Source organism: Ixodes scapularis, unplaced genomic scaffold (genome assembly GCF_016920785.2).
Source record: "Ixodes scapularis isolate PalLabHiFi unplaced genomic scaffold, ASM1692078v2 PGA_scaffold3__209_contigs__length_174095766, whole genome shotgun sequence".
Classification (NCBI taxonomy): Eukaryota; Metazoa; Arthropoda; class Arachnida; order Ixodida; family Ixodidae; genus Ixodes; species Ixodes scapularis.
Genome location: NW_024609868.1, coordinates 48905734 through 48977822, shown reverse-complemented (window position 1 = coordinate 48977822; position 72089 = coordinate 48905734). Strand labels below are relative to the sequence as shown.

General features: G+C 46.0%; 1 protein-coding gene across 1 annotated transcript; it reads right to left on the bottom strand.

The window, feature by feature from the left end:
• Positions 1–41841: 41841 nt before the first annotated feature.
• LOC120841976 lies at positions 41842–58887 on the bottom strand. Its single transcript, XM_040212970.1, has 5 exons — positions 58752–58887; positions 58456–58511; positions 58285–58362; positions 54596–54622; positions 41842–41925 (listed from the first exon to the last, which is right to left on the bottom strand). The coding sequence occupies exons 1-5, from the start codon at positions 58885–58887 to the stop codon at positions 41842–41844; spliced, it is 381 nt and encodes a 126-aa protein (XP_040068904.1).
• Between the last annotated feature and the right edge of the window lie 13202 nt (positions 58888–72089).

The following is a 72089-nucleotide window of genomic DNA, read 5'->3' as shown; positions in this document are numbered from 1 at the left end:
ACTTTTTGCCTTGTTTTTCCCGTGAATACAGGTACTGTCTTCACGGGAAAAAAAATCCGCGGCAACCCTTTGGCATTGACACAGCGATATGAAAAGAATTACAATATTTTATATTTAAACTTTTGGCGAGCAATTGTTTTTATAATATTTGGCCACCAAGGGAGAGAAAACGAAGAATGAGCATAGTTGTAAACCCGAGACTGGGGATACGGACAAGGAACAAACACAGAACGACACTTCGTCCGTGTCGTTCTGTTTGTCCCTTGTCCGTATCCCCAGTCTCGGGTTTACAACTATGCTCAATTTACACCAGCTAGCCTGCACCCTCACCATTGCTTCATAAGAATAAGCGTTGGCTCTCCTGCAAGTAGGACGGTCGCTTCCCGCAATGCCTGGATAGAAAATGGCGTACTATTGTGATTCAAACGATTACCAGCGACCTCCGCGCTTCCCCGTGCCCCGTTGTTCGGCAGCGTCATGAGTTGCTGAGTAAATTTTACGACGGGATGAAATCCTGGACAATTTGAAAATTTGGAAATTTCTCGCGGGACGCGGGACACGAGCCCTCAATGCGGGACAGTCCCGCGAGTCGCGGGACGGGTAGTCACCCTACCTCCTCCACAGGTTCACCCGTTTGGCGAACGGACTTCGTAACGTGGTAGACATCCTGATCTGGGGGATTGGTTGCTTCTGTCAGCTGGTGATTGCGGCCTCTGGTCCGCCGTTCGGAGTCAGATGGTCGCTCAGAAGCCTTGCCCGGTTTCTTCTTTTCTTTTGCCGCCTTTTTACGGCAGGCCTTCTGCAGGTGTCCTTCGATGCCGCAGAAGTGGCATACGACACTGGCGTAGGAGCAACTGGCGACGTGGCAAGTGGTACCCGGACTCGTCTTCCACGTATGTACAGCGTCAGAGCTTACTACGTCCCTTTTTGCGCGTGAAGCCCTCACTGTAAAAAATTTCCGTAATTTTACAAACACTTTGTCGTAATTCTGACGGACAGTGTGTCCGTTTCTTAGTTAACGGACATAAAACCCGTTTTTCGTTAGGTTGAATAAAATAGTACAGTTGTGTGCCAAAGAGTACCATAGCAAAATATAAAAGCGTTAGAAGTGCTTTTATCCTCTAATCCTGCTAAGAGCAATTCGTTATAGTAAAGAGGCCAAAGACTATACCAAGAAACCCGAGTACCTTGCAAAAGGAACAAATAAAAGTGGGGGAAACACAAAATAGAAATCAAGTAAAAGTCTGCAATTCACGTTAAAGCACATAGGCACTGCTCTACCTCAGTGGGAGTGAAGGCAGCGAGTTTCCTGTTTTCGAGCTTGTGATGATTGTTAGGGGGGTTCTGCGTGAGTGCAAATAAAGGGATTGCCAGAACAGTGAAGACCACACCAAAAAGGAAGGCTGTTGCTCTACAGTACGAAACGGTTGAAAGGCACCAGCACAATTCTTGCAAACAACTCCCTTCAGTGCTGTCTCAAGAACTTGCAGTTCCACAACGCTGTTTAGGAGGCATAATAAGACAACCCGCTGGAGGGCCACACTTGAGATCAACTCTGGTCGTCCAGTGAAGGGCCAGAATTCTAGCCAATGTCAAAGCAGTGAGTGATCCGGAGTGAGCCTACAGTTCTTAGCACGATCCTTTCTGTAAGCAGTGTGCTCCACTGTAGCAATTGACAAGGTGACTGCCATAAACCGAATCCTGCATCCACACTTTACATGCCACTAGAACTGTTCAGGGATGCGTCTCATGAAGTGAGTGAAGGTGCAGCAGCTTATTCGGGACCAAGTGCCCTGTTTGAGAACCACACTGAGTTGAAGCAACGCAAACCAGGGAGTACAGGGATGGGGTTCGTCTGGGCAGGCCAAGGTGGTGGAACACGGGGGGCAGCGTCGCTGGTTGCCCGGGCTGGCCAGAGTGCGGTGTCCATACTCAACACAGCTGTTGCAATGATGGGCTCGAGTTTTGTGGGGACGGCCGCGAAATTCAAGGCGGCGGTAGTACACTGTGTAAGGGACATGGGTTCCGATGAAGGTGATGATGGCTGAACCTGTTGTGCCTACTCGCCTTGCGTGAAGGATGTCACCTTGATAAGACTCCAGATCATTGATGATCTCGTCGGGGGTGGCCTCCGAGGCAATTCCACGTATAACACCTCGGCAGGAGTTGTTTGGAGCGGCTAGGTAGGAGTGGACGGGAGGGGAAGTGTTTTGTAAGGTGATATTGGTGATGCGAAGTAGCCAGTTGACGATGCTTCGTGATGGGTGCGGAGGACGGTTATTTTGCCGGAGGTGGAGCGACACGTCGGTACATGTATGAGCAGGGAGCTGTGCGGCTTGCAAGACCGCCGGCAAACTGTCAAGAGGCAGCGCAGCTGCGCCAGCAGGACGGACTGGGAAATGCACTATAACTACGTGAAGTTCGGGGTCAAAGTCGGCCGGAAGACGAGATTTGCGGGGCTTTCCAGGCGTGATCCATTTCCCACCTTGGTCGTCTCGCTTTAGAGAGATTTTCATGTCCTGGCTCAGGATGGACGCAAAGATATTGGTGAGCTGCGAAGCGGCGATGTCGGCTGTAGCCATATTCCAAGCAGTGTTGCGGAGTTGCCACTCCGGAGTTGGAATGATTCCGGAATCATTCCGCATTTTCACGACCCCGGAATGGAATGGGAATGGAATGGCGGCAACGTTGAGGGGAATGGAATGGGAATGGAATTAGGTGCCTTTTGCCCGGAATGGAATGGAATGAACACGGTTCTTCTTTTTTTTTTTTTTTTTTTAGTGTTTACGATCAGCTAAACCGAGTCAGTCAGCGAGTAAGTTGCTCAGAAATAAAATGAGCGGGAAACTGCTAGCCCGCGAGGAGCCCTAACAGACTTATACGCCAACATAATGCAATAGAGAAAAACAAGCGTCAAAGCAAGGGGGGAAAGGGGAGTAACGTGGCGCCTTTCACGGACGCGCAGGCGTCGGGCTTCGATGGCGTTAAGGCCCGTTCACACTCTTGCAACCGAGTACGACTGAGAGAGACGAGACCGGTTTTTAAGCCTCTTGCGATCTCTTAGGGCCAGCCCCGCTGCAGCGCATCCGGTCCTAAGAAGTCGCAAAAGGCTTAAAAACCGGTCTGGTCTTTCTCGGTCGAAGTCGGTCGCAGGAGTGTGAACGGCACTTTACACGAGAGCGAAACAAGAAACCAAGCACCAAGCAAAAGAAAAGGGAGCGGCGAAAAAAGAAACCGCCATGCACAACTCCTCATCGTACTTCTTGTCATGCTTTCTTTGTTGTTGTTGCGACGGTTTGTAGAATGCACGCGCGCGCACAGACTGAGATCTGGGAGCGGAAGCGACTCATAACTCGCAGAGCTCTGATAAATCGTTCACTTGGGCGCCGTCGAAAGATGATCAGGTATTGTTTTCTTATAGTTCGAGGCGCGTTGTTTAGCAGGCAGCCAACCCTGCTGCCTTCCACGTTCATTCGTGCGCACTCCTTTGAAGTGCGAAATGTGGGTTTGCTTCGGCATTAAAACAAAGCGAGATTCACTTCCCTCTTCTCCTCTTGCGCTTTGCTCCGAGGCTTCTTTTTTTTTACTGCATTTGTATTGTATGTCCGCCTATTGGTCTTTGTTCCGATGCTTGTTTTCTGTGTTTTATGTTTTAGTTGGTTGGGGTTACAAGCAAGCTAGCGGGTTCCCCCTCATTTCCCTTAACTTTAGACTCTGCATACTTTGTTTCACCTTGCGATGCACCGCTGCGGACGCTACGAGTCACCCTAGGCAATCCAGTACCGTGAGCGGGACTGCAGGGTGACGCAGCACTCAGAAAGCACTGGATTGGTTTCGATGGCTCTCGTGCTGTCTGTTGAGGTCCATCGTAAGGTGAAGTAAACTATCGTCGCCGCTCTTGGTGTGATCGAACTGACTAGACCTGCAGAAAGACCGTCCCGTGCCAGACGAGGTGCGACCGTTGCTGTGAGGGCAACTGAGAAGGAGAGCTGGGTGAGGTTTTGGCTTCCGCGTGTCTCGGCTGTCCGGTTTGCATTCGTGCTCCTTGTCCTGGATCCTATTTGAGGCGGTGAGAAGTCAGTTGGACGGTGTTAATGAGGAAACACGGGGAATGTCAATTCGAACGGTGCGGTATTACCCCGTTAATTGTATCTTGATGTGAAGAGCTTTGTCAACGCTGACTTCCCGACCCGTCGCCACTACGCGAACAACCGACACCGAGGTAGAAGAATGAATCGGTTGGTACCGTCTGCTGCCTGAACCCGCCACTCGATCAGCGCGAAGAGGAACATCACAATTTGGACGAGAAGACAAGATAAATACAGATTGAGTCATGGCATCGTAGAAGACATTTTTCTACATTACTCGCGAAGAAAATAAACAAGTTGCACGCTGAAAGTTGTGCAACGAAACTATACACGGTGCAGCCGGCGTATATCATAGAACTTTATTCGCCGTCTGAAGAGGAAACACGAGAATGAGTATACGAAGGGTGGAAAAGGGCAGGCGAACCAGCCAAAATTGAATTGAATATGATAACAAATATCGAGATTCGTAAAGCAAGCGTGAACTTATGCGTTTTAAAACAGGTTTCGTGACATGGTCTATACGGTCCCTCGTGCTGCGCCGCAGAGGTTGCATTTTGTCAGAGGATGTGTTCTTGCCGCTGTGCATGGAGTCGCTTGAAGCAGTGTACTAGCCGTGTTGCGGTATTTGAAGAATACAGTAAGATAGCTTATTCCTGCGCCACGCACGAACTGGATATTTTTGATGGTCTTATCAAACAAACACGCTGGCCGCGTATGTCTTAGAGTCAAATGCAAAAAAGTAAAAAAAAAAAAGAAGAAAATTAGTGGATTTAAGTTCTGCTGTTTGTTGCGAGCGACGTGGTCGCGAGACCGATGTCTTAAGCAAGCATTGACTTATCAAGGGGCTTTCTCGATGTTTGCAGTACATTGTAAATAAACACTTTCTGCCCACCACCGGTCCGCTTAGTAAAAATCAGTGCTTTTTTGAAGAATTTAGCTTTTTTTCTTCTTTTTTTTCAATTTTCTCTGCATTTGATAATGTCAGCTTTATGCTGCTTATGCCGGCAACAAAATGTAGCTGTCAAGTGCCAATTTTTACGTTTAGGAATTAAAGGAATGGAATGGAACGATTTAGCCATTCCAGGAGTGGGAATGGGCTCAGTGTCTCCATTCCTAAGAATTGAAAGGAATTGAATTATCGAAAACTCTAATTCCCCGGAATGGAATTGGAATAGAATGGGGGTGCCCATCCAAGCAGAAACGGGCGTGCCGCTCGCAGAACGAGACTCGAGCGAACCGATCTCTCGGCGGACATGCTGCGGCGGGCCGACGGAGAGCGGCGATGTTTATACCAGGATCACGTACAGTCGCGTACAGTTCTCTGGGGTTTGCGGAGCCCGGAGAAGACGTCCGCTCTCGTCGGAGGTTTGCAGCAGTCTCTGGACACTGAAGGTAAGGGCGTTCACATCGAAGAGTTCACTATTGAAGGGGGGCTACTGAGGTTTTAAGAGCCACTGATCGTAGCTATCGCATTCCAAAGACACCGCGTTGTCGTAGATTGTTTTTCACCGGCTACGTCCTGTAGGGCTGAGGCCAGGGCTGGGGGATCCATCGCAGGAAACGCGGAGGAACCAAGCAACGACGTGAGGCTTGCCGAGTCGGTTCGTGGGTGCCGAAGACATTCGAGCAACGCTTCCAAAAAGACTGGATATTCTTTCCGGCGAGGACACAATACTTAGGCAGCATGCTTTGGGCTGATGAGGATCGCAGGAGGTGGATAACAAGACAACCAATGCACAGCAAATATGTCGAGCACGGTACACGGCACAATAGTGGTCGCCGCCATGTTAAATTGAAACGAAGCTGACGAAGCCAAGCTCCAGTTTAGTACACAATGCGCTTCGACATGCTTTATTACAAATAATTTTATAAATCTTAAAACAAGCTTTTTGTATCTTAAAGTTTTAATTTAAGTCGAATAAAACAAGCAAATTCACGTTGCGTCAAATAAACTCGGTCAGAACTCGGAACCAACGAGCATCGCCGCATCGCCATCGCCATCGTAACAAAACGCAAAAACTTTTCGAAAACGAAGCGAGTTTCAAAACTTTCGCAACTTTCGGGCGCTTTCAGAATTTAGGAACAAACATCGAAGAACGTTCTTGGAAAAGGGAAGTGTCGTAGGTGCCGGCGCGCCCATAAAACCAGCTGTGGATATGAGTCTAATTGGTGAGTGCTCGCTCACTCGTTTTACTTTTTGAGTCCTTTCTGTTCGGAGCGTTTATGACGTGATCCTTTTGTGTGCAGTCGGCGTGAAAGCGAACGTGTGCGGTTCCTTGTCGCACAGGTGCTTTCCGCATTGGATGACCCTCGAGCTTTTGCCAAGGAAGCCACGGAACCGACGTGTCACTGCACGGGCACTCAGATTGCGGGAACGCAACCAAAGGCAAAGGTCCCACCGGAGGCAAGGGGGCCCAAGCGGGGCACTTGGTGAGTGTATCAGGGAGCTTGATTTCTGCAAATCGGGTGGCGGCTTGGTACCAGATAGCTAGGCGGTGTGTTTTGCGGAACCCATGACTGCTAAAGGTACCCGTTAGTGTGATGGCGCTTGTATTCGCTTCCACTGTGGGAGGTTAGATTCAAGTTCGATTTTCGTCCTCGGAAACTACTCCAAACATTGCGTGACGTGCGCCTTTAGAAGTAAGGTCTGTATTGATGACGTTGCTTGCGAAGAGTATAAACGAGTTCTCTCTCGACTGGGGCACTGACTTCTTATAAAAAAAATTCTGTATATGGTGCACTTATTTACTAACCCTCTGGCAGTACTTCACTGTAAAGGTTAGGAGAAAAAAAACAAAAAAAACGTGCATTGACTAGTGTCGAAAGAAACAGAAATAAAGTCTTTTAAACTACTTCCTCCTCAGCTCATAAGCAAAGGGAGAAATCACGTGGTCGTATTTCACTGGAACCCTAAGTTATCCCAGCAGTCTGAGAGTCAGCAAGGGCAAAGCCCTCAATAAATTGCATGCTTCACATTTTGGCAAGTGCCAACAACTATAAAGTATAAAACGCATGTAAGCAATTTAGCGAGCAACAAGTGATAGCGACCCTTTTTGCTATCGCTCGATCAGCTGCGCGACGAGGCAAGCCACATGAAAGCAACGGGAGCAAGTGACCGAGGCGATGAGCAAAGCTTTCTAGAAATCCAAAAACCGAGCAATGAGAGCTCTCCGTCACTCATTGCCGTCGCTCGCTGAATCGCATACATACGGTTCAGCTTGAATTGTATGAACGCGAGAGACACATGCAACTCACTTCCAAATGCCTTTCATTTCAGGGCTACACTGCCATTTGCGTCCAAGTGCTGCACGGGCCTCGTGCACTGGCACTTTGACACCACTTAAGAAACTAACACAAACATATCCAGGGGTTTTAGGTTAGGTTAACCATCCTACAGAAAGGTGCTGCTCAGTTAATAGACGATTCGCTATTTTCCCGAGGGCCCCGGCCCGCCCGCGAGGAATTGTGGGAGAGATGGTCCTTGCCTGGCCGCTTTGCCTTGAGATTGCATTGCCTTGTCGCTTGCCTTCTCTTAATCTTGTTTTTCGATTCCATTACATATTTTTATCTATTCCAGTGTATTGTTTATCGCTTCTAAGGGTTTCTATTCTCTTCTGTGCACAATATTTCTTGTGTACACGTATATAGTATTTGTGGCTTTATTTTGCCTTTTTGACGGGAGTGCCGACGGACAACATGCCGCTTCGCGCGTCGTTTCCCGGGATGAGTACTACCATTGCTACAGATTCCTATCGCGCTGTTAGCTGTTTGTGTTGGTTCAATTTGACCCGCGTACAGTCGAGAGGAGCCGTTTATGAACACCCGCGCACATGTCATAGGGATAGGCACAGCTCTGATTCAACTATCGTGACGCGAGAGCCGAGCGCGCTGTGATTTGGCCACCCACGCTCGCTCCATTTACTCGCACTGTAGCGTATGCCTTCGAGTGCCGCTTACTTAACTAAGATACAGCACACCGCTGTATCTTAGGGGGGCATGGCAGGGCCCGAGGGTGGGGCCCTGCCCTGCCCCCCTCTCCCCTCCGCGGATCTCACCAGGGGGGGCACGAGTCCCGATGCCCCCCCGAAGTCTACGCCTATGCTTAGAAGCAATAAAAAATACATTGGAATAGATAAAAACAGGTAATGGAATCAAAAAAAAAGTGAAAGTCGTTTACCACTCCCTGTAACGCCGAATTGGAGCGCAGCTCTTGAGGAGGAGGAGGGGAGGGTACTGAGGGCCACGTGTTCTCGGGGGGGGGGGGTCACGTGACCCCCCCGAGGGCACGTGACCTTGGTGGGGTCACGTGGGGGCAAACACGTGCCCCCTCAGAGGTCACGTGACCTCGGGAGGGGGTCACGTGACTCCCCAGGTCACGTGACCCCCCGGGTCACGTGACCAAATTTTTTCCGCTAGATTTAGCGGGGAAATTTTTTCCGCTAAATTTAGCGGGGAAAGTTTTCCGTTAGATTTAGCGGGGAAATTTTTTCCGCTAGATTTAGCGGGGAATTTTTTTCCGCTAGATTTAGCGGGGAAATTTTTCCGCTAGATTTAGCGGGAAAATTTTTTCCGCTAGATTTAGCGGGGAAAGTTTTCCGCTAGATTTAGCGGGGAAATTTTTTCCGCTACATTTAGCGGGGAAATTTTTTCCGCTAGGATTTAGCGGGGAAAGTTTTCCGCTAGATTTAGCGGGAAAATTTTTTCCGCTACATTCGACGGGGAAATTTTTCCGCTAGATTTAGCGGGGAAATTGTTTCCGCTAGATTTAGCGGGGAAAGTTTTCCGCTAGATTTAGCGGGAAAATTGTTTCCGCTAGATTTGACGGGGAAATTTTTCCGCTAGATTTAGCGGGGAAATTTTTTCCGCTAGATTTAGCGGGGAAATTTTTTCCGCTAGATTTAGCGGGGAAATTTTTCCGCTAAATTTAGCGGAGAAATTTTTCCGCTAGATTTAGCGGGGAAATATTTCCGCTAGATTTAGCGGGGAATTTTTTCCGCTAAATCTAGGGGGGAAATTTTTGCGCTAGGTTTAGCGGAAATTTTTCCGCTAAATCTAGCGGGGAAATTTTTCCGCTAGATTTGGCGGGGAAATTTACCCATAATGCACCGCGCGGTTACGCCGACGCCGACGGCGACGGCGACGCCGACGGCGACGCCGCTCAAGCCGGAAACGGGCCCCTAAGAGCTGCGCTCTAAAAACAGAGGATTAAGAGGAGGCAAGCGACAAGGCAATGCAACCTCAAGGCAGAGCGGCTAGGCGAGGGACAGTCTCTCCCACAAATCCTCGTGCTTGGGGGATTTTGCAAAAGGGCTATTTATATCAAGTTCAAAATGAACCGCACTCTTCATTGATGGCTGGTTCCCACCACGAACTGATCCACAGACGGATTGATCATATCCGCGGTTCGTTCGTCTCCCAAGCGCATCCACACGAAGGAGCAGACGCGCAAATGACAGCCAGGACGAGCCGAACATGTTTGTGACCACACTGTGGCACTGTTGTCCAAGATGGAAATCGACATTTGCTGCTTTGAACAAGAACTGCGCGCCACTGTTACGTGCAGAGTGAGACATAACACCATGATAGGCTTAGTGCGAAGCGCCACTAGCCTTACTAAACTAAACCATGGCAGAGACAGAAGCATGGTCCTGCTCGAGGAGACTTTGGCGTGGAGGCGGAGAAGTCCTGGGCCCGCTAAGTGGCATTTGGAGATGCCTTCACTCACTTTGCACTTGCGCCTTCAGTACACCACAGCACAAGAAAAGGCTTGCTGGGTGAAAGGTTGATTGGCGATTCAAAGTGATTGCGGCGTGGTAGACGCGTCTTTACAGAAGCTTTTCGACACAGATGAGTACCAGATTCTGCGTCGTGTCAGTTGGGCAAAGTTCCTCATGCCAACCTTTTTGGTTTGAGAAATGAAATGAAAGAATATTTTGTTACAATAGTTTAGGTCATTTTTCTTTAAAAGTCTTACTTGCAACTTTCAGGAAAGCACAAGCATTACAGACCAGCTGTTCTCACAATCATAACCCCCCGCCCCCCCCCCCCTTTCTCTTTCTGGTAGTTGCTGTCGGTGAGCAACCTGATAGCCTTGGGCTTTTCCGCTTTTCTAATAGAAATTAGCGGTTCTTGTACATGTGCAAAAGTGAAAAGTATGCTACTGCCATGTTTGTCAGTTTTGTAACTCTTTATTCCCTCAGACCGCAAATTTGTCTTCAGCTTGGTTCACATGCACAGCACATTCATGGCATCTTCTATCCAAAAATATCTATTGTGGGTTGGATGTGTGTTGGGGGGGGGGGGGGGGGGCATTACTTTGCTGGTTGAGTTGGTAGGCAGGAGATTGCGACAAACAAAAGGGTAGATAAAATACAATCGTCACTTTTACTATGAAAACCTTTTAATACAGGACTGGCAAAAAAATGAGAACATGAAAACGTATGACGTCCCGTCCTCCTCTTACTCTTTATTTTCTGTAACCTAGTCTGGTAATTTAGGATCATATACTACTACATAAGATTCAACGACGTGGAAGGTGTTGGTGCACCTTAACCCATTTTGGACGAGCCTCGCTCGTCCACCTAGGGCCGTTCCTAAACCGTTAAGGATGAGTGTAACTCATCCGCGCACTATACCTCGCCCCTTGGCTCTTTTTGGACATCCCAGGCTTGTTCCGAGCATAGTTTGCGGTGCTGCTCAGAGATGGCAGCATGTATTTTTTTTATTGTACACATTTTTAAGGGTGGCGACTGATTGTGGAGACATGTGCAGCTTGGGCCGTACGTGCAATAAATATAGAAAAAACAACTTAGGATCAAAAACTGAAGAAAAAAAGAAACGGTTAAGGTAAACAGTGTGTGACATTATTATCCAGTTTCCTCGTTCCTTCGACAATGTCTAATTGGATACGAGACACACTTTTATGACGTGCAGGCAATGTCAACAGAAATGTTTGGCGTGAAATGACACGCCAAAAATACAATATAAGATAGCTATACTGCTAGGACCCATTGTATGTTCCTGTAACCCTGCTAGATTTGTTTTGAGAATGGCGCGATAATTTTGTGGATAAATCCACTTATATGTGAATCCCTCGGAGGTGCGGATCCGAGCAGAACTGGAGGCTGGCTTTGTAGCCAGCCTCCAGCGCGATGTCTCCTTGCACGCACTCACAGATTTGGCTATCTTGGCGTCTCGAGCTTCAGTTTTCTCGTTTACCTTCCACGTTTCGAGCATGCGGTTTCTGATGATTACGTCTACGACATTGCTCGCCTTGTCAAGGTGTTCGACATTGATTGCAGCAGCGATGAGTATGATTGCTATCAAGAGATGTTGAAAGCTGTTCATTTTGACTGCGACCCGCTGGCGACAAACTCCAGTGACGGCGAGTTACAAACGAACTCGTTGTGGTCACTGTCGCCCGGGAATATCTCGCAGGCGCACGCAGGGTGGAAGGTCAACGGGCCGGCGGCAAGAGAGAGAGAAAAGCATTTGGGTTACCAAGTTGCGCGAGCGTTTTTGATCGTACCGCGGCGAGGAGAGCTTGGGCGATCATGGGGGCCCCTAGAATGTGAGAGCGTTCATGGTCGCATGCTTTATGGGCACCATGATGTGACTAACTTGGGCAGTGTTGCCTGGTCACCAGATGAAAATGATACAAATTCGTAAATTGAATAGTGCAATTACCAGAGCTCTAAAATTGCGTAACTTGGTGTATATACTAAGTAGTCTATGAGCAATCCATTTCAAGAATAATGGATCCGTTTAATTTTCGTGTCATAACCCCATTAAGTCACTGCAGACTCCGCTGTCCACTTATGGCCAATTCACATGATGAACTTATCCGCAGATAAATTGATCAAGTGACAAGACGTCCACGGAACATCAGTCCACCAAGCACATCCATACGGAGGAGACGAGCAGATGACAGCGAGGACAAACTGAACCTATTCCCGGCCCTGCATTTCCGCAAAATGCCAACATCGCACTGTGGCACAGTTTTCCAAGGTCAGAAGTGATGTTTGCGACTACGATCACTGTGCTATTATGAAAAAATATTGTGTGCTGCTATTACATACCGAGCGAGACAAAGCATCATGACAGGCTTAGCGTGAAGCGCTACTAGCTTTACTAACCACATGACACAAGTATCGTCCTGCTCCAGGAGGCTTCAGCGTCTAAGTGATGAGGTCCTGGTGTTGCGGAGGGGCATTTGGAAATGCCTTCACGCACTGCTTGCTTGTGCACCACTCTTCAGCACACTACAGCCGTAAGAAAGGTCTTGGCTGGGTTGAAAACTGGGTGGACATGCAGGGAAGCTTGCAACTTGCTAGGCAAGTTTTCACTGAAGCTTCTTAACACCAACCCGGAGGAGTATCAGAACCTGCGGCTTGTCGGCTGGGCAAAGTTCTTGCAGCTTCTTTCACGAGTGGAAAATAAGAATGGTTCGACAAAATGAAACAGCGAATGGACAAAGTACAGTGCACCATCTTTGTTTGGCTCATTCGAAAACCAAAAAATATTGCTCTGCTGTTGGTGCTCTCCCGTAAACGCTTTTACTGTTACTCACCCACTAAAAATCTGGGCATGGAAGGACACTTTGCCCTTAAGTCTGGGCGTCTGCTGACGAGGTGCAAATCGGAGGAATAGCCGACATGATGGTAACGTGAGAAACGGTCCACGGATGAAAATTGCGATTCAATCCATCGCGTCAATCTGCCATTATTTGACAATTGTCCTAAATGATTAATTGACCCCTATTAAAAAAAGAACAATTGTTCTCTGAAACAATGTAATGAAAGGAAGTTTTTATAAACAATGCCTGCTCCTTTGACAACGGAATAGTACGAGCCTTGGTATAACAGGAACTTTCCGTAGATCAGACATACGTTTATTCCATGCCCAAAGTAAAGACATGAGTTTGTCTTGGCAATGCCAACCTCCTGTGGATGATCTGTAAAAAGTCCTTAATGACCGTGGTCAAGGGAGAGGAGTTTCTGCTTTCAAGAACAGGATGGGGGGAAAGAAAAAGTGTCTCGATGAACAATGAATGCTCCAGCTAATCCACTCAGCCAAGTTTCTGCAACATGAACTAGGCTCTAAGAGAAAGACGTAGGATAAACACTTCGAAATCTTTAGGATTTGCCAAGGGATAAAATTAATTAGATGCACAAAAAAGTAGGGGGAGGAGGATGGCAAGAAAAGTTTGGGGCTTGTGTTCTTACAATTGAATTGTTTGTGCAGGAACCATTACTGAAGCAGCACTTCATTCCTGAGGCAATAATTTATTGCTAGTCAAAGCCTGTTTCCAGAAAAGCCCATCAGGTGAGCGGCTTTTTTTTTTTCCCCTCAAACATGAGGTGCTTTTTAACGTTGCCCTCCAATCCCAAAATGTTGTCCATCCGTCCATGCGCTCTGCCGCTACATTTAGTGGGGACATTTTCGTTGCGTGACCTCTGCACAAGTTCAGTTTCCTCTCTAAATTTAGCAGAAAATTGATGTCACAGGACCTACAGACAATTTCAAGCTCTCTGATAAATTTAGCGGAAAAATGGATGTCACGTGAACTATGCAGCAATTTAGTTTTCCCTCTAAATTTAGCGGAAAAATTGATGTCATCTGACCTATGCACCAATTCAGTTCCCCTGCTATATTTGGTGGGAAAATTGATTTCACATGATCTGACGTCATGTGACCTACAGACAAATTCAGGTTACCTGCTAGTATTTAGCGGAAAAATTGATTTCACTGAACCTATACACCAATTCAGTTTCCCCACCAAATTTAGCAGAAAAATTTATATTGCGTGATCTGACGTCATGTGACCTAGAGACAAAGTAAGGTTCCCGCTAAATTTAGCAGAGCGATTTATGTTACGTGACCTTTGCACCAATTCAGCTTTTCCACTAAATTTGGCAGAAAAATTGATGTCGCCTGATCTGACGTCATGTCGCCTATACACACATTCAGTTTAAAATAAAATTAACAAAAAAAACAACAACTACCTTTTAAATACTTCATTTCATGCGTTATAGCACTTTGAAGGTAAAAGTCCCTTCCAATTTTAAATAATGTTTTTACTTTAAAGAAACAACTTTTCTCTAATTGTCTTGATTGAGCACCAGTGCCGTAAACTGCTAATAGCAGCCTTGAACAGTAAAGTTTGCACATCAGAAGTGTTGCTGATTTTTAACAGTATCTTTTGTCTCTTCCAACTCTTCAGTTTGGGGGGAATAAGTCATCGCTAGTCAATGCCTGATTCCACAGATGCATATCGGGTGAGCACCTCTTAATGAAACAACTTTGCTCTCATTGTTCTAATTTAACACTAGTGTGGAAAATCTTGTTTTACTACGGTTCTTGAGGTGAAAACGGGTATAGTATTTCAGGTTAAAAAGTCAAATTTGGGGGTTTTACGTGCCAAACCAACGACGGGCATCTGGCACACCCCGGCGGAGGACTGAGGATTAATCTGGACCACCTGGGGATCTTTTGACGTGCGACCGAAAGCTCGATTACACGGCGCCTTCTCCGCAATAAGCCTCCGTCAGATTGCGGGCTCCTCGGCCGGGATTCGAACCCGCCACATGGGGATCCGTAGGCCAGCGCTCTCGCCTCGGAGCCACCGAGGCGGGTATTTCAGGTTAATAAAGTTCTTTATAGGCACCCTGTTTAAAGAAAAACTAAAAAATCCTTGAATTACAAAAAAAAAAAAAAAAGTTAGAATGTGGACATCTTAAAAATGGTGTCTTAAGTTTTCTTTTGATCTTGTTAGTAGGAGTGTCATAATCATTCATTAAAATTTCAGCGTAGCCCTGCGTGTTGCGGCACACCGAACAAAGCAGAGCGCTAGAACGGTGAAAAGAAAAACTAGCAAAAGTGACGTCATTGGCAGGGTCCGATAACCCTTGTTCACCAATCGGCTGACTTGGGGATGCCAACAATGACGTCACGACGCTTTGGACATATTACAGGTGGAAGAGAGACTCACTGCATGCCCTGCTGCAATCACTGCACATATTTTTGAAAAATAAATGCAGTTTACGTTGACTTTCGCCCAAGTTTAGTGCTATCGCTGAATTCATGGGACAAAATGCTATGGAAGTCCACCCTTAACTCAGATTTCTTAAAAAGTGCTTCAGCTTCTTTTTACTGCTACTTTGACTTAGTTGCACTAGCCGGTTCCAGTTTACATTAAGCCCAAGAAGCTAAGCTATTAATTTGAATGTGACATACAGTAAACTTTCATTAATTCAAATTCCAGGAAGCCACGAATTTTGCATGAATTGTCAAAAGCTCGAGTTATCAGTTCATCAAATATGTTGGAAGATAAATTATGATTTGCTACATGGATGGCTGCACACACAAAACAGATATCTGATGATTTCCTCTACATAGGCCTACTAATAATAAGCAGGTATGCCACTCATGAAACATTGGTAAAATTTATGACACAAGTTTATTCAACCCTCAAAAATGTTGTTTATCGGGGACTGTTTAGACAGCGCATGACACCTCAAAACAAAATTTTGTTCAACCAGCAAAAATGTTGTCTCTTATTCAGGGTGATGCAAGGAAAGGCCTGGCTCTTTAAATCGACCGCAAAATTCGGTTTCTTAACCTATCGCGCTACGACTTTGTGCAGCTTTGCCCACAGATGGTGCATTTTTTTTGTAAACTTTGCAAAGAGCGAACTTACCTGAGGAAAAAGTAAAGAAAGAAAAAGGCTTAGCTCCTATGGAAACGCAGCGAAGCCACCGGTCTGCAAACAACACGGCGCCGTTTCGCACGGGAGACAAGAGATGGTGCAATGAACGCCGCCAACAAACGAGCATACGGCGCCGAGAGCAGGCGTCTTTTGCAGACAATCTTTTCGACTCAAGAGCGGTGCGCGTTCCGCAGGCGGCGACATTCGCAGAAACAAAAACAAGCGCTGTAACAATAAGGAACTGCAGTTCCTTGTCTGCTAAAGACGCCGGCTCTCAGCGTCGTCTGCTGGTTGGTTGGCGGCAGTTGGCATCGCGACAGCTTGCGCCATCTCTTGTTTCCCGTGCGAAACAGTACCGTGTTGTTTGAAGACCGGTGGCTTCGCTGTGTTTCCAAAGGAGCTAAGCCTTTTTCTTTCTTTACTTTTTTCTCGGGTAAGTTTGCTCTTTGCAAATTTTACAAAAAAAAAAAATGCACCATCTGTGGGCAACGCTGCACAAAGTCGCAGCGCGATAGGTTAAGAAACCGAATTCTGCAATCGATTCAAAGAGCCTGGCCTCTCCTTGAATCACCCTGTACTTGTGTGAGTGCTGTGACGTAAAGCCACGCCTCCACGTCACAGCGTCCACGCAAGTTGCTGTTGAAACTGCAGTGCAGCACCCCTTTTTGTCGCTCATGTCTCCTCTGCTTCAGAGACGTATATAGGGAGAGTTTAACCATTCGTTGGAATGTATACAAGGCAAATAAGGAAGCACCATTGGCCGAAGGTGGGCCGGGCATGTTCCAGAGCATTTTCAGAAATGCAAATATGGTCAACCAGAAGCTGCGCATAATACCCTGGTGGTGGTTGTGAAAAGCAAAATTAATAAGTGCGTCGTGGTAGCTCTCGGTGACTGGAAATGTGGTGCACATGATGTTTTGATCACGGTCATGCAGCATCATGGTGGAAGATACATAAAGATATAGAAGATATAAAAAGCATGCACGACCAACAGAACGATTGACATAATCCGAGCACCAAGAATCTTCCATGGAAGCGATTTGACTTTGAGCAAAACAGAAATCAAGTGGCACAATCGTTTCTTACATCTTCTTGCATAACCATAATGGAAACATTTTGTGCACCATAACCATGAAGAGGTACTGCATTTAACCCTTACGCACTTATTAAAACTGTTTCTCACTACCACGGCTAGGAGATTCTTTTCGGCTTCTGGTTGGCCAAGAGATCTTGTCAAGCCCTCTATTTGTGTCCCGGTGTTAGGCATCTGCATTGCCCTAACTTCGTTTGCGCTTTCTTCTCTGTTCTAAACTCCCAAACTTAATTTGAGCAACGGGCATCGATGGCGACAGTCCCTCGGTCATCGTGACACCATTGCTCGGTTTTAGGGTACACGAATAACGACAGAAAGCGTTGAATACTGTCTGAGGACCTATGTATCTTGCACGGAATTCGGCAAGGTGAGTGCGGCTGTTTCTACATGACCCCAATCTCCGGTGGCAGTGGTTTGCTTCCGTAAACTGAAAAGACTTTTCTTCAACGTCACCCTCTCGACCGTGCTCGTAACATTTTGTGAATGGAGCGCACACCGAACTTAACGCTGTACCGTCGATGAACATGGGGTACGCTCGCAAGGTGCGTGCAAGTTTTCTCGAGATAATTGCTGCTTCAGCTTGTAACATTTTCTAACTGAATTTATCTTAATATTGATATTTCAAAGTGTTGACAATGACTCAATTTTATTAACTACAACGCTGAGTTGAAGGCTCATTTCCGCCACCGGGTGCGGCTGAAAATTGTCGAAAAGCTTGTTCTATTGGTCTTCCTGAATCACGATCTCCTGAGCAATACCAGAGAGCCATAAACCCTTGTTGACCGTCACAATGCGACTAGATTCTTATTTTAAAAATTAGTACATAATGTAGCCGGGAAGAAGCCTTCAATTTCTGTTGCTGAAAGTTGAAATATGCTTATGCATCAATTTCGAATCGTTGAATCATTGACCGACTCGCTCCGGCAAAAGGCCCATCTCGACTTTGCTGTTTTCAGTTCTCGACAAAAGACACACTCATTGGCACGGGATCCTCAAATAAAACGTTTATAAACACCGATGCATGAGCATGTTTCTATGTTTATAAACAGTGATGCATGAGCATGTTTCAACTTTAAGCAACAGAAATTGAAGGTTTCTTTCCAGCTACATTATGTACTAATTTTGAAAATAAGAAGAATCTAGTCGCATTGTGACGGTCAGCATGGGCTCATGGCTCTCTGGTATTGCGCAGGAGATTGGGATTCAGGCAAAGCAATAGAACTAACTTTTTGACAATCGCTAGCCACACCTGGCGACGAAAATCAGCCTTCAACTAAGTGCTGTAGATAATAAAATTGAGTCACTGTCACCACTTCGAAATATCTATATTAATATAAATTCATTTCCAAAATGTTACAAGCTGAAAGCAAATATCAGGAGAAAACTTGCCCACACCTTTCGAGCGCACCCCGTGTTCATCGACGGTACAGCGTTAAATGTGATGCCCACTCCATTCACAAAATATTTTGAGCACAGTCGAGAGGATGGCGTTGGGGAAAAGTCTTTTCGATTTAGGGACGCAAGCCACTACTGCCGGAAATCGGGGTCATGTGGAAAGCGATGGAGCTTAAAGACACTGCAGTCGCACTCGCCTTGCCGGATTTCGTACAAGCTACACAGGCTCTCGGACAGTATTCGACGCTTTCTGTCGTTATTCGTGCACCGTATAACTGAGGAATGGTGTCTTGATGACCGGGGGACTGTTGCCATCCAAGCCCGTGGCTCTAATTAAGTTTGGGAGTTTAAAACAGAGAACAAAACACGAACGAAGTTCGGGCAATGCTTACACCGAACACCGGCAAAGCCTCTCATCTGGGGCTTTCACTGTCTTTAACACTCCAGCAAGGGGGAAAGCGCCGGTAGCCCTTCCCCTTTTATCCCTCGCACTCTTTTAGTAAAACAGTTTATACACGGTTCTGCTCTGCTTAAACCCCGTTAAACAAACTTCTTACCAAGCACCGGTGCACTGCGGAAAAGCAACACCAGCGGAAGCAAGCTCCACGGGTGTTGCTTCTCCGCAGTGCACCGGTGCTCCGAAAGAAGTGCGCTCAACGGTGCTGCGAGAACAAAAAGTATGAATTACACGAAAACATAGTTCTAGTTAAGCGGCTCATGAATACATTGAAAACGTAGCGGGTCAACCAAAGTTTTGAAATTTGTTTGACTTTGTGGGATTTCCCTTGCTGATACCCGTCTCGGAGAATGACACAGCACACCGGTTCTACAACACATAAACATTTAATGAGCGCTATCGCCTGCGCCGCAATCCCAACAGCTCCCGCGCATCCGCTGCGACGGCCTTTTATCAGCGGCGGAGCGCCGCTCGTGTGGCCAGTTGCCCTTGGCCCCCTCGTGGTCAAGATGACCACTTATGATTACCGGAGGGGCAACCTGGGCCAACCGCTTGGAATCGCCAGATTGCCCACAACTTAACCAGAAGTATTAAATATCCGAGTTTGAATTATCGCGAGCCTACTGTATATACTAAAGGAGATCTGGCTCAATCCAATGTGCTTAATATCACTGAATAGTTGTGCGATTTTAATTGGCTAGTTTTATTTCTCAAGCGCTTGATATGTTTGGTATTCAAATCAATGCAAATTTTTACTTTGGTTCAATTTATGGGGGGTTTATTTTTTATGTCATGTTTAGTAGGAGCTAGGCTAGTTGGTAAGCACGTTGCTCACTTTAACCGTGCATGTCATATACAATTTGTTGCGATTGTGTTTGAACGCAAATCCTCTTCTGCTCTTTATTTCAAGCTGCCCTTACATGCACCATGAAGATACCGAGGAGGTCTTCAATTGAATGACAACTTCAAGCACAAGCATGGAGGGGCATCTAAATGGCCAGCACAAGGACAACTATAATGTAAATTTTCTCCAAAGTTAAAGCAAGGCATGCCTTCTTCCAATAAAGGTATTGTGGCGAAACCTCTTAATTGGTTTGTTTGTTGAGTTGTCATCTATAGGAACAGCTGAGCTCACACAAACAAATTCTTGGCATTGAGAAGGACAGGTTGTGTGCTCTTTCTCTTTTGCAAAACATTAACTTTTTGGCTGAGGATGAAAGATTATTCAAATTCATATATTAAATGACGGAGCTATGAACTCTCCATACCAATCTACCCCAAAAGCTTCATGTGACTTAGGCTTGCTTGAATGTGGAAGCTTTTTGCACTAAATAATGAAGCACTTGACCTTTACGTCTTTTTGAACTGGACTCTCCGTAAAAACAAGGCATATAATTTTGTAGAATGGCGAAATGTCTGTAGCCCACATTATGGACAGCTATCCACATGAAATGTGAAAGCTGTCCGCACTAAATAACGAAGGACTATACCTTTCCGAATTATATAAGGCCAAAGCTACGAGTCATCCGCACCAGTCCTGCACCTCTGATACGTCAGGTGACAGCCCTGGCAGATCTAGAGCTCTGCCAGGTGAGTCGCCTGATGTATCGGAGGTGCAGGAGGTACGGATGGCTCGAGGCTTTGGCCTTAAAAGGCGGAAAGGTATAGTCCTTCGGTATTTAGTGCGGATAGCTTTCACATTTCCTACGGATACCTGTCCGTAATGTGGGCTACAGACGTTCTGTCGTTCTACGAAATTATATGCCTTGTTTTTACGGATGGTCCCGTTTCTAGATTACGGCAAACAATACCGGCAATATTGAACCAGCAACTTTTACCCGTAAAATGGAAAACGGATAACTGTCTGTAAAGTGAACTACGGACGTTTCGTCATTTTACGAAATTATATGCCTTGTTTTTACAGACAGTCCCGTTTCTAGATTACGGCAAACCATACCGGCAATATTGAACCCGCAACTTTTGCCCGTAAAATGGGGTGAAAATTTTTTACAGTGTACAATAATGATGAACGCATACTCTAGCGAGCAGGTAGCAGCGGCGGCACGTGGAGAACAATGTCTGCTACGAACCCGAACGCGATGGACCACTGCGAGCTCTTTTTCGAGGTTGTAGATGAGTCGCCCGACTCTCCCACCCAGGACACTTTATCTTCGCCGTCGTCCATTCCTTTCGATTGCGTGACTGGCGTAACCGTGAGACTCCATTGTGGTTCGTTTCTGCCGGGCACTATTTAGTTAGTTCAGTGATAACTTCCCACCTCGCAATGCAAACTCGTAAACTCAGATGATTTAGGGCCAGTGTGGCCAGACGGGTCGGACGTCTTAAAGCAAGACTCATTTAGGTGCGCTCTTCGACTTAGAAAAAAAAGAGCAAGGTGCCGCAAAAGCAGACAGAAATAATATTTCGGTTTTAAATGTAATATTTCACGACCAATAATAAAAAAAGTGCGCGTCAGACCGATTTCGATGAATAATTATTTATCACGCGCTCCTCTCGCGGTTAAGCTGGAACGTAATCGACATGAACCTAAAGTGCTCCCTTTATTTATCGTGTGATCAAGAGCGCCGTTTACTACAGGTGCCTTCAGCTAAAGGACCTAAGCTAAAGCCACCTCTACGCTGCCGTGTGAATTGTGTATTACAGAGATACTGAGCCACTTAAACGAGCCTTCACCAGCGTTCACAAAGGTCAATGTTGGGAAGGACATAGTAGGATCTAAAATAGCAATAACCTGACCGGCCGCTTTGACGACGGAACTGCTGAGGAAGAAACGGCCGTGGTGTGCCTGTAGAGATGTCGCACGTTAGAGTGGCACTGCACCATGGAAGATGAAGATCTTCGAACCTGAGCGCGGTGTGTCCAGAGCGTAGATTTTGAAGTTCTTGTTCTGACTGTTGGGACCGCGCCATATGATGAAAATCGACGGTACTCAAGAAGGTTCCTTCCAACGACTGTATATCTGCGCGGGAGAGAGCGTCGGCTCCGTGGTTGCGAGAACCTTTGACGTATCTGATATCGGTTGTGGACTCTATAATGAACGCCATTTTCCTGATTTCTCGAGGAGAGTATGTATGTCCACTGGATGTTAAGGCATAAGTCAAGGGCTTGTGATCGGTGACTATGTGAAAGGAGCATCCTTCGAGGAAGTATCGAAAATGTTTCAGTGCGAGATGTATTGCCAAGAGTTCTCTTCCAAAAGTACTATACTTCTTTTCTGATGGGCGTAGTTTCTGAGAAAAGAAGGAGAGAGGTTGCCATTGCTGCTCAATGTTCTGTTGTAAAACAGCCCCGACGCCTTCTTCGGACGCATCGGTCATGACACGCGTTGGAGCGTTAGTCACCGGGTGAACCAACATCGTGGCACTCGCGAGGTCGTCCTTAATCCTCTCAAATGCGAGGACTCTGCGATCCGTCCAGATGATTTCTTGGTCTTTGCTGTTTTTAGGAGACAGGGCCTCTGTAAGAGGCTGGATAGTAGTAGCACAGTTAGGAAGGAAACGCCGGAAAACATTTATGAATCCCAGGAATTCTCTCAATTTCTTGAGGTTCTGGGGCTTTGGAAAACGAATAATTGCGTCTACTTTATCCGGTAGTGGTCTAATGCCGTTCGTGTCAAGGCGATGCCCAAGAAAAATCAATTCCTGAACGCCGAACTGGCATTTGTTTAGGTTGATGATGACGCCGTTCTCCTCCCGACGTGTCATGAGAAGGCGGAGATGCTCCAGGTGTTCTTCTTGATTTCTGCTTGCAACGAGGAGATCGTCAAGGTAAGCAAAACAAAAATCGAGTCCTCTTGTCACCTGGTCAATAAATCGCTGGAACGTTTGTGCAGCGTTTCGAAGTCCAAATGGCATACGGATCAATTCGTAAAGTTCAAATGGAGTGGTAATAGCCGTTTTGGGAATGTCACTTGGTTCGATGGGAATTTGGTGGTAAGCCTTGATTAAATCTATTTTAGAGAACACTTTCATCCCGTGGAATTTGCTTGAGAAGTCTTGAATGTGAGGCACGGGGTATTGATCAGCTTGTGTTACGTTGTTTAAGGCGCGATAATCGCCGCAGGGACGCCAATCATCTGGAGTCACCTTAGGTACCATGTGAAGTGGAGAAGATCATGAACTCGAAGATGGTCGGATGATGCCCAGTTCCAGCATGTGGTCAAATTCTTGACGGGCGATCTGAAGGCGTTCCGGAGCTAGTCTTCGAGCTCTAGCGTAAACCGGTGGCCCGGAGGTTACAATATGGTGTGTAATATTATGCTTTAAAAGCCGCATAATGTTGCTTGGTCTAGCCAGGTTTGGAAATTCTCTCAATAAGTTGTCATAGATAGAAGTGGGCCTGTGAAGAGCAGGTGAGGGTGACAGAGTTGCCTTTGTGATGGCCCCTGTAACGGTTTGTCGGGTTGTGGTGTCAAAAAGACGTGAATGACGTACATCGACGCAGAGGCTAAAATATGACAAAAAATCTGCTCCCAAGATGGGATGGTGGACATCAGCAATAAGAAAAATCCAGCGAAATATTCGCGGAAACCCAAGATTGAGAGTGAACGACTTCTGTACGTATGTAGCTATGCCGGATCCATTGTCAATCATATCAATCCGTATGTAGCTATGCCGGATCCGGTGTCAATCAGAAATTTCACTTTTGTGTTCTGCTCCACGATAAAGAAAATGTGACCTGGAGAGGGAGGAAGCACTTGACTGGTCACCTTCAGTAAGTGCTTCTGGGGTTTTCCTTCGGCCAGCTGCAAGGTGGAGAGCAGTTGTGCGCACGGGGCCCGTAGGTACGGTGGTACCTACAAACTGGTGGTGTGTCTGCTCGGCCTTTTGAGAAAGAGCGTCTCATGTGATCTGGTTCAGGCAGGTTAGGACGATTTTGACGAAGAGCAGCCACCTCAGTTATCAAATGGTCTACGTCATCGTGCAGCCTTTGACAATCAAAGGGAGATGCCTCTGTCGCAGGTAGCGGGTGGCCACTTGTGGGGTAAGTGGTCGCCTGAATCACTGGTGGGGCCGTATCTAGAATGTTGTCGGCGAGTTCGGCGAGGTCATCGAGAGGAATATTGCTGGATGTTGCCAGGATTCTGCGGACATCCGAAAGCAGACGCTGCAAAAAGAGTTCTCGTAGAAGGGAAGAATCCCGCAAGGAGGCTTGACTGCCCAAAAGTTGTGTCATGTGTCGTAGGAGCTGCGACAGCTTACGGTCTCCAAGTTCCTCAGCCGTGAGCAATTGTTGCAGGCGTCGCTGCTCTGACGCGGTGGTTCTCCGGAGCAACTCTCGCTTGAGGTGTTCATAGGGCTCTTGGTCTGGTGGAGAAATGACGATGTCTCTCACTTGCATTGCCTCTGCAGACGACAAGAACGTGACGACCTCACGAAATTTTGTCATTTGTGCGGTGATGTTTCTACGGGCAAACTCCTGCTCTACTTGCGCGAACCACAATTCCGGGTCCGCAGGCCAGAATGTGGGTAGTCGGCGGCTGACAGTGCCGAGTTGGTGGACCAATTGTTCGGTGGTCGGCTGTTCACCTCCGGCGTTAGCGTCAGCCATGTAGGGCTACCGTGGGAAGAACTGTGAAAGGAAAAAAAAACGACGGTGACTTGCCGTTGCGTAGTCCTGTCAGGTGTGGATTTCAGTTTGCTGAGGTCGCGATCACGTCCGGGTCACCATATGAAGGGTGTTCATCTGCCCTTCATATATTTACTTATATGTACATCCCACCTCGGTCGGCAGTTCGCGATAGTGTCCTCTGTCTCGAGCTCTCTATCCCAAGCCCCTGGTTCTTCTCCTTCTCCTTCTTGCTGCCCCTAAAATGTGTTTCCGTCATCAGTACTCTGTTTCGTGAGTTATTGAACCGCGTGCAGAAAGCACATCGAGAGTACGTATTCATCAAAGTTGTAGTGTTGTTTCTCTGTACTCCTAATAATAGCAGTAATAATACGTACTTTTGCTTAACACATGCATATCCAAGAGCTCACATGGCGTCTGCACAGCTATGCATAATTGCTTAGTCCTACATAACGCGGCGACAGCCAATCAGGGAGAGCAAAAAATAATCAAAACAAATATAAATTATCATAACACGATTAGATTAGAGCAGGATCATTGAACAGATGAAACATCATGCCAAACAGGTCCCCGCTCACACATTATTAAGATATAATCGTACACTGCGAGCTTTACATTCGCTAGTACTTTTCTATCGTTCGTCATGATCTGTTCTCACCCTGTTCTACGGGAAGGCGAACTTACAGACATCATTAGACTGTAGTTTGCTTTGATTGGCTATTTTTACTATGTGATATGCGGAAAAGTACACGCTTTTTTTATAAGTGTATGAAAAGCACGTGCATCTCGCCAACGGCCAAATGAGATGATGCTTATCAAAGCAAACACGCACGCACGCAATGAGCTTCGGGAAACAAATGCCTATACTACGTTTCAGCTTCTGTCCGAGCGCGGCCGATGTTTTGAGCCGAAGGGCCAATCAAATAACCGCAAAAAGCGCAGCGCCATGGTGTGCTCAATGCGCTTGATAGGACTAGCCGGCAGAGGAGCGCGCACAGAGAGAGACGGCAAATACCGGCTGGTCCTATCAACTGCAGAGAGCACGCCATGACGGTGTGCCTCTTTCGCTGTTTGATTGGCTTTTCGGCTCATAGCATCGGCCGCGCTCGGACCGAAGCTGAAACGAAGTATAATAACGTAACAAAAAAAAAGGTACAGCGCGATTAGCGACGCGCACCCCCGTGTGACAAGCCATAGAGTTATTACAATAAACGCTAGAGGCTCAGCTGGCGCTAGTATGCTGTTGAATTTTGAAGCAGACAGCAAGCAGTCAGAAATTGACTTCCCGTAATGCATCTCCATGGGAAAAAGCGAGTGCATTTTCTCTCTGCGCTCGATTATAATAGCAAATATCACGAAAAGTTTGTGCGTATTAGGCACATTGGAACATTTCTCAGTCACGCAGATGAAATGATTGGTCAGTTACATCATTTTTAATTGAAATTCGCGGCATTAAAAATGGTGTTAAAACCGCTTCGCTCGTGTATTTATGTGCACTGTCGGACACTGTTAACGCGAACACGGCGTCGACGCTTTCCAGCGAACGAACGACATGTGGAAAACCAAGAAAGACGGCAAAACCTACGCAGTAACACTGGGTAAGTAACTTCTGTGCTTGCAGACGATTAAAATAAGTCCAAAGTCACGTAATATAGTCCGATTTGCAATAAATAAGTACTGCTTTATTCTTCCTGCTCATGAATATGTGCGAAGATGCTTGTTCTGTGTTCAAATCGTCACCCGGACGCTCCTTATCTTTGCAAATATGGGGAAGCCAGAGGACAGGTGCGCGATAAAAACTGCCCAACATAGAAAATAATAAGAAAACACACCTTTCGTAGCCCACGTACTTTATTCTTTACGTTCCGAACGTTTTTTTTAACCACTCGTAAAGATGCACGACGGGGTCATTTTCATATAGTGAGAGGACAGGCATATTAGCAATATATAAGCACCAAACGGAATGCTGGCGAACTTTGAACACACTCTACATTCCTTTCGATCGTTATTTTGCTTAGAATCGTCGCTCGTTTCTACATACCTGCCATAGAACAGCGGTTTGGGCCTGAAATATAGCGAAGTTTAGCATCGTTCAGTGGTAATGGAAAAATACTGTAACTGAAGCAATTACACTTTCACAATATTAATAAAGGTACATACTACTCGGTACAACCGAAATAACAAAAGTTATTCATGTTATTTTCCGGCGACGAGACAAAATTCACGGGCGTTTTCCCATAGGAATACACAGGAAGACTGGAAAAGTAGACTGCATGCTGTCTGCTTCAATTTGCAACCGGAAGTCCCATAGACACTAGCGCCAGCTGAGCCTCTAGCGTTTATTGTAATAACTCTATGTGACAAGCTACGCGCGGCACTATCGAAGACAAAGAGGCACCTGAGTTATACCTTTATGTTTGGTAAGAAAAAAAGCCAGCTGTCCACATTCACGCTGGCATTGCTTAATGTCACAACTCAGACTGTGTTTTTTTGTCTAAACATATCTTTCGGAAGTGTCATTCGCTGAGCTGCCTCCGTAAGTTGCGGTGATTGGCTCTACGAGTATTGTGCGTGAAAGTAGACGCAGAAACTTTTTTTTTTATAATGTAACTACTTTCTTGGGATCCAATGCCCGAGTCTCACTAAAGCGACAAGCAGAAATATCGAACACCAACATTTTTCAAGATCGTGCAACATGCACACGAAGGTAGGCCCTGCAAACAATGCGTTTGTAGAGCATCAAATTTCTTTTCAAAATTATTATTATTATTATTATTATTATTATTATTATTATTATTATTATTATTATTATTATTATTATTATTAAAACCGCAATCTCCCTACGTCCGTTTCTCCGACAACACTGAACTCCTGTGATAAACCACAGTTATTTCCACACAACTACGTTCGTGTGCACTTCCCCGAGCGAACTCTGGTGGCACCAAAATATTGCCGTTTTACCGGTTTACTCCTTTTGGCTGCGATCTCGAGCGATAAGGAGAGAAGAGCGTGTCGTACACGCGAATATAGTCCTCGACTTTCCTCAAAAATCGGTGGCTGTTTGTGGGGGCATCGTCCTGGTGCTTGACGAGATATTGGACGTCATACGGCATGTTCTGACGTAACGCGCGGCCGGCATTGAGACGACGCGTTAGATCACGCGCCAAGCAATCGAACAGGGCGTAGAACAACATCGCCTGTAACGCGGCACGTAAGATAGCGATAACGTTGAGCTCCAATTCTGAAAGGTTCGCATTCAAATCGCTCATATGTATTTTTCGCTCTTTGGCAGTCGATATATGTAAAGGCTAGCTCGCCTATAGGTCGAGAGTCCTGAGGCGAGAAAGAAAAGGCTTAGAGGGATCATGGGAAGGGGAAATGACTCAAGATATGTACATAACTCGGCTATAACCATAGGAGTTGGAGCCCCACTACACCCTAAAGAATGCCTAACGCAAGCACATAACTTCAACCCCCGCACCTTTTTCAAAAGAAAAAAAAAATACAGCTAGGGACGACAAAAACAACGACGACACCGAGTACAACAACAACGACGACGACAAAGACAATAAATAACAACTACAAAAACAATAATAATAATAATCATTATTATAAATACTATAATACCTTAATGTGGACAGCTTAATTTTCTAACAAAACACGAAGCTAATCGAGTGGACACCGCTCCTTTACACTCTAAAAAAAGTCTCTGCGTCTGCTTTCACGCAAAACACTCGGAGAACCAATCAGCGCAACTTACGTAGGCAGCTCAGCGAATGACGATGCCGAAACATCTGTTTAGACCAAAAAACGCAGGCTGAGTTGTGACATGAAGCAATGCAAGCGTGACGTTTTCCATTGCTTAATGTCACAACTCAGACTGCGTTTTTTTGGTCTAAACATATGTTTCAGCATCGTCATTCGCTGAGCTGCCTACGTAAGTTGCGCTGATTGGTTTTTCGAGTGTTGTGCGTGAAAGTAGAAGCACAGACTTTTTTTGAGTGTACCTTTATGTTTGGTAAAAAGAAAAAGCGAGCTGTCCACATTTACGAGTATGATTGTATGACAACAAGAAAAGAACATGAAAGAAATGTTTTTTCTCAAAAAGTTGATGTGCACAGATACGATTGACGCACGAAAAGGCCTGCTTGCTGCACCTGCACAGTTTCCGCTTTCAAGTCGAACAGTCTCCTTTTAGCGTGGCCGATTACCGACGAAACTTGTTAAAAAGTTGGGAGAGTCTATAATGGGTATTCAAACTAAATGTATATATTTTTATACAAATCAAAATTAACGTCGTTAATTTTATATATAAATGATTGACCCTCCCGGAGCTCTAAGAAAACCTGCAAGGTAGGAATTATCTTTTTTTTTTAGAGTGAACGTTTAGGGTGGTACGGACCATTATGCATCCTTTCTCTTTCATTTTCTTATTGTGTTATTGGCATTTTTTATAAGACGTCTTTCAAGTACTGCACCCTGTCCGTCGCGCACATTGGACACCACACCGAGCGGACTGTCCGTCGGCTGACGCTTGAAGTGCTGCAGTCGGCCGCTGCGTAATGGCGACATTGACTTCGTGTCGCTGCTGGGCCCGGCGCTTTCCTTCTGCGTCGCGTCCCTTGCCCCTCCCTCCTCACCCTGCTGCTGTCCCCATCGTTGCTCTGAGGCATACTCCTTCCTTGTATCTGGGTCCTGCCCCATTGATCACACAAAATCTGCCTGCAGACATGTTGGAAGGATGAAGCCAACATAGAACCTGCTTGACGGGTGTCCAGAGGTAATTCCGTGATCATGTCTGCAACGAACACAGCGTCTCTTAAACGATGTGAGCACATGTGACTGCCCTGTCGCCCACTCTAATTTTCTCTAGTCAAATACAAATCAAAAACAACAGCAAAGAAAGCGAGGGTGCTAATCAGCATACCGAATGAAGATATCACCGTATGAAGATATCACCTTACGCGAGCGCTCAACGTAACTCGGCTGTTGCGTCCTCATTTGGAAGTCAGAAGTCGCTTAAAAAGAGACACTGACACCCCCTAAATTTATTTTTTCATTTTTTGCCAGGCGATTTATAATGATGTCGGAAGACTACCCAATTAATATTTTCTAAAAGTCACGTATACCTTTAATAAAGCCAAAAAAAACGTAACTGCTCAAAACCGAAACTGAAACCCGCGCACGGAGGTCGGAGAAGTGGAGAGGAGAGAGTGGAGTGGCGAAAGCCACGTAACCCAGCTCAACCGTGCGTTTTTTTTTTTTTTCTTTTTTTCCGCACGCACCAGGCGACATGTGTGGCGGGGAACCGATTGCCGTGCAATTGCTTTGTAGTTATGTTTGTTCCTCTCGCTGTTCTACGCTTCAAGCTGAGTTGTTTCGTACATTCAAGAGTTGGCATTTAGTAGTGAGTGCCCGTGGTAAATTTCCGTGATCGGCTCCGAAAAGAATACCCCCAAGATGTTGCGTGAAAAGCTGCCTCACATGTCCTGCGCCCGAAAAAAAGCGGCATTGTGCGGCAGAAGTCTGAACATGTTTCCGAAAGATCAACAGGATCGGGACCAATGGCTGGCTGCAATTCCTGTAGAACATTTACGTGCATTTCGGAAAGCGGACGCTACCCGATTTATAAGCTCCTCGCATCTTGTGGAAAGTGACTACAGTGAGTTCGCATCTGTCAAAAAGGAAATCCCATACCAATTAGGTCAGCGACGTTTCGTCCACAAGATTTGTTTGTTTCAGTGATAAATGTAAAAAAAAAAAAAAAATGTAAATATTGCAAAATGTAAAAAAGAAAAAATCAAGAAAAAAACGTAGGCTTACCGGGATTGAACCCGGCTCCGCCGCGTGTAAAGCGGACGTCTTCCCACTGAGATACTGGGGAAATACTGTCGATAGTAATAATGCAGCAGGTCAACTGTAGGTTGGAAAGTTTGCTGCTGATTTTCCTCCGGTGAAGCCACTCCCGGGTCGAAGTCGAGCAGCACCACGCATTGGCCACATTCGCACCTAGTGAAGCGCACCTAGTACGCGTGCCTATTCAACTCGAAGTACGCACTTCATGCTTGACGTTTGCGCGACCGATGTCTTCAGCCACGAGAAGGGGGCGACGGGTCGGCGACGTCTTTGTGTCGAGTACAGCTCCCCTGGCTTCCTTCTTCATGAGAGCGGAAAGGCTGAACGTTTCTGAAAAGGTCTATACTCCTTGTCCTTCTCTCAGGCGGAGATTGAGAGAAATGTTCATTTTTGAATAAACAGCAGGCCGAACGAAGCATTTATCTTATATATTATAACTACAAAACCAATAGGAATATTTTTTCCTCGTCCAAATATATACAGCATAACTAATGAGCAATACAGCAGACATACTGCCAACCTTGAGGCCAAAACTGGACGGTAGGGATTTTTTTAAGTGCAAAAATACCCTCAGGCATTAAAATGTAATAAAAAAAGCACTACATTCGCGCAATTTCACAATCAGTGCATAGGTATACAGTCCCATTCGTCAATACATTTAACAACAACAAAAAGTTCCTAAACGAGTTCGTGTTAAAGCAATGACGAATAATTAAGGCTTTTTTTTACGTTCCCTTCGTTGTCACCATCTTAACACGTAACATGTTTGTGAAGAGTGATGAAGTAATAGCCATGTAACAAGTTAAAAAATAAGTTAATCGGATTCAATATCATCCTGGTACTTACTAGCAGAAGGTTGACATTAAACCAAAGTAAGCAAAAAATAAAATGAATCAATAGCGATAAAAAAAGAACTGACAGCTTTACTTTGTAATTGTACGTGTTATATTCGGACATGTTTTGTTGCGTGAATGGCTCCCAAATAAGCTCTACGTATTCAATCGTGGGTGATATTAGTGACTTAGATGCTGTTAATTTGAGCTCTGGACTAGCAAATTTTAACCTTCGGATGCCCAATTTTTTTTTCTTTGCGCTTTATTGGAAACGTCTTGGATGTGTGCATTCCCTTTCAACTTTAATTTCTTTCAATTACATTTTGTGTTGATTCTCAGCACTTCAGAATAGACGTTCGAACTGCCTACAGTGTTCGTTGCGATGGAACGCCTTTTTTATTGTTAATAAATTTAAAACGCTGCACCTCCTCATTATAAACTTTTCTGAGATTCGAACGGCTGTAACATTCTTTTGTGTTGCCCACGAGGACAAAAATATAGGTCTTGCTTATTGAATACCGCATTCAGTAGCCTCCTACCCGAAGAATATCAGTTTCCTTTTCTCTTGCTTAATCAGTGCAAAGTCAAATTCGCTCTCTGTAATACGAAAGTCTTGTCTAGGAACCCCTATTTTCATATACATTCGAGAACATGTGTCAAGCAAAGGAAGAGGATGTAGACTGCTTAAATTTTCTCTTTCTTTTTTCTTCAAGAGCGTGTTTGAAATCAAAGTCATTGGATCCTGGAAAAGCAGCGCCAAGCTCCCCATATAGTCGCCATTTTGGACCGTGAAATGAGCAATTTCTCCTTGACCCCTCCGTTCTTGGCGAGCCGATCTAAATTCGCTGGTGACGGGTAGCTTTATGAAGACGTTTCTTGTATACCGAGATTTTTCTATACACACACCGGCAAAACAAGCCTACAGCTTCGTACCAGCACCGCATGAGTGAAGGAGTGAAAGCGATGTTTATTATTTTTTTGGAAAAATCGACTGTTCATTGCGCACTCAGTGTGCACATGTCACTGTCGATAGGGAAGGGGATTGGGTGAACACCACCACATGCTGTGTCGGCGCTTGGACGCACTAAAAAATAAGTTTACTGTTTTAAAATACGCAAGAAGAACAATATCATTGTAAGAGATTCGTGGAAATGGGCATGATGGATAAGTTGATTGCATACACAGTGTCAAAGGCGCTTATATTGGCGAGGAATGATGCTATATGGTGATCTTGGCGCGACTGGTTTAGAACGACACTGGGGAAGCTTCGAAGATTTGAATGGACCGAGATGGCGATTTCCATGAAAACGTGGACAGGTTAGCCAATCGCCTTGTGAGGTTTTGGTCGTCTGTATGTTAGTATCTGCTTCTGTCCGGCTAGCCGAGTGTTGTTGGCGCACACCAGCTCAAAGCACGTGTAACAAAAGCTCGCGCTGCAGAACAAGGATCCTGGGTTCAATCCCACCCCTGGCCGTTTCGATCTAGATGAGCATCGTAACGGCGTGCGGTCGTGCATCACTACTGGGTGAGGCACGTTAAAGACCCCAGGCTAGCGGTTGTACTGGACTGGCTAAATTTCTCATCTGGAGCTGGAGGACTCGTCGCCCGTTGAGGCAGACCAAGTTCTAAATTTTAAACATACAAACAACCCAATATTTTTTTGTGTCCGGCTAGCAGGTAGGGAAAACAATTGCTACTTTTCCAAGGACGACGAGGAGCTGATGGCGAGCGGACGTGTCTGTGAAGCGCTCTGCCATTCGCCCTGCCTGCATTAATTTTTTTCTCTACGAATACTTTGCTTTGCCCACGCTAAGCGATGTAGAGAACACCGAGGTTGTGCGGCTCGCACGCCTCGCGGGGCCGCCTTCTACAACTCCGGACCGGGGACAGCAGAGAACCCCAGCCACTCAGACGATGGCTACGCCAATTAAGGAGAACACATGCACGACCTCAGCAGTAGAATACAAGGTCACGGCACCGAACGGCAACCCAGCCATGCCACTAGGACCGCCACACAACGGACCCGCTGCTAGTGACGAGAGATCTATTGGCGCCTTGCCAGCAACGCAAGTACTGCAGTCGCAAGAAAAACGAGGGATGTCTTCAACTTCGGTGAATGGAATTCCTACTCAAACTCTAAACCTGGATCAAATCAACACCCAGGGCAGCAACGTCAGTGTGCACAAAGTAAGCGACACTTACTTGAAAATTTGCCTCGAGAACAAAGACGCCATCTCAAACTTCATCACAATAAAAGAAGATTTCGATTCCTTTATTCGAAACAAAAAAGACCATCAGTGTATGATGAAAAAATTCCGCGAAACAGATTGGGAATTCTTTGAAGCTTTCACAGTAGAACAGAACCACAAGAGAAAGCAACCTCATGGAGTAAGCGCGATGAGAAAAGCAGTAAACGAGCCCATAGCCAACTCTTCAAAGGAAATCAAGATAGTAAAGGACCACCAGCCTGCGGATGATTTGGCATATTTCAAAGCGGTAACATGCAAAAAACCGAGGGCTAAGCAATCGAAGACCGCCACCAATGTAGCAGTACAAGAAATCTCAACTAACAAAAGTTCAAATGAAAAAAGGCAAGTCAACGACTTCTGCCGTCGTCAATAAAATGTCCGTAAAAAAATCCCAGGAAGTGGACAAACGTTCAACAGAAAGAGAATCAGCGCTGCCCGCAGCTGGTGGCAAACCAAAGGTGCAGGCAGTAGTTTTCCGCTCAACTTGCAAAAGAAACGTTATGGAATTCACTCCTAGGCAAATCAAGTTCGCCGCGGCAGAAGCGGCAGTTAAACATCTGGAAAATTTTACGCTCAAGCACAACGGAAAAGCGAACACGATAGCTGCAATTACGAAAGACGCAACCACCGCAGACGAGCTCACCCAATTCAAGGAAATTTGCACCTCTGACGGCGCTTTGAAATTCCAGGCAATGAGAGCACAGAATCCCAACCAATGCAAGGGCATTATATACTTCAAGAACATCCCAGAAGAAAATGACGAAACACTTTTGGAAGAAGTGTCCTGCGGAACATACAACATTATCCAAGCCCATACCTTTGGCCCGAAGAGATTCACTGTCTTGCTCACGTTTGAGGGAGCGACAAGGCCGCGCTACGTGCGCTTCTGCAATTTTACATACAAGGTGCATGAATACAGGCCTAAACGACTTGTATGCTTCAATTGCCACCGATTTGGACACCGTGCAGACATTTTCCCCAGCGAAAACAGGTATTGCAGCAAATGCGGCCACGAGCACAACGAAAGCAACGAGTGCACCCAACCACCAAAATTCAGGAATTGCGGAGGCAAACATCAGGCTACAGATAGGAACTGTCCCAAGCGAACCATCCCGCCCTCTTCAGACAAGAACGCTCTACCGAGGACAAAAAAGCCGCCCCGACTAAAGAGTAAATAGAAGCCTGGCCGGAGCTTGCCCAGAAGCAAGAGAAGAATGGTCAACAAACAACAAGAGAGACTCGCTCTTGGGCCTACATGGCAGGGGGTAACCACCAAGGAGGTTTCATCTTGGAGCAGCCGATCGCTGTAGGTGTGGTATGGAACGTGGTTATATACGCATTTGAGCATTTGACCGCACCGTGAGATAGATGAAAACGAACGAAAGGCTCGGTATGCTGCGGCTCAGCGTCTACGCAGAAAAGCACCACCAGAGCTTCGCCCCAATCAACATCATTCACCACGTGAAGATGCGGGGTTTTTTTCTTTTATTTTTTTTCTGGAACTGCTATTGCGTGGGGTGAAAAACGAACTCGTGTTTCAAAGGTCATTAACGTCAGGGATCCGTTTTAAGCGGTATTTGCGCAAAGTACAAAAATTGTTGCATCGCCCCTTTAACTATGGGGGAGCTAGTTCAGGCACTAGCAAAGGGCAACACGACGCCGGGCCCAGATCGGATCACCGTGGCCGCCTTTATTTATTTATTTATTTATTACATGTACCCCACAGCGCCCGTGAAGGCATTATAGTGGGGGAGGGGCAAAAAGAAGAAAAACAAAGGGCGTCACAGAACATTAAGTAAAAGCACTCGCTGGCAAGCGACCATTCCCCATTTTTTCGCGATTATCTCTACATTTTGAGTGGGCGCTCGCCTGGTATTTTACGGTAATACAGTAGCCTACAATTGAAAAAGTAGTGTGGTATCCTGCATGCCAAAAGATGCACTAAGGCTTGCCCAGTGTGATGCAGATGGACGCTGCGGGAAGCTCTTTGACTTGAACATTGGAGATGCGTGTTACATTCTAAAAGTAAACAATGAAGCCCCCCCCCCCCCCAGTTCAACTTCAAACCATATAATTATCTGAGCATGTTTCAAAGGCAAGAAAGCACAAGTGGCTAATGTTTTCATGCATTAACAGACAAAATGTAATCATCAGTGGTGAAGCTCACAAAAGAACTGCTTGTAGCAGCTTCTGCAGCAAAAACATGGCTTTTGTAGCACATAATTCATTTAATTTATTTCAGACTGCAAACTTAAGGACATGACGTCCCGAAACCAAGACCACACGCAACGAAAACAGCACAACCACGCACTGGGGCAGGATACCACTAACAGACAATAGTTGCTTGAACGACGGCAAGTTAAAGTATTCAAATAACGAACCTCCAGCAAAAAGATGTCCGAGCGTTACTTCATGGCTGTGGTAGCGTGCCTCGAATGACTGGCCTGGGATAGCGGCTTCTGTAGAGGCATCGTAGCTGAAGACCAGTGCTGGCAGGCTCCTAATGCTCCGAACTTGAAATCCACCAAGATGGGTCCCAGGAACCACTGTTTTCCCGTGGTTGGCTCGAGAACAATCAATTTCGTGGCGTCCTGTGGTTCGTCCAGCATATGGGCCCCGTCATTGCTGGCGATGCTCAGAAGTATAATCTGCAGCAAAAAGATACGTGAGTGCTTCATCACGGCTGTGGTAGCATGTCCCCCACATTTGAGCTTCTGGAGCAGGCGATTCAGGTTTATCACATTGTAAAAAGCGATTCAAGCATTATAGAAATTCCCGCAGTTCCTCACAGTGTCATAAAAACTAAAATACCTGCAATTATGACACACAATTATTCACAGCAAAAAGATTGCTGTTGGAAAAGGGGATAGAAAGCAAAAACACAGAACTTTGGCAATGACCTCATTGCCTTTAAAGCTTGATAAAATAACTAAATCAGTCCCATCTTCGACAACTGCAAAGCAACAAAACTATTTAAACATAGCGAATAAACCACACGTCACAACAAGCATTTTTCCCTAAAATAAATATAATGGGAGGAAGATTCATACGAGTGTTCCTCAAGTAATCGGTGCCACCGAAACAATGACTGACACCGCTCTTCCTCCCACGCAAGGCATCAATAATCGTTCCAGCCAAGGAGAAGCTGCTACAAAAGGGAAACTAAGGGTTGGACACTCTTCTCGGAAAGTGGCCACTTTTTGCTTGAGCATATATTTTAATAGTCGCTTTTACGTTGGCAAATATAAGCGAGTAACATGTGTGAAGTTTTACGAAAGCGCAGTGCCGCAAGGGAAAGGCGCAACTCGTCGAAAGCAAGTTTTGACGGTCTTGTGGCATGATCAAAGCTTCCTTCGCATGCCGAAGCGCTGAGTCTCTGTGCCTTCGCGCGCTAGGATACCGATCAAGAATTGGTGCCGCGATAAAAGTTTTGAAGGTGTGTCGTGCATAGATGTCTTTGCATGTTAAATCGGCTAAAGAGTTCTGGAATATCCAGATGTTCATGCGAGCTGCTATCAATAAAGGGGGCAAAGCAATCTGTACAGTTGCTCTTATGCACTATTAACCATGGCTGTGTTCCAAATCTACTCTAATAGATCACATAGCAGCACAAATAGAGCAACGCTGTAGAGCAAGGAGGGTTTTCGAAGGCAAAAGTACAAGACGGCGAGAATGAAGATCTTTGAAGCGCGGTCCATATGGTCGTGTGCAGTCTGTTGACCTATCACAATTAGGCGAGCCGTGCACAAACGTCAAGTGAAATTAAGTAGGTTGATAATGAGACACCGCTGATCACTGACGAGGAGCTGTTGTGCGCGGCATCCTCTGAATCGTCTAGCAACAGAAAAAAAAAAAAGAAGTACCTTCCCCTCTCTTCCGTCGCCACTTAGTTACAAATACAGTCGTCAGAGTAAAGTAAACCGCTGCTCCAGACGCACATACGGCTACAGGCACATTGCACTCGCAAAACACATTCACACGGTGTCGATTCTTGACCGGCATCCAAGCGTGCGAAGGCATAGAGACGCAGCGCTTCGGGGTGCCAAGGAAGCTTTGAGCATGCCGCGAGACCGGCGAAACTTGTTTTCGACGAGTTGTGCCTTTTTTTTTTCTGCTGCACTGCGCTTCCGTAAAAATTGTCACGTGTTCTCAACGGCAAGTCTCACGTCTTACATAGAGTTTTAAAGAACTTCTTCGGTGAATGACGACGAACGAGTAAAAACCGTGTCTTCAGCACGCTGCCGCCAGCCTCCGCAACGCTCCAAAAGCGCGCTTTCTCAACATGCAAAATTGCCGTCCGGTGGACGCACTCGGGCTGCAGCGATCAAGCGAGCGTACGCGATCCGGCAATTGCCCTAAACATAAGTGTATAAACTAGAGAAAACACGACAAGCTCTTAAATTCAGTACGCGAGAGCGCTCATTAGGGAGTTTTAGTAGACCGTGTTTCCCGCTCCGCTAGCCCTCCGCTACGAAGAAACCGCCACTGCGCCTGCGCGCCGATGGCCTTGGCTGTAGAGTTCCGGGTAGCGGAGGGGCTCAGCGGAGCAGGAAACACGGTCTACTAAAACTCGCCATTATGATTATTCAACGAGCGCGGTTCAGTCTTTCATGTTAAAATCCAATTTCTCCGGTTCTTCCCGCGCCCGAAAGCGAAAGGGTGACGGCGCCCGAAAGCAAAAAAGGTACGAACAGAAGGAGTTCGGGAGAGCCCACTCAGCCTAGAGCAAACCGAACACTCATGGCGATGAGCCCTGTGCCTGCACATGTCCATCAAGTCGAGTCTGATGCGTGGATGGGTTTCCCTCGCGCAACTGAGTCGGGAAGCTAAAGCAAAAAATATGGCGCGTTTTCTGACTCAGCTCGCGCTACAGCGTTAAGTTACGCGTCTTTGATTCCTTCTGCACTTCGGTTATCTCGCAAAGCGCATGCGAAAATGAGCTAGCTTACCTTCTTAGTCCGGTTGAATGGTGAAAGATGATCGCTGCGACGACGAAGAGTGCTGCCGAGCTCCCCGCCCGTGGTGGTTCGCGCCGGTTCGCGCGCGAGCGAGCGTACGCGCGTAGGGACCGGGAAGTAAACATCACGTGATGGACGCCGCTCCTCGCTCGGTTGTCGTCATCCGCGAGCTGAGTGCGCCGGCCTTTGGGTGGGTCTCCCTCTGCCGTTCGAAAGAGATTTTAGCGTTGGCACGAATGGCACGTAACATGAGACATCTGCCAACAAGAAAACTATCTCTAGAGCGAAAGTGGCGTGTGTTATGTGTTTTTACTTGAAAGAAAAGGGAACACAGACTTGAACTAAGAAATATGTGAAGCCGTACATTTACGGACTCGTGCCGTCATGTCGCCTCTACGGCGTTTTGCCCGTGCGCGCCTCTCACGGCGCTTTCCAGTTTTGAAAAAGGCTGTTAACTTACGGTTTTTTTTTACAGTGTACCGTTCATCAGGTCATTCTCAACTGAGCGAACATTTTCTGTGCAAGTCGGCAGAACAGAAGGGAAGACGACTGTCCTTACCAGAGGCGTACCACAAGGCGCAGTGATATCCCCCACGTTTTGCAACATGGTGATGGCGGACCTTGCATTCGAATTGGTCAAACATGAATGCTTAAATTATACCATCTACGCCGATGACATTGCGTTGTGGTCAGTCGCCCCAACCATCTCACTGCAGCAACACTACCTAAACGGCGGCTTGGACGCAATGGCCTGCTTTCTGGAGAATATTAATATGGAAATATCTGCCGAAAAGACACAGTATGTAATAGTAGCCAACAAAACAGGCAGAAAACGATTCAGCTCAATTAGGTTGGAGGTAAATGGAACGACCATTCAAAGGGTCCCAGAAGTCAAAATTCTTGGCGTGATTATCCAAGAAGACGGCCGAGCGACCAAATTGTACGATAACATTAGAACAACATTGAAGAGCACCATTGGAATAACCAGCAAGGTCACAAGCAAATCATGGCGGGCACAAGAACATACCCTCCGAAGGCTTGTACGTGACCTGCTGGTCTCAAAAACAATCTACGGGTGGAACTACCTTCGCCTCTTTAGGGCTCAGAAGGACGGACTAGAGCGTTTGAACAACAGCGCCAGAAGGCTCATCACTGGGCTCCCTGAGTGTACAAACTTGAAGATTTGATTGAAATCGCCGATATCAACAGCCTGAACGAAAGTGCGGCAGAGGACACACTAAGCCACGCATTGAGGCTACAGACGACACCGGCGGGAAGAAATATTCTTAACAAGCTAGGATATCAATACGCCACCCACCTGTAATAAACTGCATCCCCGCCATGGGAAGACACCTTCATTACAGAGACAAAGCACATCCCTCAAAGTATGGGCAAAGAACAAGAATATAGATGTACCATGGCAAGGGGCCATCTCAAGCAAGCACAAGCCGAAGTAGAATCGGGAAAGACTGTTTATTACTCGCATGCGGCCGTCTCCAAAGACGCCGTAGCTTTGGCGACAGTTAACAGCAAGGGGGACTTGGCTCTCTTAAAGCTAAACGAGTCCATTGCTTCTCGAAATGCCGAACTCAAGGCTATTCTTATGGCAGTTGAAAACTCTGACCCTCAACAAGAATACCTTGTCTACACGGACTCTAAGGCCGCATACAAAGAGTGCAGGAACCCATCCACTTCCAACAAGACTGCAAAGGCCATCAGAGCACGCGTCATGAACCGACAGACAAAGCTTAGTGTGAGATAGATCCCAGGCCACCAAAACATACTTGGGAACGAGGCAGCACATGCCTCAGCACGGGTCATGCTCTCTTCTCCTTCTTCTGATCCCGGCTATGGTGACCTCACGTGCTCTTCAAAAAGACAAGACCCTACAGCCCTCAAGGACGATGAGCGAACAGAGCGCCGAGAGAGGCTCCATGCACTCAGAAAACAAAACTCACACCCTTTGCCGGATGGACCCTACTCCATATGGGACAGGGTCTGCTTCAGGCGACTACGCACGGGAACCGCCATGGTACCTAAACGTACTGCAATGTACGCTTGGAACAAGCAACGACCGAAAAGGTACAACGAAGAAAGCTCAGACCCCGCAGACAACATGGACGAAAGCCTCTGCCGACACTGCAAGGTCGTGGCCTCAGAAAATCACGTTTTCTGGGACTGCATAAACATTTTTGAGAGAAAAGAAGAAATTTTACATACCATTCCCGAGGATCAAATACAGAAGAGTTTGGCGGAATGGACCAGACCATCCGGCTCACCCAAGCATCGAAAGGAACTATTCGACTCTCTCCATCAGTTCATTGAGGAGGCTCACCTCACTCATTTCATTTAATCCCCATCCCCCACCCCAGGACAGCACCGACGGCTTAAGCCCAGCTGACCTGGCCCTGGTGTTTCTTTCATCTTATTATTATTAAAGGCGTTTTCAAACAAACAAAAAAAACTTTTCTAGGATCCAGCGACTTTATTTTAAATGTAGGTGGCTTCACCATTCGTTTAAAGCTTGAACCGTCGATATTTGGGTTGAATGAGTGCGTGGGCTTTTTACGGCTGACAAAGCTACCAAACGCTTTCAGAACAAACTGGCTTAGATGAGTAACAAATCAGGTCGCATCTTCGGGTGCCGCTCGGCTTCCGCAGTAAATCGAAGCTGTAGAGGCGGGAATGACGAGAAACAAAATAATGACATGCGCACTTTAAAATGTTACCCACCTTGAAATTGTGAGAAATTGAACGTCTTGCACGCTCTATCAGACAGGGCATGCCGTTTATGTCTTTATTTTTAATCCAGCCATTCTCTCGTCATTTGCTGGGACCTGGGCTAGCTCCGTGAATTAAAGATGGCTCTCATTATGCTTCGGAGGAAAAGTGATGCACGAAAGCTTTCTACTTAACGTAGTGAGTAACTGAGGTAGATTTCGACTTCTGCTTCGCACTTTTGAAAGCAGCCCCGCTGTAAAAGGTAGTCTTGCTACTATGGGCAGAACACGCTTTGTTTGGGTACCAGCCCTGCAACCACTGGCACGCTTTGGCTTTTTGTACTCCGGCTAGTTCGAGCAAGACACCGCCCGTTATAAAGGCTACAGCAGTTAACATCCATCCGTTCATCCAGGCTCGAAAATCAGACGATCCACATACACCAGCAGCAAGATGGCGGCGCCCAGATGCCGTACGTGCAATCCTCTCTGTATAGGAATCTTTTTCCTCACTTTCTGTCCTTTTTGTCACTTTGCATACTCGTACGACTTTATTTGCACAATTAGAGATCAGGATAAGATATCTGAGACATCTGAAACGGTTCGGTAAAGAACCTCGCCGAGTATGTCAAACTTTTTTTTTTTTTGCTTTTCTTTTACCACGCCCTTTATCAGCTCCCGCAACTAAAAAAAGAGCTTCGAAACTCCCAAGAAAAAAGTGCTGCGTCGTTCGTATATTTTTTTATTATTGCAACACATTTTAATGCAAAGGTAACAAGGAGGGGTAGGGTATAGATGGCTCTTTGATAAAGACGTTATTATATGCAATTTATTCCAGTAGAAACAGACAGTATTTTACCCACAAGTTAGGCAAAATTATTTTTCGAATCTTCCACTTCTCATGAAGTAGTAATCGCCCTAGTTACGCCAAGTTTATCTTCGCACTGCAGCGTGTGTTTAAAGAGACTTTCACTTTCGGAGTCCTGAAAAGAAAAAAAAAAAAACACAAATAACAGGTGAAAGACACGTTGGCAATAAAAAGAGTAAAGCCAAGGTCACACTGCTTATACGTCATACAGAAGACAATCTACATACAGATTCGAACGCCAGTCACCGCGAGTTCCGTGCATCGAATGCCGCATCGCAATGAGTTCAGGGAGGAAACTTGGCATGCGGCATACGAACCACGGATATTGCGGTGACTTGTGTTTGCAGACTGTCTTTTGTATGATGTTTGAACAGTGTGACTCCGGCTGAACGCATGACAGGCGAGACTAAATGAATGCCTTGTATTGTAATAAAAACTGCATCACAATATCACTATAAATTTTTAGAATAGGCGGCCCGAAAACTTGGGGGCCTCAAAGAAATAGGGGCTCACCACTGCGCGTGCGCAGAACCCAAACTCCGTTTAGTGTTTTGGGTTGGTGCTCGCCCCCAACGCAGAATTCGAGAAATAGCGTGAGGCCCAGTGGTGCAAAACTATCATAGTAAAAAAAAACAAGAAAAAAAACAACAACATCGATATAATTATTCAAAGTCGACTATTGAAAAACTAACTATAGTACTATCAATAGTCGACTATCGGAAAACTATCAATACTACTATCGATAGTTGATTATCGAAAATTATCGTTAATCGGGTATCGGAAAACTATCGATAGTCAACTATCGTAAACCTATCGATAGTACTGTCGACGGTTTACTATCGGTAGTTTTGTGAAACTAGTACTTTGGGTCGATCCCTCTTCTCTTTTTCTCGCTTTATTTTTTCGAATGGGACACTAATTAGCCCAAGCACTTATCACTGTGGTGCAAAACTATCGATAGTACTATCGATAGTATTGATAGTCACCAGAAATCTGAATATCCACAGTAAAAAAAACTATCGATAGTACTATCGATAGTCGACTATCGAAAAACTACCGATAGCTCTATCAATAGTAAACTATCGAACACTATCGATAGTACTATCGATAGTCGACTATCGAAAAACTATCGATAGCTCTATCAATAGTAAACTATCGAAAGACTATCGATAGTACTATCGATTCTTCTGCGGCACTATCAATAGTTTTGGAAAAAAGCTATCGATAGTATCGATAGTCAATTTATCGATAGTTCTGCATCACAAACCCGGCCCCAGTTGCTTGGGGCCGGGTTGCGTCGGCAAACATGGCGGCGCCCTTTCCGCTTCGCTTCGGAGCAAATTCGTCATGGTCCCCTCAGTATTAGCCAATTTCATTAACAATAAATGGTACAAACGGCTTTCGCTTAGCTTTATCTCGCTCAAGTCTCAAGGAATGAGTGGTGAGCTCGCCCCATTTTAAAGATCGTCCCTGACCCTGGCCGTTCCTAGGCCTAAACAGACGCGGTAACCGTTGACATGGCAACGCATTGCTGTCTCCGTGGCTCCGAGTGGATTTCGATCGTGGCAAGATACCTGCAGCTCGAAAACAAGTATTTCACGGCTTCAAAGTCGCTCCAGCTGAGATCTAAATAGAGCAGCTGCTCGCAGAGTTTGCTCGTTCGCGTTCGTCTCAGTTTCGGCATAGCGAAACGGCTCTTAAGAAATGCCGCTTCTGGTTTTGATATGCCATCACTTATCAAGCGTTGCGTAACCTGAGTGATAAGTCACGCGTCGTCTTGCTCGAACGCTTCAATCTAGCGTGATATGCTGGTATTCTTCCGCAAGAGTGGTAGCATGCTGTAGTAACCCCCCTTTTGAAACGAGGCAACCCTTCGTCGGGACTGTGCGGGAGTCACTGGTTTCCCTCCCCCGAGAAGACGTGAGCCACAGGGCGCGGACGTTCCGGGCGAAGCCGTCTGACTTCGAGCCCCGTCGCTCCGTAACGTGTCGGGGAGAATACGTCACCATGCTGACCTACTCACTCGCACTCCTCCGCGCGTTTCCCCGATTTCGGGGGAACAGCGAGATCGCGCGAGGGAGAGTCGGGCCTGCCCTCCGAGTGGACAAGGAGTGTGGTCGAGGAGTCCTGGATGGGGCAACGGGTCGAGTCGCGGCGCGAGCTTGTCCGACCGGCGATGACTCCACGCTAGTGATTCCCCTGGCTCTGGCAGTCGGCGTCCTTACTACCTGTGGACGTCCATCTGCCGAGAGGTCTGGCCCCGAACTCCTGCGACGACGGGTAGCAGCGTGAGCTCGTCCGACCGGCGATGACTCCGCTCGCAATTACCCCATTGGCTGTCAGGTCAACGGGCGCTGCGGGCACACTGTGTCCACGGCTCGCTTGACCGCAGTGTCTTGTTGAGGACTCCTGGTACTCAATAAGCGCTGTTGGATACCGGGATAATCATTGTTGGCATGGCGTTGGCCGAATCCGGCGCGGCGACTGCCCTCGCTGGTAGCCGTCGGCCGCGCGGTGGGACGGGAATCGGATTTACCCTTTGACTGGACAGGTCCCCTGACGTAAAGGTGCGTAATCCTTCCTCCTTTTATTCCCACAACTGTCATTGTACCGCCCAATATCCTTGACCTCGTGCGCTGAAAAACTTCTGTAACGCTTGGTGCTTACGCGTTTCTTGACGATATTGATATTGACGATATTGAAGCACTGTCACCATAGCTTGCGGGATTCAGAAGTGGGCACTGCACTGTATCGTGAGCCTCACATCAGCCCATTCTGATCCTTCCCATTTTGATAGATGCATTCTGCGTCCCTTTATGCAAACATGCCTCGCGCGTGTTGCAAACATGTTAGAAGACCTTGGACTTGCCGTCTCAGCGCAAATCAACAGCGGTGCTCGCTTGCTCCCGCGGTCCCTTCCGTCACGGATTTCAGCGGCTTTGTGTGAGACTCGAGTACCACGCTTGCGTGACTATCGATACTTAGTGTACAATTATCTTGCTTCCCGACTTTATTGGAATCGGCAAGTTACGAATCTTGTCCGTCAGACGGCGAAGACGACATCTCTGTGCTGTCGTTGATAATTTTGTCAAGTTCACTGCCATGTCTTGAGGTGCCCTACAGATAAGGGCTTTTGCCTGTGCGCGCTCTTGATCTCTTTGTGTGTCATATAATTTCTCTCCGTTTGGAACTGTTTTTAACAAAGGTGATTTCTGCGTAGAGTGTGGTTGGGATTGGCTTCGTGGATATATATAGGATGGTCGAGAAATAAACCAGTTAGCTGAGTTTGAGACGTCCCTTTCTGTGTCTGTTCCTTCTACTAAAAAGTTTCCGATTGCTTCCACCACAGTCTCAGGTGTTATATGACATAATCTCTTACTCGTCGACTTCGTGGACTTGAGTGAGGATCGACCCCTAAAGCCCTACTGTACTGCATCTGGCACTTAACCTTTCCCGCATTTTTTATGCCGCGCCATATTCGCCTCCTACGCGATATTTATGGGACCAACTGGAACGATGCCACAGAGCTGGAATAAGAATGGCTCTCGGTTCTCCCTGGTATTCTTGAATCGAGGCAACGTAGATAGAGGGCAGAGCGACACCGCTAGTGGTACACTCTGTGAACCGTGCTCTTCAACAGCTGACCGACTTGCTGAGTCGAGCAGTGGTGTCTCCCTCTTCACTGACATACCAGAACGTCATTTTTTATATTATGCTTGTCACTGGACTTTTATTGTTGAGTTTCTGGGCGTCATACCCTCCGTCCATACTCCTTTAATTGACCACCCTTGGAGAAAGAACCCGCTCACCATCTACGAGGACATCCCGGGTTTCCATGGAAAATCACGACACCCCTGTGTGGTTAGTTAAGCCCTGGCAGAAGAGTGGATGGCGTCTCGATATTCCTCTTTTACGGCCATTTATACTGATGGCTCTGTCGACTTCATTTATAATTTTGCGTCTGCAGCTTACCACATCCCCTCAGAATCCTGCTCATGGTCAGGAAGGTTCGACCAAGTTGTGCCGTCGACTGCAACCGAGCTGAGTAACATCCACGCAGCTCTTCTTTACATCGCGACGAAAGCGCCAAACAACTTTCTTTTGCAGGAGACTCTCGGCGCGTGGTGCAAAATATCCTCAACAGCAAAGGCGCTAATTTCAATATGATTTATAGAATAACTAGCTTGTGTCGTCTACTTGCCTCCCATGGCTCTTACCTGCGAGTACAGTGGATCCCCTCACACATTGGCTTACCCGGAAATGAGATGGCTGACCATCTGGCCTCAACTGCTTTAAAACTATCCACTGCGACATTGAATCTGCTCAGCAAGCCTGACCCCAGATTGGATATTAAAACTTAAATAGAAAACAAGCATCCGGTTTTCTGTGTGGCGTCTGATAAACCTCCTTCTTCAGTCCGTACGTGTGGCTTAACACGGAAGTTCGCTTCCCTTCTCCACCGCCTAAGAACAGACCACGCTCACACGCAAGTAAACCTGCATCGCATAAAAAACAACAAAAAAAACACACTTTTTTGAACAAATTGCGATCAACCTGACGCGCATATTTTTTTGACGTGAACACTGCACTACAGAACAAAAATGTGCTTCTAGCATCGCTAAAATGTCTCGGTGTTTCATCCACCCTCGCGGACATGCTATTTCCAAAGGGTCCACCGTGACCATCCACGTGCACACGTTTTCAAAAAAAAAAACAAAAAAACTGTTCAGCTTCTTGGACGCCTTTGGGCTTCTGGCAAGGCTTGTAGTGTGTGCAAAAATACAACCGCCCCCCCTTTTTTTTTTCCTCTTGTGTACAAGTGATACTTTTCTCGTGAGTTTTCGTGTGGGACTTTGTGAACGATTTGTTATACCCGTGTTCTATAGAACTGAACGCGGCCAGCAGGGCACGATTTGTTTCCACGCTGATCCATGCGGCGACTCAAGTTACACTGAGAAGGTGGTTTACGTTCCCACTTTCTGCGCCGTCCCCTCGCCTCCGTTGTTTTCACCTTTTTTTTTTTTTTGCTGACGCGCGTATTGTTGATTATAAATGTTACTTCTGTTTTAGAGGGGGCGTCGGAATAAAGAGAACGCCGCCTTTTACTTTTTTTTAGCTTTCCCTGGAGACGACCGTAACCCGGTTTTCCTTGTTGTAGTTTTTTGTTATAGCTTGCCTGTGTGTTGCAAACGTCACCCTCTTTGTGCGAGTTTGTTTTTGGGGTCTTGTTTATTCCTACTCTCTCTCGGTCTCAGACTGAAACATTCTGCAACGTGTATGTCCAGACACTTGAAAAAGAGCAGGCTCTGCTCGAAACGTTGATAATAGTATTCTCCGCTACAGCTCACTATTTTTAGAGCGCAGCTCTTAGGCGCCCATTTCTGAGTTGAGCAGCGTCGCCGTCGCCGTCGGCGTAATTGCGCGTAGCATTTGGGGACATTTTCGATAATGACGTCACGACGGTAAAATTTCCCCGCTAAATATCGCGGAACAATTTCCCGCCAAATTTAGCGGGAAAAGTTTACCCTCCCCTTACGAAAATGGCAGATCTGGACTTATATAAAAAAAAAAAACAAATATGGATATATAAAAAATTGGGCAGATCTGGCCATATCAAGCACATCAGTTTATATAAGCCCTACATGACCAGATCTGCCCAATTTTTTATACATCCATATCTGGGTCTGCCAAATAGGGGTATATCTGCCTCCCATATCAAGGTGATTTTTTTTTTATTCTTGCAGATTTGTTCTTAAAAAAATCATGAAAGCCACACTTATGCGGTTTCTGCGAGTGAGTTATACGCCCAGGGGGACATTACGTGGGCGCTAAGCTTTGCGATTACTCGGCTAATTAATTAAAATTCACTAATGAACTTTAAAATTAGTGAAAATAGACATACGGTTCCAATAAGCAGCTAGCGGGGCGTCGTCCAAAATCTCTAAATCAGTCGATTTCAGAAAGTCTTTCAGCGCGTGACAAGCGCACTAAAGCCACCGCTCGTGGAGCAGGTACAAGGCTAGCGGTTTCGGTAAGGCGCCCGTGCAATTTTTCTGTCTCTTATCTAGCCCCAGCCTTGTACCTGATCTGCAAGTGGTAACTTCAGCGCACTACTGCGCTTCACACGCGCTCAGTCTTTCTAAAAATTACTGGTTTAGGGGTTTTGGACGACGCTCAGCAAGTTTCTAATTGGAACCATATGTCTATTTTCACTAATTAAAACTTAATTAATGAATTTTATTTAATTAGCCGACTTATCGTAAAAATTAGCAAACTACATAACGTCCCCCTGGGCGTATCACTCTCGCACAAACCGCATAAGTCTAGCGTTCACGGCTTCTTCTAAAACAAATCTGCAAGAATAAAAAAAAAAAAAAAAGAAACGGTATCCACCGTGCTGATAGTTGACTCTTCGACCCTCCACAACGGGAGCAATGGTAAACTGTGCCGCGCTCGGCTGTAGCAATTACCCGGTATCCCGACGATCGTTTCGTCAGCAGGAACCGCAAGACAGAGTGTCCGTCAAGTTAGAGAAAGTTCTATTGCCTGTTAAACTAAAGCGATATGCAGGAACCAAAGACTCGACCACGATCTTATATTTAAATATACGCTCTTTGAAATGTAAAAGTGACAATTTTATTACTCTTTTAGATCAACTCTGTGTTTCGTTTGAAGCGGTGATGCTTTCCGAAACATGGTACGCAACAGATGACGATGTTTTTATCGTGCCGGGTTACAATCACTTCTTTTTGAATCGAAGCGGAAAACGAGGGGGAGGTGTTTGTATCTATGTTAGACAGGATATTAGATGCGAAATACTCGATGCCTTTACCGAAATTACAGACGACTATGAAATCGTAACTGTGAAGCACGGACGTCAGCTGCTTTCTGTTATGTATCGACCGCCAGCTGGTAGCTTTAATAACTTTTTGTCTTTTCTTGAGAGGTATCTTGATTTCATATCCTTGAATAACTACTCACTTGTTCTGGGCGGTGACTTAAATGTAAATAGTTCGGAAAACTCTTCTCTTTCTTCACGACTGAGTAGTACACTCAGTAGTAGTGGTTTTTGCAATGTGATTGTGTCCCCCACCAGAATTACTCATTCTACGGCAAGTTGTATCGACGTTTTTATTACCAATATAAATACTATAGTTCGCAGTGCAGGTACTATTAGTAGTGATATAAGCGATCATTTACCAATATTTTTTTGTTTTCAAACCCGTGATTTATCACGGAGCGTCGGTAGACTCGTAACTTTCCAAGCGATAACCGACTGCCAACTGCGGTCCTTTCGAAGCACAGTCATGCAAACAGACTGGACTTCTGTCTTTTCAAAGCAATGCGTGAACGAAGCATATGATGATTTCATAAATATTTTTAAGACGCTATACATCGCATCGTTTCCATATAAGACGGTTACTGCTAAAAAACGAATAAGAAAACCATGGGTCACGCCACCTATTCTAACAATGATAAGAAAAAAGAATCGCTTATATCAGGAGTACCTCTGTTCAAAGGATGACGGTGACCATGCAGTTTTTAAGAGGTATCGCAATCAACTGACATCTGCACTTAAAAAATCAAAAACAGAATATCACAAACGTCTTTTTCATGACGCCCACAAGAAGCGTCCTGCGATTGTTTGGCAGTCGATAAATGAAGTGCTTAAACGCAGCAAGCAGAAGAATTCAATAGATGAACTTTCACTTTCTGGTGAGAGCGTGTCAGGAGTACAACTATCTGAGCTCTTTAACAGACATTTTACTAACTTGCCTTCTAGCGCGCACAATGAGCATGCTTCCTCGTTTATCTCGCACCGTGTAACAGACACAATTTTCCTACAACCTACAGACGAATTGGAAGTGATCCGTGTATTTATGGGATTGAATAACAGTAAAAGCCATGACATAGACGATATACAAATAAAGCCCGTTAAATTCGTAATCGATGTGGTGGCCCCACTCTTGGTATATATATTTAACTTAGCATTGTCGAGTGGTCAATTTCCGAATAACATGAAACTCGCAAAAGTTTCAGTTTTGCATAAAGGTGGAGACAAAAATTTTGTTACAAATTATAGACCCATCTCTGTTCTTCCAATATTTTCTAAAGGGCTGGAAAAAATTATATTATATCGTTTAGACAATTTTTTTACGAAGACCTCAGTGCTAACTGACTCCCAGTTCGGATTTCGCAAGGGAAAATCCACGGAAAGCGCTCTGATATCACAGAAAGAAATAATATTACACAATATAGAATGCAAACTGCTGACACTGGGAATATTTATTGACCTTAGCAAAGCGTTTGACTGTCTTAACCATTCGACGCTCCTTGATAAACTTTCATGTTATGGCATACGTGGCACGCCTTTGATACTTATTCATTCATATTTAGAACACCGTAAGCAATGTGTCTCCGTGAGTGATCATGTTTCCTCTTTGCAAATCTTGAAGTTTGGTGTGCCCCAAGGCAGCATACTCGGCCCTCTGCTGTTCAATGTATATATAAATGATCTAGTCAATATTTGCCATCAAGCACGTTTTGTAATGTATGCAGACGACACGAGTATATTTCTGTCTGCATCGAATATGGACGAACTTATACCCATGGGAAACTTAGTTTTGGAAAAGTTTCTTTCGTGGTCAAAAATAAATGGTCTTAAAATAAACACTGTAAAGTCCAAAGCAATTTTGTTTAGACCTGTAAATAAGCACGTTATTAGTAATTATACTCTAGAGATTGGAACTGACCAGATTGAAATAGTTAAACAGCACAAAACGCTAGGTGTCATTTTTTCAGAACATATGCAATGGGATAATCACATCGAATACTTAGTTACGAAACTGTCAAAAGTTGTTGGAATAATATGCCACTGTCGCTCCTTGTTGCCTGTAAATATTAAAATGCAAATTTATCATGCTCTGTTTAGCTCACAAATTAACTATTGTCATTTGGTTTGGGGCACAACAACCAAATCTAATATTAACAAACTCACGATCCTACAAAAGAAAATGCTGCGTTTTATTGCAAACGTGCCTTACGACACTCATACTGAGCCATTATTTCTTAAATTCAACATCATGAGGATTGCCAGTGTATACGAGTACCGTTTGCTATGTTCTTATTTATTTTCGACCGCTGAGTTTGCTTCTTTTTTGTCTAATGTATCCCATCTGACAAAACGTGAATCCTTCATCCTTGTCAGACGCAGAGAGTTCTGGAACGTGCCTCATTTTCGTACAAATTATGCACTCCAATCTATTGCGCATAACCTGCCTTCATTACTTAACAAGTTCCTTATAGACCACAATGATATTCACTGTTTAACAAAAAAAGATGTACGTGTTTGTTTTGTTTAGTCAAAGTGTATTCTGTAGTACTTGTTTTTTTTATAATGCCCTGTAAGTGCAGGGGCACCAGGCCCAGTCAAGCTACCTCATGGAAGCTTTTTGTCTGGTGCCCTCAGCACAATATTGCTGAAAATAAATATTACTTACTTACTTACTTACTTACTTACAAGCGGGCGGAGAGGGATACGCCCGCGGATGACCTTGCATTGTTTACCAGTATTTCGCAAAATTGTAACAAACTTTCTACAAGCGACTCGTAAAGCCGCTCGTCAAATTTTGGAACGCGTAATTAAGAGTCTGTGCTGCTGTTGTTTTTCGGCGACACGTCAAAACTTTGTTGGCGGCATGTCGAAACTTTCTGCTTGCAGCGCAATCGCACCAATGCCGAAACATTCTGCACAATGATTCTCCAGGCTGCCAGGAGATAGATACGGCCTAAATCTAGAGGTAGTCTGCAAGAATACATTTAGGAAAAACGATCAATTGTCACGAAGTAGGTTGCAGCGCACTTACGTTGACGAGACGCGACTTGAAAGGTGTTGTACGAGGGAGATGTCGACACGGCCACGGCAAAACCACCACTCGAACACAGAAACGAGAAGGTGCCCGTGAAGATTCAACACGATGTAGCACAAGCTGTCGTTTGTAGAACCGAACACTAAACACATCACAAAAAATTCTTGGGCTTCTTTGAAGAAATCGCTTGCAGAAGCAGACATACGCGTCTGCCACAGAGGGAGAATTCACACGCCAAACTAGGTCCGGCTAAACGCATTCCGAGATCGGCAACGGCTAACGCGTCATCCGTCAAACCACGTGACCACTCACCATTTACAACGCTTTCAGCTTAGGGAGAGAGAAAAGGATCGAAGGAGCGGCCAAAACGGGGTTTCACAAACAAAAGGCTTATCTTTTGGGGCCACAACCAGGAGATGTGTCACTTGTAACGAAGGTTGACAGTGCTGTGAATGCTATGTGAGGCCTTGGGCGCCAGGCAGGTGCGATGTCCTGCGTTGTCACCAGAATCTAGACTGTAGTCACGTGACCCTAACCGGAGACACGATTTGCCTAAAACACACGTAGCGTCTACCCTGCTGTCAATACCGAGTGAACATACAGCTCTATGAAGTCTAGCTTTTGAACTCGAAACGATGCAAGTTTCAAGATACTATGTTTTACGCTGTATAAACCACATTATAATTTTAAATGAAAAAATTAACGCGACTATTTTTTTTGTGCATGATGTCGACAAATAAATATGTATATATATATATATATATATATATATATATATATATATATATATATATATATATATATATATATATATATATATATATAGGGAACAGGATTGGGGTCGGCGAAATAGCGTCTTGCATCTTGAGTAAGCTAACGGTTCGTGTTTACCCGCTCAATTTAGCGGGGAAACATGAAAAAAAAATTAGATTCACTGCCAGATTTCGCGGGAAAATTGACGTCACGTGACATACGTACCAATTCAATTTCTCGCTAAATTTAGCGGGGCGGTTACACCGATTTCGACGCCAACACCGCTTAACTCGGAAACGGGTGCCTAAGAGCTGCGACTAAAATCCATTATTTGATTAACTCGCGCTCCGATCGCACTGCGTCATATTGTCACACATCAAACATTCAACGAAATTTCATTTGTCTTTTAATCTTCAAATTGCGCAATTGATTAATTGGTCCAAATACCTGAAATAACTTCACTTTCAGAATGTTGACAATAGTTAACCAATTACATAAGACTCATGCAATATAGATCAATCAACTAGTGTCTTGGCGAGTACATATAACTTGTTGCTTGCACGACTAAAACGGGCCCATATTTCATTATCAGGGGCGCCATATTTGCACGCGTATATGGTGATATATGGACGTATTTACGCACTTATACGGCCCGATCTGGCAGTATTTGCCCACTTATGTGTCGAAATACAGCCGTATTAGCTCCCATATCTGGCAAAATACAGCCCTATTTGACTGCTTATATTATCATATCTGAACGTATATGGAATATATCAGGGCCATATCTGACATTTTCGTACGGGTCGTAACGTCACACGTGACGTCACGTGACATTTAGTAGAAAATATTTTTCGCTAAATGTAGCAGAAAAAATTCCCCCGCTAAATTTAGCAGAGAAATTTAGGTGATGTGACCTTTACACCAATTCTCTTTCCCCGCTAAATTTAGCGGAAATATTTTTGCTCAATTTCTTACTAAATTTAGTGGGAAATTGTTGGTAATTTACGACTAAATTTAGCGGGAAATTTAGCGAAAAGTTTTCGCTAAATGGAAGGAGAGCAGGGGAGGCTACGGAGGGGGAGGTGTGGCACACCCTCCCCTCCGTACCCTTTCCTCCTCCTCTTTAAGAGCTGCGCTCTGAATCGGCCTTACAGATACATGTAAACGTCTTTCATTTTTTTCTGCGTCTGATACTCTCTCGGTGAAGAATTGTTTATTAACACTTTGGATTAAATACTCTACTCATGATGCTGTATCTTAATTTCTTCTGATAGTATTTTAGTATCTTGCAAATACATAATGCTTAGCAAGTTTCGATGATGCTTTGCAATTTTCTCAGTGGAATTATATGTTTATTTTCACTAATCAATATGAATTAAGTCAATTTTAATGAATTAATTTGCTAAGTAGTACGTTTTTGCTATTCTTGACGTCTGCCGTGGCTGGGTTTGTTCCCACAAAAAGCTTCTTTTTATCTTGAACACAATATTTTAGTGATTTTTGAAAGCTCCCGCAGAAATACCCTGTATTTGTATATATATATTGTTAACGGAGAGCGAAAAGAGAGCAGGCCTTCCCCTAACACATAGTTTAAAAAAAGGGTAAAGGAAAAGAGAGCTACTAAAACATTAGGACAAAACACACATTTTCGCTAGCTTTCCTTTCCTTTCCGTTCCCCTAACTTTAAAGCAATAAATTCGAACGATAATCACCCTTTTCCCTTTTCGTTCACCATATTTCTACGGCTGCGCTTGTCAATCTTACATCACTCTCCTTATACGGAGCAGCCTGTCCCTTTGGTGAAAAGGGGTTCCTTAAATGCCTTGGAAGACAAGCCCTTGCCGATATTTGCGAGATGAAATGACGTGCTACGTTACTGTCGCAACTCGGAACGAGCATGGGCCTTAATTCACGAAGTGGTTAGCGTCGAAACTAATAGTGCACATGGAGCTGGTCAAGAATCGAGTCCGGTGAAACCAGTGGCTAAAATATTGGCCCAATTTTTGGCCAGCCTTCTTTCCCGCCTTCTTTCTTTAACTTTAATGCAATAAATTCAAATATCACTCTATCTTTCTCTATGTATGTTTCTTATGTATATTATATATAAGGAATTCGTAATTAACAATCCGTCTACAACGGTTCAAAAGCCATAATATTGCTTACCGACATGTCCACCAAATATTCATTACTCTGGAAAAAGTAACAACATAGTGTCACCATTAATCGAGATAAACAATATAGATCGTCAGTATCCTTCATTTCTGGTATGTTTCAGTTTATATTCAGCTTCCTAAATTCTTTCTGATGAATAACATTTTTTTGATCTACTCTGCATAAAGCAAATATTAACATGCCGACGACCTCGAAGAGAGAACAAGTATGCCATCACAACTTTTAATGGTGGCTTTTGGAAATGACAGGAACTTTATAAACACTTAATTCAAAGAGAAACGTTGTCAAAAAGTAATTCTTATTTGCTGTATAAGTAGGTACTGTTTTGTTTCCTAACTTAATGTTAGGCTTATTATATAGTAGAGTGTTTGCGTTGAATGCCTGTAATGACTGAGTTATGTATATCAACAGTTTTAATTTAGAGTGAAGCGTTGTTCATTCCACCTTATTGTTATCATCAGAGATAATACTGGTGACTGTTATTCGGACGCAGGCATCAATAAAGTGCGCTTGCTGTCGTTACTCAGTAAATGTGTTATGGTGCGACCTGTGCTTTAGTGACATTACATACAAGTGTAAAACTTTTTTTTTTAAAGCACGGGAGCCTTTTTAGTGGCAACCCGTAATCCCCCAAAATATTGTCCGTCCGTGTAGAGGTGGTCGCATTTTTGCACACCGCAGGGACGGTGTTTTCTTTAAGGAATTTGTTTAACGTCCCGATACTTGCTGAACCTATAATATTTCCACCACAGGCAGGGTTGTGTCTTTCCCACGGCAGGTCATCGCCCGCATGTCTTCACCCTAACCCAAGGGCCGTTGCATCCAGACACACAAACCTACAGTCAGCATACCTCCTAAATACACTTGTCAACGGACAAATCGTTTCGTAAACTGGACGAAGTGCCGTGGACGCGACTCTTGGGCGCAGGCCACACCGGCAAAGACCGCGGATCATGTTCCAGTGGTTGTGAGGGGCTGGCTGATGGGGTCTCGAGCCCGACAGAGGTCTACGCACAGACGTAGCCGCAGCATCGGGCGAACCCCCCCCCCCCCTTTCCCCTAAACCGTGGTGGTCCCCGTATTCTTGGAATCCGGTGTGATATCTCGCTGCGCTTGTGCTTGCGAGACCCATGTGTGTTGTGTCTGGCACGTCCTCCGCTTATCTACTGGTTTCACCGCACCTAGTACTCACACCCTGAGGGACGGGTTTTCCCTTGAGGCACCTACTGGCGACTCTTGCTAGAATCATCGGAGTCAGTTTATTTTTTCCGACCATAAATTAACCAGAGCTCGTGTTTCAATGTTTGGGTTCTAGCCGTGGGACCTGTCCTTGGGAGCTGGCCTTTTCGCTTTCTGGCAAGGGTGGTTTTGACCGTCCAATTGGTTGAGAGTGTGTCGGGGCATGAACCCAATGTGATTCTAACTATACCCTGACTGAGATGGGACAGGCGCACTGTCATAAATCCCGACCGGAAGGAATATGGTCGAGTTTGAACAGTCCTGAGCGGCCCAGTAGTTCTCTCCCGCGCTTCACCGCGTTACTCCTGTCGTGTGCGACACACCCGTGCTCTGCGGCTTAAGGCTTATTCACACGATGCATCTTTTCAACGCGCCACAGTTTACCTAAACCAAGATTTCTCGAAATCGCCCTGTTCACACGTGAAGTATGACGCGCGAAACCTGTGACGTATTGACTCACAAAAATTTCGCCAAACCTTGTCATCTGCACCGGGAATACCAAGCGTTTCGCATCAAAATGATATGAAGTACGCACAGTGCGAAGAGACAGTCTGTTTTATTAATACCACGCAATCACTTCGTCAAATTCGGCTCGCTGGGTTTACTAGTCTTGCCATACCCGGGAAAGACCGCGAACGTCAAAGAACAGGCGGATGATCTCGAAGCATTGCGGACATCTTTGCACCGCTAATAAAGAAAGTTATACCCAGCCATCATGTTTATATGCGGTGCTTGCGCTCGCCGCAACTGTTGATGATCTGCACCGCGCCACCAACCCGTACTGCTAAGGCGCCGTTCACACACCTGCAACCGAGTAGGACCAAGACCGATCGCCCGTACGCACCGCCTCTCCGCTCGTCGCTCGCCATGTTTGTTTGTTTTCTTTTGGCTTTGGCTCGGATACGGAATCGGCCAAAAATCAAACTCCTCCAAAAGCTCGCTCCTCCTCGAAGGTCAGGCGTCATAGCGAAGTCGAGCGGCCATTGGCAGCGTCTGCCTTTGTCCTTCGGGTGATTCACAGGCCTCGCTGTGGTTTCAGCGAAAAATTGCTTCTGAAGCGAGGAACACGCGCCACTTTTTTCGGAGCCGCGCCACTTTTTCGGTCGCGTTCTGACGGGGAATCTGTTTCCCGAAACCTAGTTTCGCGACACAAGATTCGCCAACAAGATGCATCATGTGAATAGACCTTTAGCCGCCGTCCCCACCGTGCGCGAGAGGACATGTGACCCGAGGCGTCCGGTTTTGTAACTGCTTAACAATGCAAGCCGAGCGCGGCAGTTTCGCGGTGTGTGATTTTCTTTTGCGTAACTGTTACTTTTTTTTTTAAGTGGAGTTTATTTTTGTTTGTTGTATTCATTACAACTTCGCCTCCAAGTCCGTTAACTCTCCGCCGTTGGCCCCGAGAGATTTTATCTGAGGCCTAATAAAAATAAATAAAAATATTATGCCTCTGTCTGCTTCAGCCGTTAGGCTCCTCAGACTTAAAGCCAATTTAAATAAAAGGAGTTGGATCCTTGGATCAAATTAAAATCCCACAGTAAAGCCAATTGAGAAGGAAAAAAATTGGGACTGGCCAAAGGACAAGAAGTCTTCAACTCCAACCAGCATCTGGACCACATCTTTATAATAATAATAATAATAATAATAAATTTTTATTTCCATCGATTGTGATGACCCCCGGTCCCCGACAGAAAACACACTTCAAGGTGCCCATCGAGGTCCGGGAGCAAAACCACCTAACATCTCTATTGTTCGTCTATGCATTTTAATGCGAAAGCATTAAATGTCTTATGAAGTGAAGCCGGCGAAAAACGGCACCTAAATTCCCATTGGCTCAGCGAAACGGAACATAAATTCCCATTGGCTCAGCGAAACGGCACTTAAATTTTAATTCCCAATAAAACAACAAGGAAGGCACAGCAACGCAAATGCCTTATCAAGGAAGCTGGCGGGTGCGCTCAAAATCAAAGCGGACGCGCCTTAGAAATAAAACGCAAAGAAGAGCACAGCAACGCAATGCTTCGTCACGGAAGCCGTCAAGAAGGTGCGCCGCGCCTGCGCAGTGGGGGAGCGTGGCGCGCTGCTTGTAGGAATGCGCTGTGTGCAGGTATACCTTTCGCATTCCTACACGTAAAGAGTTCTAAGTGGCTTGAATTTTTTCGCCAAATTTAATGCGGAAATTGAAGACACGTGACCTATGCATCAATTCCGTCTCCGCGCTCAATCTAACATGGATTTCAAAGCCACGAAACCTATTTCATTTCCCTAATAAATTTAGCGGGGAAATTAATAAAAATATAGGTTCTTGATTCCTAAAAATAATGTTTAATGTCTCCTCAACAAATTGATAAGATCGTTCTTTAAATACTGCATTCCATACTTTAGGGGACTTCTAAGGTAAAGGTAGCGGAATTTTTTTCCCCATATTCCGTTTTACTTACCTTATTACAAATGTTGTTCGCAACATCAGCACTACTGCTGTCAAATATCCATGGATACTTTCCTAGACTCATTTTAGCCTTTGAAAAAACAAAAGTGCAATCAGCGTTTCGCTTAACATCAGTAAAGATAATTCGACTAAATTTAATGTGATATTTGTCAAATATAATCACCGTTTCTTTGGTTTGAATGCATTCCACAATTTTGCTCTGTTCTTCTGAGGAGACACCTATACGATAAAAAAAAAAAAAGGTTTTCCATGATTGTTTTTCTAATAGTTGCAGCACATCTAAGCTTTCATTTTTCCACTTGTCAAAAAGAAAACGCACGTTGGAAGAATTTTCCTAGCACGAGTTTCATTCTTCAACTGAGAACCATTCCGCACATTTAGATGCTCAAACATAGCTCGAATAATCATAACAAACTTTTCACTTTTAACCAAGAATTAATAAACCGATGTAGATCTTACTACAAAATACTGGCTGCCTTGGGTCCTCCGTATCTTCTGACTTTTCGGACATCTCTGAAGAAACTGCGACTTTTGCACCAGGAATGAAAGACATCACTGCCAGAAGCCCAGCGACTGCGACTATGTAAAATTTCATTTCGTCCTTGATCGACTTCCTATTTCAAGATGCTGGAAGACAACCTGTCCCTTCCTCTTTTATAGCGAACGTGGAAGTCACGCTCTTTGTTTTGTCCAGCTATCCTAAACAACACGAAAGGCCGTGTTGACTGTAAAGGTCAGCGAAAAGAGTGTTAAGGGATTTGACGCGAGCAGACAATTCATGTGTCATGAGAGCTTTCTTGTAGCTACGAACAGCTTTCATAACACGGTATACTGCTTGTTTACAGTTGAGGGAAGTAGCTTTGTGCAGTTCCAATAGAGCGGCAAGAGAATCTTCGCAAGAACTGCGTTTCTGCAGCGGGATGTTTGGGGAGCATACCTTCTTCACAAAAATGGAAGATCGTTGGTAGATCCTTAGGGAATCCGTTAGCATGACCCTTGGGAAATGCTACACACGTCGCACTTTGGGAAACGCTAACGCTAACCCCTTCACTTTTTTTTTTGTTTTGACTTTTTCATTTGCTTCCTCTATTTTTGCTGCCTCTTTTTGGCTTCGTTACGGGGTCAGTGTTAGCGTTTCCCAAAGGGAAAGTGTGTGGCTTTTCCCAAGGGTCGTGCTAACGCATTTCCTAAGGGTCCACCAATGGATATTTTTTTCATTTTTGTAGCACAGACAAGAGCATACGTGCTCCTCATACCAGTGCTAGTTCAGACTTTAGACTCGCCCCAGCATCCGCGCGCGCATTGGCTTCCACCCCTTGACGTCGCCTCCCTTTCGTCCTTTTCTACCGCTACTCTCCCCCTCTCCACGCTGCGCGCTTCCCTTTCCACTGGTTTGTCTACAGACAGACGCCGTCAGTTTTCACCTGTCATGTGGGTACTAATACTAACGCATTAAACCTTACGAGGTTCACATGCATGTTTCAAGTAACCCGGGTCAAAACAAGACATGCAAGATTTCGCACATCGCATAAATTAACGTCGTTCAAAAAAGAACGTTGTACTCGGGCACTGCACATCTCATCAGCTCCAGAAAAGCTGGTTCTTCGGCGACTGTGTAGCTGAGCAAGCCGGTTGCGGTGAGGCAGCCAATTTTCTTTGTTAGTGCCCTAGCGTGAACGCTCTGGTTTCTCAGTTGGGGCCTGAAAGCTGGCATAATTTCACTTCCATACTCATTGCGGGCCACGTGATGACGCTTCAGGTGATTCAACAAAGGGGTCTTTGTGCTTGTTGGTGTTTATGGGTGGCACAACACACGAGGCATTTTGACGAAGCAGCACATGTAGGAGCGGCCGAGAAACTTCCACACTCCACTGCGATTTCTCTTCGAACAACATCCCCTTCGATCACTTCTGCTTCGCTCGTATAGAGCGGCGGCACCGTTGCAACCACTTCTGAAACGTCTCCACGACACGCCTTCCGAATTCGTGCACGGGCTGTCTCGTGCGAAAACGGTCCCTAAAGCAGAGCCGCATGTAAGCGATTTATCGAGCGATCAGACGAGCGACGGCAACAGCGAAGAGAGTCAGCAGCGAGCAGTGGAGATTTTTCACTATCGCTCGTCGCATTGCTCGGTTTTTCGGTTTCTAGAAAACCTTGCGACCGAGTACGACCACTGTGAATGCGCTGTTCTAGTAACACTAGTCGTTGAGACGGGAACTTTCCAACGGTAATTGACTGCAGCATGAACCTGGCTAAACCGTTCATCTTTTTTTTTTTTTTTATAATTTGAAACAATATAATGCAACATGTTTTCTCGGTCTTTGAATTGTCGGTTTTTAGAAGTGCATCGAGGGAAGTTTGAAAAAATCTAGAATGATTACTTTTTTAATTGCCGAACAAAATTTGCGTAATTTTGACTTCTTCGATATTTAGATAACTTCCGGCGCAATACAAAAAGAGAAACACTTATTATATTTGAGCGCTAACTTCTTTGTCAGACGGTAAAAAATCATGAAATACTCTGTACGAAAATGTTCTGTTTAAAAACCTGATTCTAAGATGTTTTCAAAAATCGCCGAGAAACTACGAATTATGAAAACGCTGGGCAAGAGACCAGGTTTGTAATAGTATTTTGCTTGAAATATAGGTCTAAATAAAATTATTTTAACTAGTGTTAAGAATCAATTTGGTGAGCTTTATACACAAAGATATTTACGTTTCAGAAAGTAGCATTTTTTCTTTTCATGGGCCCCTCAAAGCTGCTTCTGCGCGCAATTCGGAACAGCTTCGTTCTACGTCCACTCATACGCGATAATTCTTTTTTTACGGAAACAATGTAGTATTTTGCGAAAATAAGGTTTGTTCTGCTGTGTAAAAGTCATTTGCTACCTCGTAAAAAACTTTTATTGAAACAAAATAGGCATAACACCCCAAGACCGATCTTATCTGAACACCCATACTGCAGCGTGTCCCCCCCAAAAATGTGCAAGCGTATTTTTCACCGCAAAAATAAATTATGCATCCCCGAATGCACATTCTCCGACCAGGTGTGTCGCTAGCCGTCCATACCAGATGCCAAAGTTTCAAAACTAACTGTTATCACGGTCAAAACGTACATGGGATTTTTTCAAAATTTCAATGGGATTTTGGGGGCCATTGTAGCCGTTTTTGGTAACCGGCGTCCCTCAACCCCATGTATTATAAGAGGTCCATCGGCCACCATTTCCCCATTGAAAATTTCCTAAAATCGGTAATAACTTTTTAATACGATAGGGATTAGTTCTGGAAATTTGGCATATGGTATGGACAGCTAGGTAAACATTGGAGCGGAAAATGAACGTTCGGTAATGCGTAGTTTATTTTTGCAAGACCAAAAAAGGGGGAAGACATTTTGTGCATTATGGCCACTCATGGCCCGAGGCAGCGCAACAGAGCATCGGCCGGGGAATCAGAAAATGCTTCTGATACAGCTGCTGTCTGCCGAACCTCCACAAAGCCTAAAATTTATAATCATTCCTGGATCTCGGCCATAAAGAAAAAGTGCGGTCCGCGATCTATCAACCAGTTGGCTTATCTTTTTGCCTATCTAGCTATCACTTCTTAGGTAGATTCCGACTCTACGTTCATGCGACGTTTTGACTTAATTTGATGAAGACTTGATGTGTAAAGAACATTTCACTTAGTTTCCTTTTCAACCGTTCGAATAGTTCAACGGAAACTTCTGAGAAAGATCGCTCGGCTATGTACATTTCGAACCTTTCGGGGTCTTGAAAAGCTCTGTCCTGGTGATGGCGAACGATAAACTTAGATGCTCTTCGTGCACAAAGCCTTCCGTTATATAAAGAGGGTTTACTAATGTCTGAAAAACTAGTTCTTAGAGTGAGAAATAAAACGAGGTGCTGTATATATTTACTGAAAAAGAAATGGCTCTACAACTCCAAGAAGGATCTGATGCCTTCTCAGTAACTGTTGTGTACACATACTAGTTCATTTACACTATTACTATGACTTTTATTTACCCCTTTGCACTTTTCCGTCGTTATTTCACCTTCATGACACAATATGCTATTCAGCATGAAACTTACAAGAAATGAGTTTGTTTGAACGCACACATCTAAAATATAGCGTCCGTATAGGTCTGAATGAAAGCCTGAAATGCATAAAGCACGCGACAAAGCACATTTCAAGATATGTGTTCACAAAAGTAAAATTACGAAGTATTTACATTTTTGTTAGAAAATGCTAACTGCAAATAATATTGTTTTCAGAAAACAATGCGACAATCCCTAAAAACAGGGTAAACAAATGTAACAATACTAGTATTGTAGCAAATGTATTCGTATATACACGTGAATTCAACCGCGCTTGGCGATCAAGATTTTCTCTGCCGAAGCGAGCGTCTGCCGACGTATCATAGTCGCATACACCCCGATTGTCCAACTCGCTTGCACCTTTCCAATAATTGCATTAGCTTCAGACTAACCAAATTTCTAGTTCACGTTGAACACAAAGGCCATTTATTGCGTCAATGGTTTTTTTTTTCTGCATTGAGGTTTTCTAACGCCAAAAGACAGGGGATTTTAAAATGTTAACATTTTTTCTTTTCGTTTTGCATTTGTGCAACATGCTACAAGGCAAACCATTTTATAAAGAATTTAAACATGTTGTACAGTTGTATGAAGCTGGAAATGAATAGCGAATCTAAGTTAGTATCCGGCCCAAGAATTGCCAGAAGTAAACAACCAGTCGAAGCATCTGTCTTGTTTTTCGCAAAATATTTACAGCACGAATAACAAGGAATACATCGTATTCTGAAGCAATTCCACTGAGAGGAAAAGGGTCGAATAGAGATGCAAAATTTGCAAAACTTGCGAGATTTGTTTGTTCATTTATTTATTTTAATTTTAAAATGCTATCAATCTTTTGCGGGACTATGATAAGAGGGGGAATATTAACATTCTTAAAATGTGTAAAAAGAGCAACAGACTTGAACATAAAAAAGAAAAAACGCGATAACATTGAATGACATAAAATTTTCTTGGTCGGGTTCGCATTTATCCCAACATGCATTTCTCCATGACGAAAGATCTGGACGAATGATCAGAGGAGTATACATGGAACACGCTTATTTATCGTGAGATAGCCCTGGAGCTCTCTGGAGTGCACACTCTAAAAAAGTGTGTGCGTCTACTTTCACACGCAAGACTCGGAGAACCAATCGGTGCAACTTACGGAGGCAGCTCAGCGAATGACGATGCCGAAACATCTGTTTAGACCAAAAACGCAGACTGAGTTATGACATTAAGCAATGCAAGCGTGACGTTTTGCATTGTTTAATGTCACAACTCAGACTGCGTTTTTTTTTTTGGTCTAAACATATGTTTCGTCATCGTCATTCGCTGAGCTGCCTCCGTAAGTTGCGCTGATTGGCGCTCCGAGTGTTGTGCGTGAAAGTAGACGCACAGACTTTTTTTAGAGTGTAAGAGGCACTTGATTCCTTGTTAGACCACCAAGAATCGTTAAGCTTTCTGTAGAACAAAAATAAATAAATAAGACTGTTTGGCTTAGACATTTTGTCAAATGCTTTGAACATCCGATACAACAAATACGTAGTTCCTATTGCGCAGCACTCGTTCCTACCTAGCGGAGGGGCGGGAGAGAAAAATGGAGATTATTAGCGCATCGCCTGCACCGCCCTCCTCCCGCCCCATCTCCGCGCGGTGCAATCCCATTGTCCGCGCGCGCTATAACGTCAAACCAACAACTGTGTCTGCGCTTCGCAGTTTACACTCTCCCCGATCGTCTACTGTGCGGCAAACACCTACACGAGCAGCAGGGTCCGTACATGGCTCCAATAAAGTCATCGCTTTAAAATAAAAGTCCGAATCCCTCTAAAGGTTGTTTCCTTATTACCGACGTGCAAAACGAAGGCCCAAGTTACCTAGATGTAAGATATATGGGACTACATAAAAAACACTCTAAAGTAGGCTGAAATTTTCAATCATTTTTCTTGCCTCTTTTAAACTTAGGCAACTTGTATTATATAGTCAATTTATCCAAGATTTGTATGTGTCTGCAAAAATCCAGAAAGCCCTCAATCTTCTCTTCTAATCTTCTTCACCTTCACTCAGGAAATCGGTATCAAGCCGATCTGTAATTTTTTTCATATATATTGGTGCTTTGTAATACTTCATGCAATTTTGCTTGCCGTAAAATATATACTTTAAATTGGACCTGACTTCTGAAAAAAAAAAAAAAAAAGCAAAAGCCAAGGTTGCTGAGTTATTATTTATCTAACTTACTGCGCAACACATTGCGATATTTTTCTTGCTTTCTCAAACTGTCAAGTAATCCCGACACATGCAAGCTGCTTGAAAAAGGTTATAGTTTTCTCTACCCAGGCCTTTGTCGATTCAGATAGCTGCGCAGTGGCGTGACATGAGGCTTTCGTAGCATTTCACAACAAATATGGGTTGAAACCTTTTGAAATGACCTTTCATGTTCGAAAACCAAGTATAGAGGCTTTAACAAAGTGATAGATGTTAGACAATTTCGAATTGGTATTGGTTGTCCCAATATTTCTGGATTCAATTAAGGAAGTTGAAAGACCATACCTTGCTCACAAGTTTGTGTGAGACACGGGTCAGTCAAACTGGTTTTGATTTTACCTCGCAGATAACAAAGAGTTTTAAAACGGGGGGACCCAATGGGTTGGAGCTCAGCTGGTCTCCCTATGGACGCGTTCAATAGTGGTTTTAGGAGTCGATAGGCCAGCGTTTCTTCCAAAAAACGACTTTCGGTGCACGCTACCTTGAGTTCTCGTAATCAAGCTCACGTGAACCTATTCCGGAGATGGTGCGTGAGGAGTCAAAAAAGCAAGGTATGACGTATTTCCGGATTCCGGACTGAGTGCTCAAGACATGACGAATAGCACGTTCGGATTTCGTTACCAATTCAGGATTTTTTCGGAAATTGTCTTGGAGCGTATTTCTTTTGTTTGAGATAAATAAACCACGTAAAGGTTCGCCTGGCGCTGTGTTTTGATCGGCCTTGCACAGAAACTCGGAGATTATGGACGATAGTCATAGGCACCGACTACGGAGGGCGGGGGCAGAGCCCCTCCCCGGTGATGCCGGGCTCCCCCTACCCCCCCCCCCCTCCCCCCCCCTTATCCCGAGCTCTTTGGAAAAGCAAGTACCATCGCCTCCGGAACCTCTGAGTGCGCCTCATTAATCTCATCTATGCGCCCTGGTGCTCCGCAAATATCGATAGCTGGCGCCCAGTGGATAAATAAAAATGTAGCCACTCACCAGCTCTGGTCACTAAATGACCAGAGCTGGCGAGTGGATAAATATTTTTAACTATTCGTGCAGTCCTGTTCCGATACCTTGCGTAGGAGGTACAATAAAAGCTAGCGCTAGAAATTCATTCGAAAGCCATTCGAAGTAGTTTCGAAGGACGACAGTTCCACCTCTAGCGGACCTGCAGCCTACGGAAGTAGACGACATAATACGTTCCGTAAGCCCCAATTTGTTTAACCAAATGTTGAAACAATTCATTACGATCAGTGCGCTTGAACCAGAGAATTCACTTATCATAACTGCAATGACAGCTAAGTTAGAGGGTCACAAAAGCTGACATTTGTTTAGGTATCATGCCGTCAGCATGCTTATCCCACGTGCTATGACGGACCAGCAAACATGGGAGGTAAACATAGAGGAGTACAAGCTCTCGTGCAAGAGTAAGAGCCACGGGCGCTGTATGTATACACTTCCTGGCGCACGTCCTTGACTTGGTCTTTCAGGACGTCAGCCAGAAAGTGAACATGTGCCGTGGTTTTTTGTACTTTGTGATCAAACTGATAAACTTCGTGACCCTCCCTAAAGCGCGTGGCTCTTTTTCAAAAACTTCAGAGGGAGGAGGATTTGAACTTGTGAAAATGTTGTCCCATAAGGTGGACGATAAAGGCCGCTTTTCTGTGGTCACTTATTTTAAGTTATGAGTCTTATCACATTTCTGCGGGAGACTACATCTGAAGAGGGAAATGAGGCTGCAGCAGAAGCGAGCGGTCTTCTAAAAATTATCTTCAAGTTTGACACATTTTTCGTACACAAGCTTCTTACGATGATATTTTCACCGATGGAAACTGTTAACACCGCCTTGCAGTAAAGGACACTCTGATCTTACGCAGCGGAGACAATGGTGAAAGCCGTCAACGAAAGCATCACTGAGCTGCGGCAGACCTTTTCCCGCTTTTGAAAAGGAAGCATCGGAAAAGGCTGACAAGGTGGACCTTGAGGATCCCTTTGTTAGAGTTCTCAAGCAAAAAGAAGACCCCGAGCCGTCATGAGGAAGGTTCTGCTGCTAACATATTTCCATCGGCTATAGCCGATGGAAATATGTTAGCAGCATATGTTAGACATGTACCGCCGGCGGTACTACGGGATTCGCGTCATGAACTTCTGATATATATATATATATATATATAGAGAGAGAGAGAGAGAGAGAGAGAGAGAAAGAGAGAGAGAGAGAGAGAGAGGTGGTGCACGAAAGCGCTTGATGTCAAACGCCCCGTGTCACATGTACCGCTGCAAACAACCCGACCTTTTTGCTCCGCTTTCAAAAGTCCCCAGTTTCAGAAACCCATGACGCGAATCCCCCGTGTCAAGAGGCCGGGTCTTCAGCGCGATACAGGAGCATTATACTTTTAACTAAGAGAGAGTAACGGTACACTCTAGCCAGCCTAACATAATCATGCCGTTCCCGGGACTCAAGTAAAGAATAACTGGATAGAGCTTCCCGTCCTTCAGGCGCAGGCTATACATATTGCCGCGCGGGCAGCTGGCCAAGTAGGCAGCGCGCGCGTGGCCTATCGGTTATCGCGCTTGCCTTACACGCAGAAGGCCAGGGTTCGATTCCTGGCCGCGGCTACACATTTTTGTTGACACTGTAATGTGATGTTCTGGTGAATTTGAGAACCGTCTTGGCTGATTCGAGGTTAGAATGTTCTACGCACCGAACCTTCTACGCCGAACGATCCAGAAACCCACGAGGGTACATGGGATTCCGCAAGGCGAGCGGAGTCAGTTTTTCGCCCCAGCGTTCCACTCTGCTGCTACGCCGGCTTCGACGCCCGCGACGCTCTGTTATTATCTTTTGTACTTTTTTATTTTTGGCACAAGTTCGCCACATTAAACGTTTATTTATTCCTGTTTATTTCGTGTTTATTGGTCACCACCCGTGACATTTTTGGTGGAGGTGCGGGGTGCCGCATGCCCGTGCAAGGTTCCCCTCCGAGGGCCCGCAGTGCAAGTTCGATCCCGAGCCCCCGAGGACCCAACGAAGAGAGGACCGAGACAGGATCAAGTCGCCGCAACCTCGGCCTACCCTCGGAACTTGGACCACTGCCTGACAGGACAAAGAAGGGGTCGAAGCCGACGATGAGCAGCACGTCGCAGCCAGACGGAACGCCACCGACGTCCATTGTCTACGTGCAGACCCCACCGACGACGCCGCCGAATTTCAGTGGCGATTTTCATGAAGATGTGGACGACTGGTTGGGCCAGTACGAACGCGTCGCACGGTTCAACGGATGGGGTCCTGAGCAGAGCCTGCAAAATGTCTACTTCGCTCTGGAGGCCACTGCACGCACCTGGTTCGAGAACCACGAAGCGTCAGTTTCGTCGTGGCAAGACTTCCAGGCGGAGCTTCGACGTATTTTTGCCAGCCATCAGCGACGTCAGCGGGCCGAAGAACTTCTTCAAGCAAGAAGCCAAGGGCCAAACGAGAGCGTCACAAGTTTCGTCGAGGACGCTCTCCGCCTCATGAACCGCGCCGACCCAAACGCTCCTGACGAGAAGAAGCTGCGGTTCCTGATGCGAGGGGTGAAAGAGACCATCTTTGGAGGCCTTGTGCGGAACCCGCCTATCACCGTCCAAGACTTCATCACGGAGGCAACCAACATCGAACGTGCCCTTCAAGCACGGGCCTCCCATTACCAGCGACTTCCCGGCGTCGCGGCCCTCTCGACTTCCAACTGCAACAGCCCGTACCTCCGCGAGATTATCCGGGACGTCGTGCGGGAGGAAATCAGGAAGCTGCTACCTCCTACCACAATCCCGGCTACGCCCTCAGTCGCCGAGATTGTCCGGGAAGTACTTCAGCAGGCTCTGCAGCCAGAAGATCTCGCCAGCGCCGCTCCTGAACCACCGAAGCTGAGCTACGCCGCAGCTACTCGACGACCACCGCCCCCTGCTCACCCGTATACGGCGCCACCTCGACGTGAACCTCTAGCGCCGCAGTATCCCCAACGCCAGGAAGATCGGGAGTACCCCTGCCCAGAACAAGCTGTGCCACGAAAGACCGACGTGCGGAGGACGGCCGATTGACGCCCGTTGTGTTACCACTGCGGTGAAGCCGGCCACATTTACCGTCGATGCCCCTACCGACAACTGGGGCCGCGCGAGTTCCACCCCAACAACCCGCGCCCAAGGTACGACGAACGCCCTCGCGACATCGAGGAATACCTTCAACGTTCGCCATCTTCAACGCCGCTCCGCCGTGAGTCCCGCTCACCGTCGCCCAGAAGTTCAGCGTCTCCAGCGCCACGACCCCGCCGAGAGAGCCTGTCGCCCTCGCGTCGCCGGGAAAACTAAGTGCGGCAACGCCTGGAGGTGGCGTTGCCGAAGACGAACGTAGTAAAGAGCCTCCAAGAACGACGGAGCGTTCCCACTCTCTCGACGCGACGGATCACAACGACGTCCCTGCATCGGTGTCCAACAACCTAAACCTTATAATCGACGGCCACGACGTATCGGCACTTGTGGACACCGGAGCAGACTACTCAGTCTTGAGTGGGAGGCTCTCCCGCCGCCTTCGAAAAGTCATGACGCCGTGGGATGGACCACAAATAAGAACCGCCGGAGGACACCTCATTACACCAGTTGGGAGATGCACTGCTCGCGTCGAGATCCATGGTGAGACGTGCCCTGTCAAGTTCGTCGTTCTTCAAGACTGTTCGAGGGACGTTATCCTCGGAGTGGACTTCCGAGTATGGCGCCGTCATTGACCTCAGAGCAAACCGGCTAACTCTGCAAAAACCTGTTTCACCACCGGAGGAACCCAAAGCGACGTCATCTGCGGTCCGAGTCCTCGCAAATCACGTAAACTTACCGCCGCTGTCGAGTGTTTTCGTACCTGTCGGGATCACCGAAGTTTTATGCGGCAAAGTTCTGCTCGAGGGGAGCCTCCAGTTGCTTCTGGGAAGAGGAATAGGCGTCGCAAGAGGGGTAACTGAACTTCAGGGTGGCCGCACTGTGGTCCTCGTGACGAACTTCCGAAACGAAGCGCAACACCTCACGAAAGGGGCCGCCGTTGGCCACGTCGAGGAACTCCGAAACTCCGCCTAAATCGCCGCCATTACTGACGAATCCTCGCCACCTCAACAAGACGGTACGTTGCCAGCGCAGCTCGACATCGACTCTAAGCTTCCGGACCTAAAAAAAACGGCAGCTGATGAACCTCCTCACCAAATACCGCGACTGCTTTGCGACGTCGTCGAAGGTACGCCAAACCGCCGTTGCGAAGCACCGCATCGTTACCGAGGACGACGCGCGCCCTGTGCACCGATCTCCATACAGAGCCTCCGTCAAAGAAAGGCAGGTGATCCAGGAGCAAGTTCAAGAGATGCTGAACGACGACATAATTCAACCCTCAAGCAGTCCTTGGGCCTCCCCAGTCGTACTGGTTAAGAAGAAAGACGGGATGCTTAGGTTCTGCGTGGACTACCGGCAGCTGAACGCAGTGACGAAAAAAGACGTCTATCCACTCCCCCGCATCGACGACACGTTAGACCGGCTGCGCCATTCTCGATACTTTTATCGATGGACCTGAAGAGCGGCTACTGGCAGATCGAAGTCGACGAACGGGACCGAGAGAAGACAGCCTTCGTCACACCGGATGGGCTGTACCAGTTTAAGGTGATGCCCTTCGGACTATGCACGGCCCCAGCAACTTTCCAGCGTGTCATGGACACCGTACTGGCAGGACTGAAGTGGCAGAGCTGTCCCGTCTACCTCGACGACGTCGTAGTGTTTTCCGGTGACTTCGACGAGCACTTGCAACGACTCCGAGCTGTTCTCCAAGCCACACGGACCGCCGCACTCACCCTCAAGCCGTCAAAGTGTCGGTTCGCCTATGACGAACTGAAGTTCCTAGGTCACGTGGTTAGTAACGAATGCATTCGTCCATACCCAGAGAAGACTCGCGCTGTCGCAGCATTTCCAGTGCCAAGAGACAAGAAGGCCGTCCGAAGGTTCCTTGGGCTATGTGCCTACTATCGGCGCTTCGTTCGAGATTTCGCAAGGATTTCCGCACCACTCACAAACCTCACGAAGGACGCCGAGAAGTTCGAATGGGACGAGGAGCAGCAGCAGGCATTGGACGAGCTGAAGCGACGACTACAGGCGCCTCCTGTTCTTGGACATTCGACCTGGATGCGGAAACCGAGATTCACACGGACGCAAGTAACGCAGGACTTGGCGCGGTACTGGTTCAAGTACAAGAAGGCACCGAGCGAGTCATCGCCTACGCAAGTCGGACATTGTCCAAGGTGGAGCGAAATTACTCCACGACTGAAAAAGAATGCCTTGCGGTCGTCTGGGCGATCACGAAGTTTCGTCCGTACTTATACCGAACCCCGTTCCGCGTAGTCACGGACCACCATTCGCTCTGCTGTTTTGCGAACATCAAGGACCCGTCAGGACGCCTTGCGCGATGGAGTCTCCGACTACAAGAGTTCAACATGACCGTAGTCTACAGGTCAGGCCGCAAGCACAGCGACGCCGACTGCCTGTCCAGAGCTCCCGTCGAAACACCTTCCGACAGCAGCGACGACGATGACGACGAGTGTTTCCTGGGCTCAGTGAACACCGACGACATGGCCCGACGTCAACGAGACGATCCTGAGCTACGCGCACTAATAGAGCACCTGGAAGGGCGTGGGAGTGCCATACCACGTGGTTTTTCACGAGCCCTGCCGACCTTCGCCATTAGACAAGGAGTTCTCTACAAAGAGAACTTCGGCAACAACAACTCGACGTGGCTGCTGGTAATCCCGACCGACCTTCGAAAGGAGATCTTCCAAGCCTGCCACGATGACCCGACGTCCGGACACCTTCGTTACAACCGGACACCGGCCCGTATTCGTGAAAAGTATTACTGGCCCAAGCTCCCCACGGCAGAAGTCCGTCAGCTCGCCAGACTCCGGATTCAAGCCCAACAACGTATCGACACTGGCCGCTACAACCTTCGTCGCCGGGACGTCCACTTCCAGCCCGGAGACATGGTGTGGGTGTGGACACCGATCCGCCGCCGTGGTCTCAGCGAGAAACTCCTGAAGCGCTACTTTGGACCCTACAAAGTGCTTCGTCGACTCGGGGATCTGAACTACGAGGTGATGCCCGACGGAACACGGACTTCATCACGCCGCCCTCCACGACCAGAAGTCGTCCACGTCGTGCGCATGAAGCCGTACTACGCTCGATAGGACAGTGGACCTTACGTATTCCAAATGACTCTTTAGTTTACCGTTATTTTTATTTGCTTTGTTTTGGTTTTGGGTTGCATCGAGACGATGCACTTTTTAAAGGGGGAGTAATGCGGCGCGCGCAGCTGCCAAAGTAGGCAGCGCGCGCGTGGCCTATCGGTTATCGCGCTTGCCTTACACGCAGAAGGCCAGGGTTCGATTCCTGGCCGCGGCTACACATTTTTTTTTGACACTGTAATGTGATGTTCTGG

Coding starts and splice junctions, on each gene's coding strand:
- LOC120841976 (XM_040212970.1), bottom strand. CDS start 58,887: ATGAAATTTTACATAGTCGCAGTCGCTGGGCTTCTGGCAGTGATGTCT. Junction 58,512..58,751: donor AAGGCAGCCAGTATTTTGTA/GTAAGATCTACA, acceptor TTTATCGTATAG/GTGTCTCCTCAGAAGAACAG. Junction 58,363..58,455: donor GCATTCAAACCAAAGAAACG/GTGATTATATTT, acceptor GTTTTTTCAAAG/GCTAAAATGAGTCTAGGAAA.